Source organism: Lotus japonicus, chromosome 3 (genome assembly GCF_012489685.1).
Source record: "Lotus japonicus ecotype B-129 chromosome 3, LjGifu_v1.2".
In the NCBI taxonomy this organism is placed as follows: Eukaryota; Viridiplantae; Streptophyta; class Magnoliopsida; order Fabales; family Fabaceae; genus Lotus; species Lotus japonicus.
The window spans coordinates 71,967,987-72,038,319 of NC_080043.1; the positions used below are offsets into that span (position 1 = coordinate 71,967,987).

The window sequence follows — 70,333 nt, forward strand, 5'->3', positions numbered from 1 at the left end:
TCCCCGTAAATTTGAGAGTGTGCAACTCGCTATTGAGATGGCGTCGCCTAGCCCCTCGTCTCCTTCGAGTCCTTATTTCACCCGAGCAATGAAGGCTTGGTGTTTTGCTAAGTCCGTAGGCATGTCTTTTCTTGGTAGTGATGATGATGTCGTTCGAGGGTTGGCTGCAGTTATTAAAGAAATTTTTTCTTCTAGGTTCTAGGGAGGTCGCTCTTTTCTCTTTTGAGTGGTTGTATGGTTTTTCTTGGGTGGTTTAGTGTTTTTTTTTTGTTTTCCCCATCTTGTTGGGTTGTTTCCTTCTTTTTTATCATTGAATAAATTATCTTTGCTCTCAAAAAAAATTAATTTAATTATTTCCTTTAAATTTCCTAATACTATAATTAGATATTAATGTTTGGGCTGAAAGTTCAATTGGGCTAATTAAAGGAGTCCAAAGATGAAAAAACCGGTCAGGCCGGTAAAAAAAGCCCAAATGGCCACAAAATCGGCTCTAGCCGGTCAACCAGGGGCTTTAACGGCTGGACGACCTGCTCAGCAGGTCACCCTCTATAAAAGCCAACCCTCACCTCCTCTCCACTCAACCCTAGTTGTCATCTCCCTCCTTCTCTCTTTTTTTCTTCGTCTTCATCCTCTCTTCTTCTCTCTTCCTCTGAACCTCTCCCAATCGGCCACCACCGCCACCAAACAGCCACCACCACCACCGAACATACAATTCGCCCCCCAAAACCCTTGTTCGATCACCCACTCTTTCTCTCTTCCTCCTCTCTCGCTCACCCACTCACTGTCTCTTCCTCCTCTTCTCGCTCTCCCTCACATTATGTCCGACCAAAACCACAAATCGCCACCAACCCGCCACGCTTCGGGCCCAATGCCCCTAAACGGCCACGCTCCGGCCATGATCCAGCCCTCACCGCCCCTCTTTCATACGCTCAAGGCCTTAAATGTCGGAAAATAGCTTCCTTTTCACACATGCAAGCCAAAAGGAGCTTCATTTACTCTTCTATTGAATTTCTCTTCTATTAAATCCTGATTAGGATTATGTACTAAGGAATTAACTATCACTAATTAATTGGAATGGACATTTATGCAAGGAATTGATAAGTGAACATCTAGGCTTAGCACTTTGATAATAATTTGATTCATAATTGTAACTGTTTGGGGAGATACATAGGGGGAGGGTTAACGAAATCAGGATCCCTAGCGCGCTTTTAAATTGAATTCACTTCAACCGTGTTATTTGCTTACTTCAATTTCATTGCAGTTAATGGTCTCTGAAAAGGCGTGAAGTCAGTGTGCTTCAGACGTCGCAAGCACTCATTCTTAAGTGGCTGACACTTACCCTGATTTTTGACAAAGTGAATCATTTGTAAGGTCACATCAATGAGTTAAAGGCCAAGAGGGTGCAAGTCAGTAATGATTGACTAATATAATCTAATAGGCCACCACACTATTTCATATTTCATTGCATATAGATCAAATCCACTCTGTTATTATATAAAGTTGAGTCCTCAATCTGGAGAGTGAGATACTCAAATATCACACTCTCTCTCACATTTATCCACCTTAACATTTATCTCAATTACACACATTCTCTCTCTTCAAATTATCTATGCGTGTGTTTCACTCTCCAATCCGTGACTTGGTCTTTTATTTTCTTCACATTCCTCTCTCTTCTCTCTCCTGGTATTACGGTTTGTATTCTTTAAAACTGTTTTCTTCTCTCTCCTGCTATTACGGTTTGCATTCTTTAAAAGTTAAAACTGTTTTCAAATATAATGCATTCATTCTTTTTATTTTAATAAAAAAAATTTGTGAGTTATGGTGAGTATTTTTTGTTTGTAATATAATGCATTCATTCTTTAATAATTTTTTTTTAAGTTCTTCTATTTTTTGGGTGAGTATTTTTTGTTTGTTTTAATATATCATTAAATATTAAAATACGTAAAAAGATACTAAACTAAATATTAAACTTTTATCATTATTTTTAAATAGAAATCTCAATAAATATAATATCAAAAAATATTTTAGTTTTTCAAAAAAAAATATTTTAATTAATTAATTATTTTTAAACAAAAAGCCCGTGCAATGCGCGGGCCACTTTACTAGTATATATTATATTGGTAGAACGTGAACAAAGGAAGCAATCGTAGGAGGAGAAAGGACAACGTTAAAGCTGAAGAAGAATTTGGGCATTTATTCTTTAGGTTTTTCTTCTACTTTCTTGTGATTTTTATAATGATGTGTGGCTAAACATCTTAGTGTTAGGGTGATTGATCTAGTTTTCCTTTAAACTAAGTTTTGAACCAAGTTTCAGTTATGATTATGATTTCTATTTTAGTTCTTGAATTTCTCCTCTGGTTTAATTGAAACTTTCTATTGCCATAGTTTGTCTTACTATTTTCTATGCAATTGGGAAATTGGTAGAATTTAGGGATTTGGGGAGAACTTGAGCAAGGGTTTGTGCACCTTAAGAATAAGGGTAACAAATTGCTTGTGTTTTCCTGAATTAAATTGAACTTCATCTCTAATTGATTAGGATTATGTACTAAGGAATTAACTATCACTAATTAATTGGAAGGGACATTTATGCAAGGAATTGATAAGTGAACATCTAGGCTTAGCACTTTGATAATAATTTGATTCATAATTGTAACTGTTTGGGGAGATACATAGGGGGAGGGTTAACGAAATCAGGATCCCTAGCGCGCTTTTAAATTGAATTCACTTCAACCGTGTTATTTGCTTACTTTAATTTCATTGCAGTTAATGGTCTCTGAAAAGGCGTGAAGTCAGTGTGCTTCAGACGTCGCAAGCACTCATTATTAAGTGGCTGACACTTACCCTGATTTTTGACAAAGTGAAACATTTGTAAGGTCACATCAATGAGTTAAAGGCCAAGATGGTGCAAGTCAGTAGTGATTGACTAATATAATCTAATAGGCCACCACACCATTTCATATTTCATTGCATATAGATCAAACTGCCGGATCGTAAAAATTGGGTGCTATCATATAGCTTTGGATCGACTAAGTTCACGAGTTGGAGATAAGCGGACTCGAACCGCTAACATCCGTCATAGGCTAAACCACCGCCTCTCAGGCCCCAACTGGTTCTACCATAGAGGCCAACGATAGACAATAACCCCTCGAACACAACTTACACATATGATTGCCCAATTAGCTAATTAATTATAAAGTTAGTTAATTAAACATTTCTATCTCATCTTGATTAATTAATAGTCTTACCAACAATTTTTTTTTCTTTCAACTTCATATAATTTCTATTCTTTTTCACAAAGTAATACAATAAATTAATAATAATATTATTAATATGTATATTAAAAGAAAAGAAAAAAACACAAACCTAAATGCTAAATGAAGTTTGTTTGTAGTGTCGGAGAGAGCCGCATAAGAAATAAGAAAGAAGAATCGCTGCACAACTGGGTGGCTGAAATCGTGATGTAGATCGAGGAAGGAGGAGTGGTCTGTGGTGGCTCTTGGGTGTTCCTTCGACATAGCAGCGTCGGTTGAGGGTGGAATCCGATGGAGGAGTGAGGCCGCATTAATTTTATTGACAAGAGCTCCGGACTCGCATTACGGTGACGGCGGCGAGAAGCCTGTCCATTCTGTCCTCGGCGGTGGAAAGCATATGAAATCTCTCTCTATTTCTCGTAAATCTGTGATCGCTAAAAAGTAGATTTTGAATCCTACATTTTGTTAAATTCCAATTTGAATGCATTGTACTTGTAAATGGTAATATCAGTTAAGATCTTTTCTTAATATTTTCTTATGGTATACTTTTCCAATAGAACTCATCGTTTTATTCAAGATTTCTTAACTTGAATCTTACTGCTAAAACATTGTTAACTTAAATCTTACTTTACTAGTTTATGATTCACAAATTGAGAAACAAAGTTTCAATTTTTTTTAATTTCTTGTAACTGCAGCTGCTGATGTTCTCTTGTGGAAGAACAAGAAGGTATTTGCTGGTGCACTTGGAAGAGCCACTGCCACTGCTGTTTGGCTCTTTTTTGAGTTTCTTGAATACCACCTTCTTACTCCAGTCTGTCACATTTTGATTCTTTCGATCACGCTTTTATTTTTGTGGTCTAATGCTCATACCTTACTTCACAAGTGAGACTCTGTAACTTTTTAATCTATTGTAGTCGTTTGTGCACTTTATGTTCTTATCTAACCATTTGCTTTTAATTTATTTTGCTAGCAGAGGTTGTCAAATTTTTGCATTCATGATGATTTTGATTGCAATCTCTACTGAGAAGTTGCGACAGCATGTGTTCATGCCAAAGATTTTGGTATGCATATTCTATTTGTGCCTCCCCTGCTTCGTCTCTTATATTCCATGTTATTTCACTTGTGAAATTTAAAGATATGGAATATTAAAGTTATTGAATGCAGGAAAGAAGGCTTTGTGGAAGCATAATGTCTATGGACTTACCCAAGGGTTGCATCTTCTCACCATTTCCCGGTATGTCAAGATGCTTAAGTTTTAATTTCTTTGATTTTGTCTCCTATTTTCAATTGGTAAGTTACTGACAATTAACTGTAGATGCATGCTAAGAACCACAATGATACTAAACTATACTAAGAAATGGTATATTATCCTTTATTGTTTTAGATGCTAACTCATGTATTCTCTTTAGACTAGTTATTGAGTGCTACTCGCAGGTAAATTTCTTATGGCATTAATTGGACTAGCATGTTAAATTAAATATACTTTTATTCACTAGACATGAAAACTAGTAACCATATTGGAGAAGTTTCGTACCAGCTAATTTGTCTCTATTGCTCTTCTTTATTTGCGTACTGTTTACAAGCAAGTGACTATTTTCTTTAAGTGTCTTTGGTCCTTGTACATTTAGAATTAATATGTTTCTAAAGACTAATATTAAATTTCTGTTTTCTGAAAATTTCTAGCCTGATACATTTTGGTTAAATCCTCCCCTTTCATTATTGTCTATAAAGTGAATATTTTGTGCTTCTCTTCTGTGTAGCAAGCATCATGTATAAGTTGTTACACGGATATGTTAATAAAGCTCACAAAACTATTGTTGCAGCTTGGGAAGGAACTCAGATGATGACAAAGGGCAGGTAGAGGGAAGGACTTTGAAGGAAGTATTGAAACCAGCATGCTTAGTATATGTGGCTTGAAAAGAGGGTTGAGGAGGATTCTTAAATTGAGAAGCTCCGCAGTTTTGAATCCGGACATGCTGGAATTGAAGCAATTCAAAAGATAGAAGAGGATGGTAGAAAGAGCTTTGAAGGTGTATGGAACCAGCATGCTTAGTATATGTGGCTTGAAAAGAAGTAACTTTTTACAGATTTTGGTATTTTTTGTATAGGTGCGATCTTTATGAATTACATGAAGCTTGTTATTAATTGAAATTCATTTATCTCTGATCAATGAAGAGTTGATTCTTGATTAATGTTATTTTCATATTTTGTTAGTTATTATTGCAGATTAATTTGAGATTTCTTAATAATTTAATTAAAATCAAAATGTGAAGAAAATAAAAAATGCTAAACATTTGTGGTGTGTTCAGTCCCAATCTGTTTATCCAAATCTTCAACTCAGTGACAGAAATTTTTTGTCACAAAATTTGGGACAGACTATGTTCCGTCATTTTAAAATTGTTATTTTCGTCACTAATTCCGTCTCAACCTTACGACGGAATAATTACATTTCGTCGCCCTTATGAAAAAATAAATTATTACATTTTGTCCCTACCTTACGACGGAATAATATCATCCGTCACAAAGAATTTTATTCAAACCGTCGCTAATTTTGAAAAATAAAATGCATAATATTCCGTCCCAAATGACATCCCAAACAATTGCGACGGAAAAATTTATTTTGTCACAAAAATAATTATTCATTTCGTCGCAAATACCGTCACAATATTTCATTATAGTCTGTCGCTACATTCGTCGCCCATGCGCGACGGAACATTAGATTTCGTCCCAAATTTTTTGCGACGAGCAATATTGCGACGCAATTTTTCGCGTCACAATTCCGTCCCAAAATATTTTAGGGACGGAATTTTTAACTATTGTGCGACGGATTTATCCATCCCAAATTAGTGTTTTTGTAGTAGTGTTTGTCCAAAATAATACTAATTGTTGTTGAACGTACTCTCTCAAGGAATTAAACCAAGCAATCTACATCAGTTAAAAGCATGAATTAACAATGACAAAAAATGCAGTACAATCTGCTTGAACAACAACAAACAACAATGAAGAAACATCATCAGCCTCTTGTATCGACCAAAAATCAACAGCTTGACAACATCCCCAACAGCCCCACTACTTGAAATCAGCAAAGCACAACAGTTCAAAGATCTCATGATAAAAAATAAACAACAACAGCCAAATAAAAGGAACCCATGCACTCTTTTCCTATTTGAATGACCAAATAGCTCACACATAAGTAGCCCACTCTTCTTTAATTTCATTTAGTTGATCCTTATCGTAGAAGTCGAATTGAAAATCAGAGAAGTACTACAAAATGATGGTAAAAATAACAAAATTTAGAGTCACACTTAAAAATAGGAAAAGTTAGTCAAAGTTCCATACCCATACTTTAATGCTCTGTTTGGATACACAAGTGAAAATGAGTGGAAAGAATATAAATGGAAAATGAGATGGTTTTTAAGTTATCTGTATAAAAGTAAAAAGAGTGGAGAAAGAAAGGAAAAGTATAAGTAATGTTATACAATTACTATTTAGTTTTACCCTTTTATATTATACAACATTGTGCTTCGTATCTCTCTCATGCAAAAAGTGTAAAAATTATTTGCAAAGACGTATGACAATGTTGAATGGATATTCTTACTTAAAATGCCAGAGGAGATGGGCTTTAGTAGTAAATGGATTTCTTGGATTCAATACTGCATGTCTACAACAACCTTAACAATACTAGTTAATGGTTCCCCCACAGAGTTTTTCAAAATAGAGAAAGGATTGAGACATGGTGCTCAAGGAGGATACATATATGGCGCGTTCTTTTAGAGACAATTTCATATGTCATATTGCCTCGTCCAACGAGTACGCTTCTAGCTAGACCCATGGTTGGTTGCTTCATCTACCCATGAGCCCAACCCGTGTATCTTTGTGTTGGTCGTTAATCGATTGGAGAGACAGATGTGAGAGTGTTCGTCGGTGGCAGGTGGTCCTAGAAGCTTTCATTCATACATACGCCAATTTTTTGATTGGGAGGTTATGATTCAACGGGCTTTCATTGAGAGAATTAATTATGTTATTATGGGTGTAGGTGAGGGCAGCTTGTTGTCGTTGTGCGATAGAAGTGGCGAGTTCTTTGTTAAATTGTTGTGTGCTCAAGTTGGACTACTGATCTTTGACTCTCTAGCTTGGACCATTCTACATTAAATCTGAAAGCTTGTTCCACCCAAAGTAGTGCTTTTGTTTGCAGGTTTCTAAATCCGCATTGTTGTAATGGCCGGATAACTTGAGGGGTCGAGGAATTAAGGTGGAAGATGTAGCCTTGTGTTGTTTTTGTGGGGAAGGAGTTGCTTGGTGTGCTCCTCAAAGCGTGTGCAGGCTGTTTGATGGAATAGGATATGTTGCACATCAAAACACACTTGGTGCTTTGGTCTTTGATTTCAAATGCGTTGTGGTGGTCGCTATGGATGGCGACGAACAATGTTACTTTCCAAATTCAGTTTGGTCCTTCGATGGAGTGTGAGATTTGCATTTAGATATTTTAGTGGGTTCAAGCTAAGTGGAAGCTGTGTTTGTACTCGACTTATGACTTTTCTTAAAATTTTGAACATGTCTAGGTGCAAAATTTGGTGGTGAAAAAGAGGGAAAACTTGTGGTGTCCCTCTCCATTGGGTATGCTTAAATTCAATGTGGATGAGTCTTCTAGAAATATGTCAGGGCCTAGTGGTATAAGGGAAGTGGTGCGTAATAGCAATGTCGAGATTTGTGGGTTCTTTTCCAAAGTGATGAGGGAGTTATAGGCTTATGAAGAAGAGGTAAAGACAATATTTAATGCTTTATTGTTTTGTAAGAAGTTGTATTTGCAGCAAATCCTGATTGAAAGTGATTTTGCTTGGATGGGTTACTTATAAGTCACAAACCTTAGAAGTTGTTGAATGATTTAAATATGATTGATGTCATTATGCGAGAGGTGGAGTGCTTAGATGTTATGCATTTTTATAGAAGATCTAATGATGTTGCTGATATGTTAGCTAAAATAGGTTGTGATAGATAAATTCGTCTTTTGAAGTTTTTATCTTAGTATGTTTGGTTTGGAATAAGTTTCTCACTTGAGAGAGTTGTTCTCAAGAGCATGTTATATATATATAAATGAAACTTTGTTCTAAAAAAATTGGAAGTTTTAAAAGAAATAGTAATATAGAAATAAAAAATTAATAATTTATTTCGCTCTGTCGATTACCTAAATAATGAAGTGGTAAATTTGTTTCGCTCCATCATAAAATATTCAAACAATGGAAAAATATTTTTATTCATTTCCGTGTCATTCCATTATATTCAATTATATTTCATTTTGTTTTGTTTCTTTACATTCCATCAATCCAAACATAACCTTAGCTAAAAATCATGGGACTAGGCAAACTGATTCCAAGGAAGTGATTAATGAAGTTTATGATGAACAAGAGAAAAATGATGGTCCTAAAGGACAACCCCAATATGTATTAAAAAAAACCTCAATAATATCAGCATCATGTCTACCTCAAGAATGGTGAATGGCCCAACTTATAGCTTCACATTTATATGACATTTTCAATTGATTTAAAACTACCAGTTAGAAGATTTCGGAAAAGTTATATGATAAGTGCCAAAAACTATTATGATGTTAAAATCAATTTCAAGTTAACTAAGAAATAATTATTTTAAAAACTTACAAATATTAATACCTTATTATAAATTATGAGTACTTTGTTTTTAAATATATTCGCAATTCTTTCAAAAACCAAAACAAAGGCTAACAACTGGATTTTTAATCAAATCATAACTCTTTTAAAATGATTTTAGGTGTTTTATTCTCAAGACCTACAATTTTGTTTTTTGAATTATAACACTCGAACTCTACTTTAGGCAAAAGGAAACTAAATTCCATTAACTTCTACAAATGGATAGCATGCAAGTTCGATAAGAATTACACTCATTTTAAAGAAAAAATGCAATTTCAAATATATCACTAACACATTAAAGACTTTAATTATAAAACCTTAACATATGCTTCAAAAAAGAAGAAGTTCTAGTAGCAAGTATGTTTTCCATAGTACCTCGAAGAAATAAATGTCAAGATAATGAAAAAACAAAATTTGTCTAGAGCAAACAATATAGTTGAAATAAAAAGTTGAAAGTAGTCAACTCTCAATGCAAAGTTCTTAAGCTCCTTAATCCTTATAGATAGTAGATCTCAGCCTTCAATCCGGTTGGAACCTTTCAATTTGTCATTTGATGGTATCTACAAGCAACCAATTAAATATTTAAGAGATATGCCCAAATAAAATAAGACTCCACATAAAATTTTACAAATAATTTCTCAAATAAATAAAAATTGTTATCTATTATATTGAGCAAGTTGTTCCCTCATGAAGGTATAACCACATTAGAAGACAATGTGCAAGCGTCAAATTAAATCTTTATGAAAAAGAAAATAATATGCACCTTGAATTGAAGACTTGCTATTGTATTTCTCAATACAGTATCTCCAACTATCAACCTCAACTCTTTCACGAAATCATGACGGGAAATCTGCCTTACCTAAACTAGAACGGCATGATATATTAAAGACATTTAAAGTGAAGATAAACAAGAGAAATTTGGAGCTATTGTACATACCTTGTAAAGTTCATAATGTGATTTGATAAAACTCATATCACTGGCAGGAACCTTATCGTTGATAGCAACAATAAGCATAGGAAAAGGAAGCCAAGGAGATATTGGAATTTTTGGGGTGCTTGCAACCCCATTATCAGCTATCCCCTAAGGTGACCAACAGTAAAAAAAATTCATATAGGCATTAAAAATAAACATTATAGGATTTAAAAATAGAAGACAAATAAAAAGTACAAAGTTCGTTCAAGTTGTACATGAACACGAGAATATGTTTATCAAACAACCAACCTCCAGCATAAACACATTAGAGGAAGCTAAATAAGTTACCAAAACAATGATACTTAATGAGATACATTCCTTAAGGGTGAGAAGAACTAGATGTACTTAGTAAAAAAATGCTTACATGATCATATCCCTTAAAATTAGCATAATATTTGTTCGTCAAACCTAAAAAATCTTCTACAAAATAAAGGCATATAAAACTAACCACTTTTTCTTTTTTTTTAGAATAAAACAACCATGTCATATTTATTTCCAAGAGAAGTTAAAACTAAAAATATTTATTTAAAATACAAGGAGAAAAGATGAAAGCATTCTTAGATGAAAAAACTAGTTAAAAAGTTGGTATTAGAATTCCCTTTTACATAGAAACAAATAAAACTTGGAAAACATAAAAGTTGAAAAACAATATCAAGTTACATACATTATCCTGTGAAGAGGCTGACCGTAACATGTCTCCAGAAACATGACTAGCTGAAATAGACCAAAATGAATTAGCACTTGAATCATTATTCTCTCTCACAGTTCCACAAAAATGTTCTGTAGCAAAACATCACATATTAATGATTGAGAAGAAACATTTTTCTCAAAAGGAATAGCACTAACTATATAACTTTAGGTTGGTTGTTTTATTGAACTATAAAGTTAAGTCAACAATCTGTCAAATGTAAGAGAACCAAATAACAAGGAGAAAAAAAATCTATGGATGAAACCTTATTAACTAATACCAAAATGAATTGGAAATTATTCATCCAAATGGAAACAATAAATCATAGATATCAAGTATTTTGCCTTTGATCAGCCCTTTGAGTACTGATTATATAAAACCAAAATGTACAACTTATTTCTACTTGGAAAACATATGTGAATAACATATGCCAATAGAAAACACAAAATAAACTTATGGAACAATGCATATTACCTTCAGACTCCTCATTGACCTTGAAACTAACAACAAATTCTGGATATATGTGACTGTTTATATTCATATTCCATACTAAATAGTATCTTGGACATTGAATGTCATCCACCCTATTATCATATTCAAAGTTTCTGGGTTGAAATTGACTAGAGGCGATGTCAATGCTAGGATGAAGAACTTCCATGTTCCCCATTATTACACGACAAAGGACCAAGTGTCGAACACCATTTTCGTCAATATGACAATAACGAGCACTGTAAATATGAAAAAAAAATCTTATTATTAGTATACAAAATGCTATTTTCAAAGTTGATCATATGAAAAATAACCTGGCATAAGGGCAGGAAACGGCTGAAAGATGAACACCAACTCCGTATATGGATTTGTTTGTAGATAGTACACAATGCCCAAGTCCATGATCGATCATCGTAGATAGTTCTTCTTTAGAAAAATGAAGCCAAGCATATCTAACATTAGCATCCCCATGGATTATTTTTGTAATTTTAGCTTGTGCCCGGAATAGCTCTAAGCGTGCTTGCATTGATGCACCTGAGCAGTGGTATGTCTCCACTATCTCAAAATTAGTATTTCCAAAACTATTCATCCCATTAAGGAACATTTCTTGTACAGAGTCCAATACCAATTTTCCTTGTACAAATTTATTGTATGGAACTAAACCTACATGATTCTGCAGAATGGATTCACCACCACTGGACTCTCTACTACACTGTCTCAACTTGGATTCATCAACCTCATTCGCTTTGGTTTCAATACTTAATTCCATAAACTCAGGTTCCCATAAGTTATAAGATTCTTCATTAGAAGCAACATGGACTTCAGGGAAAAAGCAACTCCCTGCCTCATCAATCCATGCTATGGGTTGTTTTAAACTAGTGCTCAAGTCCACTTGACACATGTGTAAAAAATCTAACATAAGATCATGCCCATTTAACCTTATTTCCAAAGCTTCCTTTTTTATTTTAAAAGCATTCTTAACCAAGTCAACAACATCTCTAGGATAGTCTAACCAATCTTCATTGTTGTAGAGCATCACTCTTTCAGGTCTTTCAATCTTCTTATATTTCAAATAGTACCTAAGAAAGGATTGTCCACTATGAGAACCAATTGTTATCATTTTTCTTTCATAATCACTCGATTTCATTGTTTGACAACTCTACTTGTGGGTGATGCAAGTAATTAGTGTTGATATATTGTTGGTTACGAAACTCGCTTTAGACGTGCAATACAACAAGTAGCCTTCGTTTGCTTCAATTTAATTCCAGATTCCACTTCTGTATATATATATAAACACACCAAAATGTAAAAGATCAGATGCAATAGTCAAGGAAAACCAACATAGAGCTGCAACTGGTTTAAGGACATTATGGCAGTAAAAATGAAGACAATGACATCAGGAATATTTAATACTAATTCCTTAGATGTTTGAAACTCTTGACAACATTGAACTAGGATCATGTATAAAGTTGGCACAATAGATAATGAAGAGTTAATTTATAAAATCACTTTTGTTATGACAAAGAAAGTAATATGAAGCACTTGCACATATGAAAGATTGCAACAGTACCATCTCATAAATTTTGAAAAAACATAATGTCTAACTTATAAGATTCAAAAAAGAGTACTCAATAGCATCCAAGTCATGTGTTAAATTTTGAAAGCCTTGAACATGAACCATTTTAATGAACAAGATAGTTTCATTTCATTCCAAGAAAAAATTATTCAATTCTACATCAAGCTTATGAGGCCAAAGACAACAAAATCCAAGAAAAGACAAGTTTGAAGGGTATACAAAATTGCTAACACTGAAAAAAAAAAGATTATATATTGCTTAACAAATTGTTTCTTTTAGTATAAAAAAATAGGAAAAAACACAAATAAACTAAAAAACTGTACTCTATTTAGTCGCAAGTTAACAAAATGCTCAAGAGTAAACCACACTTGCTTGTTGCATGCAGTAACAAATAAGAATACAAAATTAAGGTATAAAGTAAACTAACTAAATTCGGAAATCATATTTGTCCAAAAAATCTAAAAAACATTGTATAATGATGAATTGTAAATAGATAAGGAAATGAATTAAAAAAAAACAGTGTACTTAATTCCAAGAGGAAACTGAGTTTATCATTTTATATCGCCTCCATGAAATTTCATATAAAATCATAAAGTAGATATCGAAGTGCCTTACAAGGCACCAACTTCCAAACAAACCATTTATGTCTTCAAATCTTTTTATGCCCTAAAAAATCCTATATATGAGAAAAACATCTAATGACTGAGTTGTCTTTCTTAAAATGACTATTGGAAGTTAGCTCATTTATTTTGTTGTCATAAAAAAAGTTGTAAAGGACACACAAGTTTCAACCTTGCCATGATATGGTATGTATAACCTAAAAACATTTGAGGAAAACTAGTCTCCACTCTTGACACATCATCGAAATCTTTGCCATCATCCATGAAATGAATAAATTTTTAGTGCTTTTCTAGCACTCGATATATCATATACACAAATTTGCACTTTTTTCATTTTTATATTCAAAAAGAGGCAATTTGCTTTTTGTGCCGTTATTTAAAGTAAAGGAACATACACTTTAGGAGGACTGAAAAATTTTCCCATGAAAGGGTAACACATAAGATAATAACATAATAGTACAAACGAGGCTTAAATGTAAATAATGAACCACACAAATAAAAATTAAAGCATAAGGAAAAAATCATATAAACTTGAGAAATGCCAAAAAATTGACAAAAGGCACATGAATAATTGGCTACATACGAGCACTGCAGTTAACATTTAAATTGCACATGCACGTCATAAAAGCAGGTTAGCCTTTGATAACAGAATTTAATCTAAAAATTATTTTTTAAAGAGAGAACTTTGTATTTGTATATTAAAAAGTAAAAACTAACTTGAGCTAAATACATAAATCAAAACAAATCCCCCCAAAACTTCTCACGCTCCACGTCAATATGATAACATAGCTTTCAAATGACTTTTATTTGTTGAAATCAAGCCACATATTGAAAAAATGAAACATATATGAAAATTTTGCAACAGACCAGAATCCACTCAAAATCTGAATGGAGAAAAGCATGGAGTGGAAAAACTAAGAGAATTCAGAAATATACCTGAGCCTTGAACTACATAAAACAACACATGAAAAAACCTCAACGAATCTTTCACCACTGGTTTTCTCTCTTTTATTGATTCTTTTAAAGTTGCAAGTCAAATCAGAGGAGCAAAAGGTCCTATTTATACAAAAAAAGGAAAAACCTTAAGGGTGGATGTTGATGAATAATCAACAGGATATGGAAGCAACTAGGATGAAAAGGAAGACTGTTCATGGGGTGCTTTATCCGTCCAAATCTTATAATTCTGAAAGGCATGTTCATTACATAGGTTCCTTTTTTTACCCTTTAGTTCTTTTCCATATCTTCTCCTACTTAACATTTATCCGTTTCACCAAATATAATTTTTAAGTGTTTTTAAAGTAAATAATTTGTGTATAGAATGTATGTATTGCTATTTAAATAAATTTCATAATTCAATATTTCAAGTAAACAAACAATCATTTTATAATAGTTACGAATAAAAACAAGCTCGATCGGTTGTGTAAGTTTGAGCACTCTTGTAATACTAGTTGTAATGTTATTTTTAGAAGTAATTATTAAAACAGAAGTGAATTGATTCGAATTAACTTAGAAAATTAATTTCTATATATTTTTAAAATTAATTTTATTTTATTTTATTTATAATTATAAAATTTAATATATTTATTTCATATTAAAAAAACACACATACACATATGAAAGAGATATAATATTATTGACTTATATGAATAGTAATAATGGAAAATTACTCATTTAGCTCATGCCAACTTCAATTTTTTCTAAAGTTTATTTTGTTATTTTAGTAAAAGATATGTTTTCATATTGGGAAATATTATTTCATCATTTTTTCAAAACCACTATTTATTTTTTCTTTGTCAAATATAAAAAACAAATTACTTAAATATTTTTATACATTTTCCTTTTCACTTTTAATTTTTTTTAATTTAATATAGGAAACATATAAATTTCATAAATTTATTTTTATGCTTGAAGAAGAAAATAATAGTATATTGAATATATTTTAGTAATTACTAAAAATGTAAAATTTAAAAAAACTTCTAGTTTTTTATTTTCTATACGTATGACATGATTGCCATAAGTATTTTGCAACAATTTTTGTTTTTATTTATTTAAATTTACAAAAGTATTTAATTATATATTAATTAATAAGAAATATTGACTAATTCTCTATCCATAATTCCATAATAATTTTCTCCTCAACTTCTTTCGCTCTTTACTTTCTTGGTTTGGGTAACCTTTTTGTAGGATAAGTTGACTGAACCAATTAAGATGATGGTTATATATTCAATATGATTATAAATAATCTCCAAGCATGGATTATATAATAAGTAAAAAAAATAGTTATCCTCGTCTTCTTTCTCTCTTTATACTTTTTCAGGGCATGTGACTTTTTATAGAACAAAATGAGCTTTATATTAAAAGAAGAAACTAAGGTGTATATTTTATATTCATGGATAGTGAAATAAATAACATATTAATTGATTTATTTGCATTGAAAATATAAAAATTAGAATTTAATTAGGAACAAAATTAAAAACTTTTATATATTTTTATTTTTACATAGTTTATGACATAGAAAAAAAAATTATTTTGATTATAGAATCCAAACTAATAAAGAACATATTTTAAGACAGAGAGATTTTTTTCAGTATATGTTACTCATTTAAATGTAAATAAAAATATTTATAAACAATAAATAATCCAAAAATGAAAAATGAGTATTCTTGTATATTTATTAATTACGAATTGGTAAATTAAGAAAATATATAAAAGGTAAAAAATTTAAAATTCGTAATTAAGTTATTTAATTATATATATTTATTCATTTAAATTTATAATTAAGTTTTTTTTGAAATTTAAATTTATAATTAATTTATTTTAGTAAGATTCTCTTTTTTTTTTATAGAAGGGAAGGGAAAAGCCCAAAGTAAGTATTTCCTTATTCATATAAGCAAAGGATATATTTATTTTACAATGTACCCAAAAAACTAAAGAATTTATTTTATATCATTTTTTTGAAAAATTACGATTTATTTTGTATATCAAAAAGGTAAACTATCGTCCTCTAGGGTTGTTCCCTAGACTGCCCCCTCCCCAACCCTTATATCCACCAACTCTTCTTCTTCTTTTTTCTTTATCAAATATTAATAATTATTATTATTTGATTTAAATATTTTTCCAAATTTTCCTTTGACTTTTAAAAATATTAAACTTAATCTAGTATTATACAAATTTGATTATTGAATAATAACATTATACGTTTTCATACATTAATGTCAATAATTTCTGAAAACGTACAACATTGATATTTTTTTATGTTCTAGAAATGATTAGCATTTCAGTTGTCCAAGAACGTTCAATTTTACATTTCTGGTTATCAAAAAAATTTACACTTCTAAGAGTTTTATTTGCTTACAGTTACAAAAAAATTAAAAATATATTGACATATTCTCTTTCCATAATTTCATATTAACTTTGCCCTTGACATCAAAAATTTCATCTCTGTTGTTTTTCAGGTTAGGTTATTTTTAATTTCTAGAACAAAATGAGCTTTCTGATAATTGAACCAACTTAATTTTAATGTCGATATAAATTTTTTATTATCTTCACTGTGAAATATAGTATGAACATATAATTGATTTTAAATATTACATTAAATTTGTTCGTTGTTCATATAATTTTACTATAAGAATTCTATATCAAGGTAAAACAGAAAATATTTATTAAAACTAATAAATATTTAATTTATTTAATAATTAAATTTTGAAATTAAATAAAAAATTCTTTAGACATTATTGTTAATCACTAAACCAACCTGACCCTTTCTTGCAAATCAATTTATTTTCCTATCAAATGGATACCAATGTACTATTTTAGCACGTTCAATGCACAGTAAAACATTTAGAAAAATTAATAATAAAATACTCTTATTAAATATAATTTGGTTCATAAATTAAAATAACCAAGTAATTTTATATATAAATATAAAAGTATATTTATTTTGTATAATGATGACCCGGGTTTATATGATGTTTTTAGGGTTTTTCCTTGTAGGTTTTGAGTCTTTTTCTTGTGTCTCATGTAGTGTTTCATGCATTCTCATGCATTTTTACTTTTATTTGTGCATTTGCATTAGTTTAGTAATTTTGTAGTTTTATGAGGGCTTTAGTTGCATTTTATTAGAGTTTACGAGTCTTAGGCAATTTCCACTTCTTTTGGAGCTTTTGTGCAAAACTGACCTTTAAGTTTCAAGATATTTTCCAAGCTTGTTCATCAAGGTTTCAGGTTGAATCAGCTGAAGAGGGAAGGTCTAGAGGCTTGGAGAATTGAATGGAGGCTTAAAGAGGAGTAAAGAGGAGTTAAAATGAAGATAAAAAAGCTTTCCAGCGAGTTAAGAGCGCCTAGGCGTGCTCCATTGGCGCCTAGGCGCCAATTGCTCTGTTCCAGTTTCTGGAATTGCACTTTTTCAGCATGGAATTGGCGCCTGAGCGCCCGGAACAGCCCAGACTCGTGATTTTTCCTATAAATAGGATTCTAGTCATTTTCTTTTGTAATTTTGGATATCTTTTCATACTTTGTAACATTCAGAGGTAGAGGATCATCTAGAAGAGTGAGAGAAGGCTTCCAAGCTTGTAATTCAGGTTCTTAGCCAGCCATGCTTGGCTAATCTCTCTTCTATTGCTTTGGTTTTCTTTGTAAGACTTTTCATATTTGAGTTATAATCTTAAGTTCTTTCCCACATGTTCTTCTTCTTTTCTTGAATCTCATATTCTGAATTTCAATCTAAGCTAGTATGCATGCTTGCTTTATGCTTTTCTATAATCAGAACGGAAGTTTGTTATAGATTAGGGAACCGATTTGGGATTACCCTTTCTATGCTTGCTACTAGGAATAGAGGAAGGGTTGGGGTTTGTTGGCCTGAAATTGCATGATATAAAACCTCATATAAATGACTAAGTACACAAGGAATTGGGCTTAGCTTTTAGTATGGGAGAATTGCTTATGTGAGGAATCAATAAGTGAGTAATTAGGCTATAGAATCAAGGAGAGATCCCTGAGAACATGTGCTTAGAATGATGTGCTTGAATTGACTAGTTGAGCAAGAACCCAAAGCATGTTCTTTTCTGAGTTTTTGTTTATTTTATTCTTTGCTTCTTCGACATATCTTTGATTCAATAAAACAAACCTTCAAACTCAAGGCTTAAGCTTATTTTAGTCACTCACAATCCCTGTGGTTCAATAATTAAAACCGGGTGGATTTGTACACTTGCGGATTTACCAACATATAATCATTAAACCAATGGGTCCTCTGTTTTAAGTCACTTTATTTGCATATCATATGGATATAGGTCTAAAATACTAATATTTTAGCACGTGCAGTGCATAGTAAAATATTTTTAAATCTAGGGGTATATGTAACCACTTTTTACTATTGTGATCGGCACCCTTTTCTTGATAAAAGCAACCAAAAAGAAAAAAAGATGAAAGCTTACTACTCCCTAACAAACAAGGTGCCACTCTTATTGTTGGGGTTGATTGTCAAGTCCCACATTGCCCAAGTTTCTAAAATAAAGAAGGAGGTTAAAAATTAGCTATTGGAGAAGTCCCACATCGCTTAGTGTGGTGAAACAAGGGGGAGACCAAGGCTATATATTGGACCTAGGTTCTTTGTTTTTAGATGCACCAGTCAGTAGCACTTTAAGCTTATATCTGACTTAGTTTAATATTTGCTTTGTGAGAGTGTGGTTGTACTGGGGCATTGGGGTGAGAGTGAGAGAAGTCTATGTGTTGTAACAATTTTCACATAGTGATATTTCTCTGGTTGTCGGTTTAGACAACAGTCGTGGTTTTTTCTCCGGTTTAGGAGTTTCCACGTAATTTTCTTGTGTTGTGATTGTGTTTTATTTTTTCTTCAGCTCTGTTGTTTCCCAACACTTATCCGCGAGAAGAAGCAGTGAAAGCCTCGAAGGAGGATCCACCATCACATTCAACGCTTGCCCCTGCACAACTCCAGCCTTGGCCAGGAAATCCACGCAGGCATTTCCTTCCCTGAGCGTATTTTTTTTAGTAAGCCAAAGTATTGTATTAAAAGGGAGTACAAGGGATACTCTAACCCTTAATACAAGAAGAAAAACAAAGGAAACAAAGGAAAAAAAACGAAAAAGAAGCAAAGAAAATTAGACAAAAATATCTCTATGCAGAAGCCAGATAAATAAATACATAGGAGCCTCCTTAAAAGACCTTCCAAAGAGCCAACTCCATGCTAAAAGCCAACGAGAATCAAGGGGGCAGCAGCAGCAAAAATTTGGCAGTAAAGAGAAGATCACACTAGACCCACAGTAAACTGTCAAGTAGGAAAACAGCAGCACAACACAAAAAGTTACAGAGTCCATGTGAAGAAACACAGGCAGCCAAACATTCAAAATTAAAACAGGACCACTACACGTTTCTGGCCAAGGGGAGCAAGCTAAAGAGTACTCAGGCACCAAATGGGATTTACTGACCTGAGCGTATGCTCCAATCGAACCTCCCACTGCCGCCGGAGAAGATCACTGATGCTGGCTATAAGCATAGCACATTCATGAAACCTGGAAGGAGGCTCCTGGATCAAAGACACCGCGAGCAGCGAGTCTGAAAGAAAAAGAACCGCCGGAAGCCCTCCGCCCACGCCAACCGCAAACCATGGTAAATGGCCTGAAGCTCCATTGACAAAACGGAGGCGCTGCCATAATAACCAGAGAAGCCCCAAATCCAATCTCCACAATTGTTACGAAGGCACCCACCAAACCCACTACTATGCGGTGTGTTCCCCTTGTTGTCATCACAATTCACTGCAATTTCACCCTTCCTTGGAGCCCTCCAAACCACCATTCGCTCCGGCTGCTGACTTGCACCCATAGGCCAGTCTCAACTAAACTCCTCCTGAAGCCCATCGATCCAACGCTGGAGCACATCAAAAGGAAGGATCTGCCCCTCAAAAACTGCATTGTTTCTAGAGGCCCAGATAACCCAAATCGCAGCCAAGGCTAAGCTTCCCTGAGCTTCCACCAGGTGACGAACCCACAAGCCAGGACTCTCCATGTCAGCATCGTGACCGTGCACATGAATACCCAAATGAGCCCAAAACCTTCTGGCGAAATAGCAGTCCTGTAAGCAGTGGAACACCGTTTCCGGGTAAAGTCTGCAACGACTGCAAGACGGAGACTCAGCCATTCTACGACGGAAACGAAGGTAGTTCGTTGGCAGCTCATCCCGGGCTATCAGCCACACCAAAAAACACACCTTGAATGGGGCATGGAGCCTCCAAATCCAACCCCAACAGTTGACCTTCGCATTACGAGCGCTCTACAATCCAACGTCAGACTCATCATTCCTGGAAATCAACTACTGGTAACCTGACCCAACTGAGTAAGCACCAGACATACCCCTTGTCCACACATGGCAATCCGGAACTCCCTCATTAATCCACGCTGAAATCTTGTGGATAACATCCTGCACCTCCTCCGGAATCAGTGTGTATAAATTCTCCAATCTCCAAAGGCCATTCTCCCCCATAACGTCCTTCACCCTGGTTTCAATGTCATGAATGTCCACCGATGCAACCTTGTCACAAAGTTTATATCCCCCAAGCCATTCGTCATATTAGAAGGATGACTCACTGTTCCCAAGCTTGAAGGCAAACCCATCCTTTAGGAATTCCAAAGCTCTACCAATAGACCTCCACGCTATCGGCCATCTACCCAACTTGGAAGGGAGGAGACCCCCACAGACCTTATACTTTCCCGACAGCAACACTGCCCAAGGTTTATGGTTACCCGATAGTAACTGCCAAACGTTCTTCCTTAACAGCGCCAGGTTGTGGTCCCTCGCCTTTCTAAAGCCTAGACCTCCTCATCTCCTAGGTTGGGCAGTGATATCCCAATTAACAAGGTGGATGACAAGCTCACCCGAGCCCTTCTAAACAAAATGCTGAATACTCGAGTCAATTTTGTCACATATGGCTTGTGAGATCCAAAGGTGTTGCATGCAGTATGTAGGCATGGAGGAGAGCACTGACTGAGCTCGTGTCAATCTGCCAGCGCGGTCCAGTAAGCGATGCTTCCAAGAAGCCACCCGACCCTTCACCCTATCGACCATAAACTGGAAGTCACGGCAAGTCGCTCTCCTGTTAAAAATGGGGAAGCCTAAGTATTTTCCAATATCAACAACAAAATCTACCCCAGTAGTCTCCACTAATTTCTCCATGAAATGGTTCCCAAGGCCTCAGTGACCCATAGCCCTAGGTTTTTCCCGATTCACCCGCAAGCCTGACGTATTGCAAAACCTAGCCAACACCCCTTTCATTATCCGCACCTTCTCCTCATCAGCCTTGGTGAAACAGATGAATCGACGAACCTAGCACCGTGACCGGGGCCCAAGTCTTGGCATCCACCGCCTCCATAATAAGAGAACTAAGTCGCTCCATGCATAACACAAACAGGTCGGGGGATCGGATCCCCCGCAAGCCCATCTTCGGTTGAAAGTGATGAAGCTTATCCCCATTCCACAGGATCGAGAGACGCACCGAGGACACACAAAACATGATGAGATGGATGCATCTCTCTGGGAACCCAAACATCTGAAGAGTATCCTCTAGGATTCTCCAATCCAATCTATCATATGTTTTTTCCAAGTCAAGCTTGAAAGTCAAGTCACCAACCCTCTCTTAGTTTTTGAAATTGAGTGAACTACCCCCTGGAGGATGATAGCATTGTCCGTAGCAGTGTTATTAAACTCGGCCCGATGATCAACTCGGTCAGGGCACTGGATCAATGGGTCACTGGTTGAACCGTTTGACTCGGAATATATTAATATTTAAAAAAAAATCATAATACAATTTATTCTAATCTAATAATTTCAAATCATAAATTTAAAACTAATAATAACTTTCTAACAAACTAATTTTAGTATTAAATTTCTTATAAAGTTATAATTACAATTCTGTTTTCACATAAAAATATTATTAATTCATCATAATTTTAACTAATTTCTTTTTATCCAACTCAACTTTGTTTATTTTTTGTAACATACTACATTTTTTCAGTTTTTGGTCATAACCTTATCACATGGGCTTGCACAACTATTTAATGCACAAACAAACCTGTTGGGCCAAATAAAAAAAGATCAAAATTTCATTAAAAGGGCATAAAACATTAAGAAACCCTAGCAAATATCAACCTAACAGTCGCAGCACTAGTTCACAAAAGAACAGCCGCACAACCATATGAGCAACTGGGATTTCGTTTTCGTTTTCCTTGAATCTCTCGTCTCATGTCTTGCAACTCTGTTTTGTTACTGCATCTGTTTCTTTTCATTCTCAATGCAGCACTAGTTCACAAAAGAAATCTACATGGGGGTGAGAGAAGGTAAAAAACACAAGAGACTCTAATTTCTATCTCTATGTTGCACACTTGCAGTCTCTTTGTGCCATCTTTTTCCCCCTCCCTCTCCCTCACACACACACAAGAGACTCCAATTTTCAACCAACGCTTCATGAAATTTTGAATCTTCCTTCTTTCTCTGTGACTAAGGTGGCTTCGCTTTTGACTTTTTTAAGAAGAAATTTATTTTCGGTCCATCCGAATTAGATCCAAGTCACCGGTTTTTTGACGGAACCGACCGAGTCTTACCAGTTCATATCGGGCTAGTTGCATGTCCGATTGGTTGTTCGGCTTGAACCAATTAGGTGTCTGGTTTGCGGTCTGACCGGTCAAACTGGCTGGTTCGAGCCGAGTTTAATAACACTCGTCTGTAGTCCCTCTCCCAAGAATAAAGCTACTCTGAAACGGGCTAATCAGGTTGTTCATGATGGGTCGAATTCTATTCACCAGAATCTTGTTAATCAATTTATGAATCACGTTACATAAACTGATCGGTCGAAGCTCTTTAAAAGAGCGCGGATTGTCTACCTTTGGAATGAGACCTATCAGGGATCAAACTGCCCTACCTCAAAGGCATCACAAACCAACTGAAACACAGAATCTCCCACTACATCTCAATACCTCTTGTAGAAGCAAGCATGAAAATCATATCGACCGGGTCCCTTTAAAGAGCCCATCTAAAAAATAGATGTGGTCACCTCCTCCTTAGATATCAGGGCCATTAAACTAGAGGCAGCATCCTCTGGGATCATAGCATGCTCCAAAACCTGGGCCCCCTCAAGATCGACATCATCTCGCGAGGCTAAAAGATCACTATAGAAAGCCTGAGCTACAACTTTTAATTGTTCCCCATTTGTATGTCGTGTGCCATCTGAGAGCTCCATCCTCTGAATATGGCTCCATCTCCTTCGAACAATTGTTTGAGCATGAAAAAACTATATATTTCTTTCACCTTGCTTGACCCATTTTTCTCAGGACTTTTGATACCAAAGCAATTCCTCCTAGGTTAAAATCTCCTTATATTCCCTGTAAAGATCCTTAAGTCTGCAAGTAAGGACAGCGAAATCCACCTGCTCCAAGCGGTTCTGAACGTAACAGATTTGGTCAGCCACTCTCTTTTTCCTATGGAAAATATTGCCAAACACCTCCTTATTGAACCTGAAAGAATCTTCCCTAACATGATTCAACAATGAAGTGAAAAATGGTACCCCTTGAAGGTATGAAAAACACTAGAAGGGGGGGTTTGAATAGGGTTTTATGCTTAAAAAATTTCCCTCTAAGATTTCAAAAAATCTTCTCGGTTTCAAGAACACAAAGTGTAAAAGATAAGGAGATGAGAAAAACACACAGGTGTTTTATCCTGGTTCACTTGATAAATCCCTCAAGCTAATCCAGTCCACCTGTTAAGGTCATTTCTTCCTTCGTAGAATGAAGGTAATCCACTATTCAAAGATTGTTACAACTGCACTAGCACACCTTGCTCAGTGACTAACAAATCTGAGAACTAGCAACACTAAGACACACAAGTCTTAGTCTTCTCAAGAAATCTGACCTCACTGGTCTCTAAAGGAACTACAAACAGATTGTAGAAGGTTTGGGTTTACAAAGAGTTACTTCTAAACAAGCAGGAGTAAACACAATAAGAGCAATGGAGAAATATTGCTAAGGTATTTTGCTTGAAGGTTTTCACTTGTATTGCTCAATAGTTTCTTAGCCAATTTCTACGCTCTTCAGCCTTTTTATACTCCAAGATAAGGTGATGTATTCGTTGAAAGAATCTATCCGTTGGAGAGCAATTCTGCAAATTCCAGAACCTGTTGTGGCTGAACTTCGTAAGTAAGGCGGTCAGAATAATACAGTGCTTTTGTACTATTGACGATGACATTGCCTTAGCCTAGTTGACTTCTAATCTTGGCGACGCTTCATGTTGGACTTGTGAAGCAATTGATCAGAGTCAGAAGGAAGCTTGGATCCTCTAACCTTTTTAACTTCTGCTTCTGGACCGTTCACTCAGAACCTCTGGTCTTCAAAATCAGAGTCACTCTGGTCTTGAGAGCCAGCTTACACTTGGACTTCAGAATCTTCAAGTCTTCATCTTCTGGACTGTTCGCTCAGAACTCCTGGTCTTCAGAACTTCAGCACTTGAATCTTCAGAGCCCACATTAGAGCTTTAATCTTCATAACATCTGAAGCATTTACTACCGTTCATAATAAAGTAGTGATTGCAGAAGCGAAACATTGGTTACTCTTGGGTCTGAAACTTATGATGGATATGACTTTAAATCAGAAATAGAACCTGTTTGTCAAGCACTTAAAAGACAAACGTTAGAGTACCCTAATTGTTCATACACAAATAAAAACTTGTTATCATCAAAACATAGAGTTGTACCACCTGACCAAATCTTGGTCTTACACCCATTTTTTTCCAAGCATCATAAACCACTTGGGCAAATTGTGGATGCTGCATCCACGCTGCCTCGAACCGGAAGGGTTTATTACTGATACGAGTAGCACTTGGACAGCAACGAAGTAAGATTGGGCTATGGTCTAAGTGCCTCTTGGCTAGCACCTCGATAGGGCCATCTAGAAAACCCAACCTCCACTCCATATTCACCAAACCTATGTCTAATCTTCGTGACGATACTAAGTGTAAGCCATACCAAAAGACCCCACATCGAACAATCTACACTCTTCATAATTCTCCACAAACCTGCGAGCCCTAGCAGCTGAGAAACCACCCCCGCGCTACTCATTCTCTGCTGCAATATCATTAAAACTCCCTACCACTGCCCAGGGACCATTGATGTCCTCTGCAACTTGGTGAAGATGACTCCACATGATATGTCGAGCCATAGGCACTGGGGATGCATACACTCCGGTGCAAACCCTGCTAGCGAAGGGAGAGCTGAAGCGAAGGGACACCGCCTGAGGGTGTGAGTCCACCACCTCTACTGCCAACGGAAGAAAAATTAGGCCCATCGCCCAAATACCACTTGAGTGGCCCTGCGCTTCCTCCACTATCAGAACTCTGTACCCTAACTAAGCCCAAAACGTCATGAGTCTACTAGATTGGACATGCGTTTCAAAGAGAAAACAAATGTCAGGCCGATACTGCCTCACTACGTCCTTGAGATTATGTTTACAAGATGCTAGCCACACACCGAACATTCCAAGCTAGAATACTAATATTGGTTGTATTCATCATAAAAACCAACTAATAAATATTCCAGAGCATGGTTCTCACTACATATCATGAGGTTTTGCATGGAACATTCCCTCATCCTTCTGGAGATCATCCTGAAATCTGCTATGAATTTCCATAAACTGTGCCGAGCCAATAGCATTGACAACTGCTTTCAGGAACGGAGTTTCAAGCACACGCCCTAGGCTTTTCCCCGTCGCTGCAACGGATTGGGCCTGTTTTTTGTTTAGGTTTCTAATTGGTTCCCCCTAGAGGCCCACTTCATCTTTTTTGGTAATTACCTTTCCACCTTCCTTCGCGGGCCCCCTTTGCTTTTAAGAGCTTCATCAATTTTCCTTTTCTTTTATCCCAGGTCAGCCTTTTCACTTAGGCCCACCCCAGCACTAAATTCCCCAAAATTTTAGGAATTGAACGCCACGTGCGCCGCTGCTTTCCCCGGATGATTGGTACGCTGATTACTAGCCACTAGAGATATTCTTCCCATGATTAGTTCTAGATCCCGAGCCTGCAGCCGGTCCCCCATTTTTCTTCTTTTTATTTGTTTGACTACCATCCAATCATCTGCTACCTCCAGGTCAACCGGGTCCACCCCATTAACCCCACCTTTATGAGATTCCTGGGAATCCTCAATAACAACAATGGATGGATCTATTCCCGTCAGTTTCTTTGGGGTTTCCGTTGCAGCTTCCTACTGCTGAGATGGTACTAGGGTTTCGTTGGGGGATGGAGACAGTGTTACTATCTGTGTCGGCGCCGACACTAGCTCTGGCTCTTGCGACGGCTCCGATGTAACTAGAGCTACTGTACACTCCCTCCCCCTATGGTCGTAGCAACTACATTTAGGGCAGATGATCTGTAACCCTTTATATTCCACTTTATACCAATATCCTTCAAACCATAACTTTCCCACCACCGGTTGAGTCAAGTAAATTTCCACACAGACCCGAGAAAACTTGCCTCGTTCAACATTGAGGGTGTTTCGATCCACCTTAGTGGGCTTTCCTATCAGCTTGGCCAGAGATAGGAGGAAGCTCTCATTATAGAGGGTAACATTCAAACCAGGGATGCGAATCCAAGCTAACGTGGAGGTAACCTTCACCGCAGAACATATAAATTCCCCGCTCCACATAGCAACCGCCAAGTAGTGGTCGAAAATCATCCACGACCCACCGTCCATGACCTTTTTCTTGTCTTCTTCAAGGCCAAACTTGACCAGAAAAAACCCATTATCCACATCCAAGAGGTCAAAGTCCCCCTTTAACTTCCACATAGTGCTAAGTTTGAGATTCATGGTGCGAAAACCAAGTTTCTTCCCCAACAAACATACCACCAGTGCCTCCTTCCAAGGGGAGCACATGCCCTCGATCACTGACTTCTCTACAAAGACTTGTTCACTAGAAGATAAATTACTGACAACTTATTACCCTTTCAACAAATGCGCGAATTAGACAATAGCTTGCCCGAGCAAAAAAGGACAATTTGTGGGTTGTTTTTCATACGATGTCAGAAGGCAGACGATGTTGTGCCCAATGTCTTATGCTGCTTTATCCACCTAGTGGAAGAGAAGACCCATGCATTGAATACACAAGGATATGCATTATATACTTCTCTTTAACGTAAACTTATTGAGAGATACTTGAATCTCTCTAGGTATTTGAGAAGAATTCAGATAAAAGAGCACAATAATTTTTTCATTTTATTTATTGTACATTTTGTATAGAATTTAAACTCTCAAACAACATTCTTTCATTCTTTACAAATTATTCATAAGCATTCATGTCCAATCATTTGTTAGGAACCTTTGTAAAACTACACAAGGCTAAGCTTTAATACACATTCTCATTCATTGAGGTGCAAAGGTTGGTTTATTTAGAACTCGTAGAAACCTGTATCTACACCCAATTTGTTGGTTTAGAGATGGCTTGGAGAGCATATTAAAAGCGCAACCCTATCAGCTTGAAGAGGCGAGATCAATACTTGTAATTTTCCAATGCTCAACTTATAAGGTTGCCCTCTTGTGCTGAATCTTGTTAGTACATGTTAATCTTCATAATTTTCCTCCAACATATTCTTATCACCAATATCTACACTAAAAGAAAAACACTAATTACCAACGGCTTTGACAACTAATATTTGTTAGTAATGTTAATTTACTGACGACAAAAGGCTAGTTTTGGTCTCGTTGATTAGTATTGGTCTCGTCGATAAATAGTAGTACTAATGGTTCTAAAAAAGTCATCGATAAAGTAGTGACGTACAAGACAATTGGTAAATTGAGTTGCATTGGCTTGCATTTTGCTAAATTTTGAAGTGATTCAATATTTTAATTCACCTGATAATATATTTTTCATTCAGAGTTTTTATTTTTAATTTAATTTTATAATAAATCCCACACAATTTAATTTTAAATAAGTTTTTTAAATAATATATATCATATGAAGTCAAAAAATGAAACAAATAAGCGTAGGTGGCTCTTCTAGGGTTTCCCTAACCCAAGCAATCTCTATGGCGGCTGATGGAGGATTGGTGGCGACTGGAGGCGGATCTGCGGAGGAGGACGACGAGGTGGATGGAGCTGAGTTAGAGGAGGCATGGGGCAGTCTGATTTAGGCATTGGATCAATGGGTCACTGGGTTCGTGGGAGGCGGCGCTATTCAGAGTTCCAGAGGTCGTGGGAGGCGGCACGATTCAGAGTTCCAGAGGTCCACAGAGCAATGATGTTACCCTCTTCGTTGACGACATCGAAGAGGCAATAGGCTACCACCATATTCGAGGCCTCTTCTCTCTATTTGGATGCATTTCAAGGGTGTTTGTGCAACAGAATCGCAAATATGGACGACGATTCTATTTCAGCTTCGTCCATTTTCTCTCTCGAAAACAAGCTTCTTTTGCAATCGATGCACTTGATGGCCTTATGGTGGGAGGAGCAGCCCTATCACTGGAACCAGCAAGGTTCCCGAGAACAGAGCTTCAATCCCTTATTCTTCATGTTTCTCGCACTTCACCTATGATGAGTTCTCGCACTTCACCTATGATGAGTTCTCGCACTTCACCTTTGATGGGTCCTGGTTCGCTCAAAGTTAGAGGGGTGGTCTTTGAAGAAATAGAGATCGATTCATGGCTCCTTAGGGGTTGTTGTGCAGGGGAAAGAATCCCTTTTGAGTTCCTTTTCCCTGAAATCTCTCAGCGGTTTTTAGGTGTTGTTGCAAGTAAGGATATCGAGACAGGGAGCGATAGCTTGGAGGGTGCGATGTGGCCGAAGTAGGCGTGGCGATGGAGAATGGCGGTGTCGCTGGACCTGGTTCTCCTTGCAGCGAGGGACTTGAGTCGAGGCTTTCTCTACCTACCCCTTGTTGTCAACCTTCTCCACCCATAGAGCTTGTGAAAATCCCAAGACCACGAGGCAGACCTAAGAAGACTAGGGTTGAGGGATGCAAGAAGGAGGGCCAACCATCGTCTTGCCTTGGTTCTGCGGTGTCATTGGACAGCGATGAGGTCGAGGCTACGGGCAAAGAGCTGATGGTCCTTTCGGAGGAGCTGTCAAACCCTTTTGGCGTTATGACTCGTGCGAGAAGTGCCATCTTGTTGGGAAAGCGCCTTGGCTTGACGTACGATTGTCCATATACCATTGCCCATGGCAAGATCGCGGCTCAAATATGGGCTAGAAGTGTTTCTTAGCTTTTGCGAAAGGAGGGTATAGTCTGTTTTTGTTTGGTTCCTTTCTGTTGTTTTGGAGTTGCTGGGTGGCTCTTGTAGGCTTGATCGGGCTTCGCTAGGCTTTGTTGACCGCTTATCTTTTGGTGGTTTTTTTTTTGTTTTATTTCTTTGTGCTTGGCTCTCAGGGTTTTTTTTTCTAAGGGCCTTTCTGGGCGGTTTCTTCGTGTCCTGGCTGTGGTTTTTTTGTGGGTTCTTAGGTGTTTCGTTGTTTTTTGATCCCCTTTGAGTATGATGTATATCATGTTCACCTCCTCTCATTTATATCAATACAATTTGTGTTTTCGAAAAGAAAAAAAATAATTATATAAAATAGTGATAAAATGCCCCAACTTACATTTTACCTTCCAATTTATCATCCCTTCAAAGGAGGAGTGAGATAGAAGTCGTGGTAGTGGAGTTTAGGACTTTGGTAGATTGGTAAATTGGGGTCGAGGCTTAGGGTTTCATCAGTACGAAACCAAGGGAAGGAGTGTGACTGTGTGAGTGACACAGAGAGATTGAATTCATCCATGGCTGGCAACGGCATCCACCCATACCACCAACAGTGGCCTCCCGCAGCGGCCGTTCCTCCTCCAACCCCACCGCCTGCCGCTCCTCCCACCCTCTCTCCCGACGAGGCACTTTTCTCTCCTTCCATTTTCTTTCTCTTCATAATCAATCATGAATTCTGATTCTGAATTCTATGTTCATTCTTCGTTGTCCAGGTTCGAACGATATTCATCACTGGCCTCCCCGACGACGTGAAAGAGAGAGAGCTACAGAACCTGCTTCGATGGTTGCCTGGCTTCGAAGCTTCTCAGCTCAATTTCAAAGCCGATAAACCCATGGGTTTTGCTCTCTTCTCCAGTCCTCACCAAGCAATCGCCGCCAAAGATATTCTTCAGGACATGCTCTTCGATCCTGAAGCCAAGTCCGTCCTCCACACTGAAATGGCCAAGAAAAATCTCTTCATCAAAAGAGGTCACCTTCTTTCACCTGTTTATCATAGTGGGTTATTGTTCAATTGTAGATAGATGTAGAACTTATCTTGATTTTTTTTGTGTGGTAGGAATAGGGGCTGATGCAGCTGCTTTTGATCAGAGTAAACGGTTAAGGACTGCTGGGGATTATACACACACTGGTTATGTAACCCCATCTCCTTATCATCCTCCCCCGCCTCCCGTTTGGGGACCACATGGGTAAGAAATCCACCTTTATCTTCGAAATTACGAAAACTATGGCTGCAATGTAAGGTTTTGAGTCTTAGCAATCACATCGTGACCTTAATTGTGGCCAATTTATTTGCAGTTTTCTACAATTTCAAGGGTTTCAGTGAAAACCTTGATCACAACATAAGAATATCCTTTTGCGTGCCCCTCCGTATATTTTAATAAGTTCAGTAAATTTGGTTTTTGTTTGTGAAAGTTTATTTGCTTTCGTGGTCCAGATACATGGCTCCACCACCACCTCCGTATGATCCGTATGCAGGCTATCCTGTTGCACCTGTACCGATGCCTGCTCCTGCTCCCATAGCGGCGCCTAGCAGCTATGTTCCAGTTCAGGTGAGATTGGCTTAACAGAATAGATTAGACAGTGCTTCTATTTCAGTTGATTTCCCTTTCTATGATTATGTTATCACTACTTGTCTTGTAGTATTCAGCTCATATTAGTAAAATTTGGATAGGAACAAATTTAAGTATTCTTCTTTCTAAGCTCTATAGTGCTTGCTTATTTAACTTATCTTTTGGTTAGAGAGAGCCTGATCTCTGCTCTTATTTGTATATTGTTATAATTATGACTTAGTTTTTTAAATTGATGATGTTACTTATCTGAGACTATTACTGTGCCCATGACATGTCCTTTGGCTTTCACGGACATGAAAGATTTCTAAGATTGTATTTTAAAGGGAATATTAGAGGAGACATATTTGCCTTTGATTTTGATGGATGTGTTGTTGACTTAATTGTTATATTCTGCTTATGTTCTGAATTATATTTAGAGATTACTATCACTATTTCTATATGAATGTTAAATGCATTTTTTTATTTGCATTCTATTGGTAAATATACAAAATGAGGGTAAATACTTTGTAGATAAAAGTATTATTAGGTCCCAGCTTTTTATTCCTTAAAGTGATATTGTGTGTTTTTGGCTTTTGCTAGACATGATTGCTGATATCAAAACTGTATTCTTTTCCTCCATAAAAAGCTTGCTCATAGATTACCCATGTTAGCCTAAGAGAAGGAACCTTAGGGAACCTCTAAATCTAATCTAGAATTGATAGCCAACCTGTGAAACAAGATGAAGAAGGACTGTATTATTGAAAAATTGAACATGAAGATAGAGAACGAATTCTCTTTTCACCATAAAATTATCAAAAGTACAATGACCTCCCTAATCTGATTTCCCCTTATTTGTCTAACCAAAACCATCTAATTAACTCTTCCCTTCTGTTAGAAATAATAATATAAAACCGTTCATGTGGCCCTTACCCGACAACTTAAGCTTCTGGGACATTTGGTTATTTGATATGGTATCAGAGCCTCTATGACTAAGCGGTTCAAAGTTCGATCCTTTCCGCCTCAAGTTCTTCTAATAAAAAGTTGAATATCAGCACATGGTAGATGAGCATGTGCATTGTCCATGCTTCAAGCCCAAACGAGCTCTTGCGTGAGGGAACGTGTTAGAAATAATATTATAAATCCATTCATGTGGCTTTTGGGATAATTGGTTATTTGATGCCTTCGATCAAACACCCTACGTAACTAATCGGCTAGCTATTAACAACATAAGACATGTCCTTATGTTGTCGTATTGATACATCTTAACAATACCTTTCTCCTCAAAATCCACCTTACCCTTGAGGTGGGGATTCTTGTTTAAAAGTTATGCGCCATGCCTTTATGGCTTCTTGACCATACCCTTTTGCACACCCAAACCCTCCTGGCTGCGCGCCCTTCGCTAGGATTGTCACCTTCAATATTTTCTGGACATCGATGAGCTAATGCATAGACCAAGCCACAATGAGAACATCCCTCTTCCCTACATGTCATAAATTCTTGGTAAGGCAATTGCTGCACACTCCCGTTCTGAAATCGAACTGATGCATTGGCCCTAATTGAGTTTGAGCCTACTGGTTGAGACTAGTGATTTTTGTGTTCGTTCACGTGTTATCTCGCTCTGCAACAGAAAATGACTTGCTACCCTCGTCAGTCGTCACTGTGTTACCCCTAAGATCGATGTGATGCATTGGACCCTGAGACTTTGGTACATCCTTGTGGCTCTTAATTTTTCCTCTACGTCTCGGGCCAACTACATTGCTTTGTTAATATCTCTTGGGTTGTGGGTTTGAACCTGATACCTCACTACCTGTTTATCCTGCCTAATAAGAAACCAATAACTGCTTGTTCGATGCCTACATGCCTCCAGTATTTGTGCAAGTGTGCCAACAAGCCTTCATACGCTCTCAAATATCATTCCACCAAGCTTCATTGACACATGGTGATGATGGTCAATCTTTTGTATACATTTCCCTGACTTTCTTCTCCAAAATGCTGTAACAAAGCTAGGAAGAAAGAATTCCATGACAAACTCGGGCTTCTCTTGTGCTAGAAACAGAACCAAAGCACCACCACTCCTCCATGCTAATGAAGGTTAACCTCATTTTCTTATCCTCCTTGACACAATGTACCTAAAGAATTTCTCTGCTTGGACTATCCACCCCAAAGGGTCATTCCTATTGAAAATGGGTAGTTCGATCCGACCTTCATGGGATAATGGTTCTCTTTGTCACCCTTGTTCTCCATGCGTCTCTGTTTGCTGGCCTTAGTGGCTGTCCTATCACTTTTTTTCTGCATATTGCGTCACATGAGTCAAGGTTGCCTCAGAATAACCCATACCGCCTTTGGCCATATCTGCAGCTTCTCTCCCCATAGTTTTGTCAATACAAGAAACCGAGTCTTCCAATTGTTAATGCGCGTCTTCACCGATCTGGCAGGTTGGACCAATTGTTAGAAGCCCAAAGAAAGAAGATGAAGAGCGGCAATGTTTTATTGAAAAGTTGAACAAGAATATGGTCTCCCAAAGGGTTTCCCCTTCTCCAAGGATTTCCATTTCACTCAAACTGTTAAAAAAGTACAGAATGCCCTCCCTGTCTGACTTCCCCTTTATCTAGCAAAACCATCTAATTAACTCTCCAGTCTAACAAACTTCTAACCTAACTAATGGACTAGCATATTGACATAATAATACATGTCCTTATGTTGTCTTATTGATACATCCTAACAAGAATCATTATGTATGTCTTACATGATGAAAATAAGTCCCTATCTTGCTGCTATGTTTGTGTTGCCTATTTATCTGATGTTTTTGTATTTAATTTATCAATTCTGTTAGATTGATTTTACTTGTTTACTACAAACTTCCTATACATCCTTATAATTTGTTATAAATGACAAGTTATGTAGTTTGCTTATCTTCTATTATCATGCACAGAACACAAAAGACAACCCTCCCTGCAACACCTTGTTTATTGGAAACTTGGGAGAGAACATTAACGAGGAAGAAGTGAAGGGCCTTTTCAGTGTGTAAGTACATCTTATCCGTAGACCCTGGTTCTTATGTTCAGTTTATGTAGTATTTTCTTCGCAGTCTCAGGTATAGGAATAATATGTTAAACTTTGTGATGCAGACAACCTGGCTTTAAGCAAATGAAGATTTTAAGACAGGAGAGGCATACGGTTTGCTTCATTGAATTTGAAGTTAGTAACCTTTTATAATATATAAGGCTTTTATAGTCCAATAGATTTTTTTCTGATGTATTATGTTTTTGGTTAATACCTGTTTACATTGTTGTTAATATCACATAATTCATGCTTTTAATAGCAACGTTTGATGCGATCCTGCAAACTGGGGATTCTTATCATGCATGAATCACAAATGATTTGGAATCATTCAATATATTCTTTAATTAGTGTTGTCCATATCATCAATGTGAATCACACAATTAAACGATTTATTAATTTTTTTTTCTTGCCTTTTTTTTACCATTTCTGGTCAACGAAATTAAGAAGTTCAGTAAGCTTAAATTGTTAATGAAATGAAACTGATGGAGGCCATACTAAATGTACTCTATTTAATGGTTCCGTTCTGTTGTCAACTCTTCTGAAACATGGACATGACACTGTCATTTGCTCATTTTGGCCCTTCACTCTGTTACTTGCTCACTCTTTGCATACCTGATTTGGACCTATTTTTGTTGGCTTATGACATGGCATATCTTTATTCTTCGCAAGGCTTGTAGAGTTTTAGTCAAGTTGTTTTCTCTATTCCTGATTTGGAGTTTATATTAAGCACTATTACATTATTTATATGATATATTTTAAGCATTAATACCTCATTTATAGGATATATATTAAGCATTAATACCTCATTTATATGAAATATTTTAGGCCATTTTTCGCCATGCTTTACTATTTCCAAAATTAGTATTACAATTCATTGTTTGAGTTGGAAAATGACAATCTTCTCTTATGTTTTCCTGTAAAGTTTCCTCAGTCTGATATTTTAATAAACTATTGCAGGATGTGAATAGTGCTGCCAATGTGCACCATACTCTGCAGGGTGCCGTTATTCCAAGTTCTGGTTCAGTTGGCATGCGGATACAATATCCTTTTTTGTATTTTAAGAAACTGGATGTTACTTTCCTGATTTAACCCCCTTACATGCCCTCACTCTAAATTTGACTGAGCATTTGGTTGTAGCCTTGTAGGACTCTTCATGGGAATTTTTTGCTTTAAATTCTTTCTTTGGTGGCGAATTACCATGCATGTTTTCTTTTGCCTTCACTGTACTGTGCATCAATGATACTAGAACCTTGGGTTTCTTTGAATTTTTTTCAATGGGGTTTCCTGCCATTTTTAACTGTTTTTCACACATATCCAACTATGTAATCTGATATGTACAGAGCTGCTAAATGTGTTAGTACTTAGGTAAAAACTACTTTGTAAGTTCATGGCTCTTGCTTCATATTTCTGGACTTGGTTATTTATGCTACTCACTCGTCTGTCTGCGCATTCAAAAAGACACATACTAATTCAATTTGGCATAAAACTGCTAGTGATTTGTCCATTTTGTTATGTGCTTGGAATTTTGTGTGCTTTTCTTGACTTCTTAGTAGATATTCGAAAAACCCATTTGGAAAAAGGAAAGATGGCAACATCATGCTTGCTGTTCCAAATGCCAATGGAGCTCCACCAACAATGGCTTATCAGTAGCTTGAAGGGGATGTACTCTGTTCTTTATGCTCCGACAAGTATTACATGATAGGATGCATCTTGCAGCTGTTACATGCATCCATTGATTATGAAGTCATCGCCATAAGCATCCGCCATTAGCATCCCTGCTCATGTGAATGATTGCACTGTGGCATCATATATACATAATACATTTGGCAATGTTACACTAATTGGACATGCATTTCTTGGCAGCATATGTTGGTTCCTAGATTACTTCTGTAGTTGTTTAGATGATGTTATTACCTTGTAGAACTGATGCATGGGTCTAAATTTTGTTTGAATTGTGTGCTTAATGGTCATTAACTCATTATACTCTGTGTACATTGGCATTAGGAATGCTTATCCAAACAGGCATTATCTGTAGCCAATGCCCCAACTTTAGGCTCATTTATTGCTTACTTGACATGACATCTTATGGTGACGCTTGCTTTGATTTCATGGCACTAACTTGACTAGGATCTGGAGAAATAAGGATATCACACCAATGGTCATGCTGCCAGCCTTACCACTATCATTAACATTGTCATTACACCACATTTTTAGCTCCATCCCTCATTTGAGTACTTGGCTGCACTTTAGATGAAGTATGAAGTTATAATTGTTGATTAGAAAATTAATGGTTAAAATTATGTAACATAGATGCCGTGTATAACAAATTAAGAAGTTTTTACAATTCATTGTTATTTTCTAATCAAAGTTTATAACTCTATTTTTGTCTTCTAAAGTACACTCCCTTATTTTAGAGGCGGTCAAACTTTTAACAGACCCCTGCCATTCATGACTCCATTTGATCAGAGCATTGATGTTGATGCTTTGAAATTGAAGCTATTCAAAGATATTTAAAGGGATCTCGGGAGTTATATGTTGTCTGATTTATACAGGATTTCAATACGACAAAGCTTCTTTTCCTAATGGGAGGACCATTACTGCTGCTGCTATATTTTTGCAGGTAAGTTTGGTTGCTTGGGTAAACTACTATCAGATCGGGTTGGAAATATTGTTTATCAAGCAAAGCAACTTTGAATTATAGGCGCCCTATGAGTTTCTCAGTAAACCGCCGACTTTATGATTGACTTGTCAATTTTGTGCAAGAATCACAATTTACTATGAATGCAGAGGTTTTATTTATGTAGCAGATGTGACTGGTATAAGTCAAGAATAATCCAGATAATTTTAAGAGTGATGGTGGGATGAACGAGTTTCAATATTTGAACATTTCGCTGTTAATCTTTAGCTCATACTCATGTTAAGAATGAGTTTTTCGTGCCGAGTAAAACTTCATATCTAGATTCTGACACTTCAGGCATTAACTGTCTGGCTTGATTTGAGTAATAAATTCTGACATGTTATAGGCATAGCTGAGTGGATTGAATTCTTAGCTTTTTGCTCTACCTTTGAACTGTGTTTCCTGGTATAACTGATTATACCGAGATGCTATTAACATTCGTCCCCTGTATGGTTGTTGTTGTGGTAATCTAATTTCGTTATATGCCCTCGTTCAAATCTTATTAAAAGAAGTAAGTGTGCCTTGGGGCTTCATAAATTTTATTCAGGTCTTTTACATTAAGACTAATTATTGTAAAGTGTGTACTTGAAGTGCGAAGTTATAGGGATTTCAATGTGTTTATTTGGGTTGGCTTAAGCTTTTTTAATCAAAACTTCTAGCAAGAGCGTTGAAAAATTCAATTTTATGATAGTGTATTTATGTCTCTAAGTAGTGAGCTCTTCACTGAATAAATTTTTTTTGATAAGCCTCTTCACTGAATAATGATTTACGTTTCCTTGGTAATAACCTGTACAATTTTATGAAAATTTATTGGATATTTGAAAAGCATTGGGCTTTTTGTTTTAACATCTTTCCGCTGAAAAGTCTATGGAATTTTTTAGAAAACATACATGTCTGCCCTGAGTTTTCCTTTTCATTAGTCAATTACTTGCTCAGATTCCGTCATCCATCTCGTTACCTAGCAAGAAAAGGGCACATTAGAAATAGAACCTTGAAGAATGCTTCAAACAATAATATTTCGGTGTAACCAACCAAAGAATGAGGTTCATCTTATGTGAAAGAATGAGGTCCATCTTATGTGAATGATTGTACCATAACATTATTTATTTATTTGTTATTCTCTCCAAGGTAGTCAATCAAAATTGTGATCTCACTTGGTATTTACGATTCTTGACCCCTAAGGTTGTGTTCAAGTCCAAAGCTGAGCTCTCCTATGTGGAATCGGCTAGGATCATTGTGTGGGAGTGTAAAATCAGAGTGATTACACGAGCTTGGAGGAAAGGGTTGGAGCGCTTTTTGTTTGAACCCCCCATAGACTCATTTTTCAATCCCTTTCAGGGGTCGAAGCTCCTATGTTGCTTTGTATTGGCAGTGGTGAGCACAACCTTCTCCTCCCTTGCCCTACTACGCCATATGAGCCTCTTCCTTCCTTGTTCTTCTGGAATGCGTCATCATTTTCTCTTATGAGTTTTTCCTTAAGGCAGCGAGATATGGTGAACTAGGGTTTTTGCAATATATGTGAACCCATTCCAAATTAAGCCTGGTGTTTAAGGACAACTATGAAGAGATCATTTATGTTTTTAAGTCATTTTCGTCCCTGCAGGCTCCAAACCGATAGTTTTGGTAGAAAATGGGTTGAGCCCAGAAATAAAAAAACCTAATCCAAAGAAACATAAACCTAAAAGCGCAGACTAGGGTGCTTGATCAAATAAGTCATGTATATGTGCATAATAGTTTTTTCACCATTGATATAAAATATAGGATTACTGAGATTGAATGGGTGAAATGACTGGAACTTGCTTGCCCTTCAACCCAGACCAAGAGAACTTACTTGGAGGGGTTCTAGAAGAAGATAATGTAGTTGTTGAGGTTCTTGGCGAAGAGGCTGAAGCTGAAGAAGCACTTGTTTTTCTTAATTTTTTATTCCCTCTATCCATGAAAGCCAATGCAAAGTAGAAACTCCTCAACTACCCCCACCCCTAATTTGGTCCAATCACAAAGAGCGATCCAAAGTCCCTAAAGCAAATACTTTGTAATTGATCCACCCGGTCGGTGGACCAAATAAAATTCTCCGATGAGGCAAGATTAAGTGCACAATCCAACGAGCATGTAGTCTCTGCATCAGAACTCAGAAGAAGCGAAAATATGTCATATTTTTAGTAATGGATGATGGATCCATACATGATTTGGTATGGTGATGCACCCTAGCCATCATCCATAAGGAAATAACTTCGTTGCATACATATATGAGTTTCCATGCTATTTTATATGCATGTATATATGAATTTCTATGCATATATAAAATTTGTAGGATTGCAAGTAGTTTACAATATGTTTACAATCTTTGACTCCCCTTTCAATTTGTAGGATCTTGCAAGTAGTTTTACGATAAGTTTGCAATAATTCTCTCCACAAGATTTTTATTGAAGTAATATGAATCCTCTAGTGAGACAATCTTGTTTGAATCAGGTAAATCCGCTATGAGCGGTAAAATCCTACTCTACTAAATATTTAATACAACTGGCATTCATAGAGACTTAAGCATGAAATCTTTATTTAAAACTCTTCATTTCTAACATTTATACAACCTATGGAGCTTGCTGGACAACATAAACGTCTGCGAGTTGGGCTAAGAGCCATAGGAGAAATTAGCACTATCCTAGCAGATATCCTTAAAATAAAAAAGACTCTACCTTGGTGTAGTTTCACCTAATCAAATCACGAAGGAAATGGAGTCGCTCATGAGCTAGTGAAACTCCAATATCATCGCTCTCTCCCAGCAAACTGGTTCTCTAAACCCCCTGGAAATATAGTCCAAGCTATAGCAAGGGACTGTGTTCACCTCCCAGTTTCGATCCCAGCCTGCCTAGGTAACAACTACCACACAATCCCCCACCTAGTTGACGAGGAGCATGAACACATGAACCAAGACCGGTTTGAGCTTCCATCTCTATCATTGTTCCACTCAAAAAGCCCCATGTCACGAAGAACACGAAGAACTGAAACCCCAATATCACATGCAACGTTCAAAATCGCACGGGGAAGGTGTTGCCCTTTTTTAGCAAGATTGAGTTTAGATTCTAGAGTCTTCAAATAGATTGAGTTGTACTTGTGGTCTCACTATTACCACCTCTGTCTGTTTGACTCTTGGGCATAGACCCTATCTAGACCCAATGAACTCCTTACCCTGCCTTTCTAGGCCTTTAATGCCATGTTCTCCTGTCTGGACAAACAAAAACGTCTGCGAGCAGGGATTTGGCATTCATCTCATTACTGAGATTAACATCATGCAAGTCAAAGGAACATAAAAAGACATGAAGAATGGTTCAAAGAATAATATTTCAGAGTACAAACCAAATAAAAATCAACATTTACAACAGAAAGACCAAAGTGACAAGTAAAAATTATTGCCAAACTTAATCTACACAAATGCCGGGTACACCCATTAATTTGAGTGAAGAAAAGAAGGGGTCGGATGCTAATTGAAGGCAGGGGTAAACATCAGGGGCGATGAAGCGATAAATGTTAAAGAGTACAAAAATCTGTTGTGATTTCATGATAGCTTGAACTTTGTTCTAATTTACAGGGATGAAACTATGCCTTATGAACTGCTATGAGATCTGACTGATGAAATTGATTGTGCAGACACAGATGCAGTAGGGCTGTGAGGGTCCCTCTCTCCATTTATTTCCTTTGGTTTTCCACTGAGTCTTTCCATGGCATCTTGACATATTTCATTAAACCATTCATCTTCAGGCAGTTCTCTGGCAATGGCAACAAACATTAGCCTCTTAGAAAGAGCAAGTACATTCAATCTCCAAATGAAAATGTCAACACTTCTTTTTACACTCATCAGCACGGTGCGATTGGTTAATTTTTTAAAAGTCAAATACCCTTTAAAAATGTATTGAGCTTTAAAAAAATTGACCAATCATAAAACGAGTTAACAGTGTTAATAAGAGTGTTTCTCACTTGTGAATAGAAAACATTGAGAAAACATAATTTTTTTAATGATAAAGAGAGTGTTGATACTGACACGTGAATAAAACATATTTGGACTAGCCTACCTGTATGGATCCATCCCTGTTGCAGAAAATGCTGTCATTGCTTTTGTAATAATTTCATTGACAATTCGTTGCAAATTCCTTGACAAGTATCGACCATGGGAGGCAAAACATACAACAAACTTCATATCCAAATAGAACTGCACAATGTACAAAAGAAAATTATATGGCTGTTGTGAACTTTGCAGTTCAAAAGGTTCCGTCCTGTTAAGTTTGTACCTATTGATCTTCCATGCTAGCTAATCATTTTAGTGTAAAAGCATATGGTTTCAACATTTTTAAGTATAAAACATTCAGCAATCTCACAACATAATCATTTTACATAATATAACAAATATAGAGGCAAAAAGTTTTCCTTGAGGTGCTGGAAAACATCAACAGTCCAATACAAAAATAAATGTTATCACATCATGCAACCAGAATCTGAATGGTTAGCAAAGATTAACTTGAAAAAGAAATAGCTATGACACAGAAGTTGCATGGAATTAAAAAAGTAACTAGCACCTACCGTGTGTGAAATGTCAATTTTTTTTGTAGTGATTGTTTTAATTAATAGAAATTTGATTAAATTTTTTGAGAAGATACATAACCTCCTAAAAAGAAGGTGCATATCAAAGCTAATTCACCTTAAAAAATTAGGACTTATATAGGGGTAGATTAACAATTTCTCATGCTGTTGTAGCTTATTTCCATGCCTTTAAATTTAGTTTAGTTTGGATCATCTTTTAATTAATTATTTTAAGGTACAGCTCACTTAAATTAGAAAGTATTTATTAGTTAAACAAAAAATTCTGTTTAAAGTAGTTATTAGAACAGAAGGCCAATACTTTGATCTCTAAATGATACAAGACTTGCCTTAGAAAGATTTACCCTAAAATAAAATTCTCACATCCAGATTTGCTTATAAAGGCACCGATTCCTTTCTTATTTGGCATATGCGTTTTTGTCACTTATATAACCACAACTAAAAGAAAATTATATAAAATAGTAAAAAAATTCCAAAATCATACCTGTTGAAGACCAAGAGGACCTAAAGGCCTTGGTCCTTCCTCAATATCATCCCAAAAGCTCTGATCTTCAGAGAGCCACAAAATAACAGTCTCCGTGAGTCTCATCAAGAGCAACGTAGCAAATCTTTCCCTCCCTACAAACATATCCGATGCTATATTGGCCATTCTGTTCAGTTTAATGAAAAGCTCCTGGACAATAGCACAAACAGTTACATCAGATCTTGAATAATAATTGTAGCATATAAATCTGCTGCGAAGCAAGAAGATAATTTGTTCTGATTTTAGCAAAATACAAAGATAATTCATACTGCAAAAAAGAAAAAAATCAATTAAACAGTCCAACACTCGTCATACGAATTATAAAGAATAGTAGTTTTTCAATTCAATCCACTATCCAACGCAAGAACACCATGGTTAAAGATATTTAAAGGTGGAAATTAATATGAACTCTGTTTCAAAATCAATTTCAAATACCGGTTAGCATTGATGGCAATAAATGGGAAAGACAGATCAATCTGCACGAAGATAGAAAATAATTGTCTACTTAGGGAAATGGATGGAGCTTCATATGTTAAATGCTCCTGCAATTTAAATCATTAATTTTTAATAAATAATGAGAGCATGAAAAAAATAAATATCTAAACCAGGAGATATATAACTATGCAGCCAGTGTGTAAAATAGGACCACAATGCACACATAATATGAATTCTCTGATATTTAAAAAAGTTGATGAGTACATAGGCAACGAGACACAATTTATTAATTCCTTCTGTGGACCAAGGAACATTTAAACCCCAAGAGCATATAATACAAGACAAAAGAAAACTTAATGTAAGTGAAATAAAATCACTTTTGTACTCAGCCAGTCCATGCCAGTAGAAACTTTTCTTTTCTGTAAGTGAAATTTTAACAGGAACAGATTCTTCCAGAAAATAATTTTGTTCAGAACCATAAATAGCCATTTCAGAATACAAAAGTTGATTTTGAGTAAAATTAACCAACGCTGGAAATTAGTCTGGGTATTCTTGAATTATAAATATACAGACCATAAATTTAATTTAGTGATCCCGTAAAATATTTAAACCCTCAGCCATGGGATCACAGAATCAGAATCTGAGGCTTTCTCCTCCTAGCATACCAGAAGTGATAATGGTAAACCTACCCCCTCATGTTTCCCCCTAAGATGAAGAAAAGAGCTAGCAGAATGGAGAGAACCGAGAAGCCACATTACAAAAAGCAACTAAAAGAAGTAAATTCCAAATTAACTCTGAAGAATTAAAATTTGAAATCTTTAAAATACATTCACGAAACTAATAGCAACAAATTAAATAAATATCAGGTTTCTCAAAATACCTGAAAAATTAAAGATGGAAGCCAATCAATTTCCTCTGCATTTCCATCGACATTTATGTACATGTCAGCTGTAAGATGACTATCACCTTCCTCTGTAAAAATTAGGTCCAAGGCATGTTGTCGACAAAATGTATCTTTCAATCTGTCAACAGAACCCACAAGTCGTCTCCTCCATTCTCTTTGTTCAGGATGGCGATTTTGCCTTTCTGAGGTTTTTCTTCGATTGTCATCCTTGTATGGAGCCTGATTTAAGGGGGAGAGCTTCATGGCTGCTCGAGGAAGTAGTTCATCTGCTAGTAATGAGGCATTAGCAAGCAATGCAATCTGCTGGGTTTCAGTCTCAGCCATCCGTACAATTTTGTTTTCAGAATCTTCATAGTTTGCTTCTTCCTCCATTGATCCAGGTAATGCTTTTATGAGCATGTTCACATAAGAGTTAAATACTTGAAACAACCCTTCCAAAGCTTGCCCTCCCAACTGCATACTAAGCAGTGGTCCTACATCCTCAAAGAAGTCCTGTATAAGCATAAAGGACATTCAACATAAAGTGAATTGCAAATACAGAGCCAATAAAAGTGAACATGGGAAACAGAGATATAACTTGGTAATTGGTATAGCGTAAAATTGCAGGCTGGTATGTCTATTTCAGTAAGAAGGTTATTATCTATTCAATATCAGCAAGAAAAAAGTACCCCATGTGATTAGAAGACCAAATAAGAAAATTGAACGAACTAAGAAAAATCAAATACCAAAGGTGGATATTATTTAAAAAAGACCAGGAAATGATTTCAACGACCAAACCCACTCCAATATATAAACTTAAGACCTCATTCTCTCTTCTCGTTAAATCACATGTCTTTCTTATATTGTGGCATATGTCATAAGTTTCAATATTAAATAAAATCAAATCGATACTAATTTATTTCTTAGTTAATTATTTGAATAAAGGTTTTTACTTTCTTTAATTTCAATAATCCAAATCAAAATTAAATATAATAGGATACTTGTAAATCATTTTTTTGAGACTTTTCAATTAAAAGTTTTAAATATTTGTAGATTTTATTTACTTTTAGATATCAATGTAATTTTCATCAATTAAATAAATTTCATGAGATTTTTTAATTTAACTTTTATATAACTATACCCATGCATTGCACCGGATGAGAAAAGATTCAACTTGATAACAAAACTAACAAAATTTGTACACTGTCGCATTGAATGCTACATCTGTTTTCTGAAACCAAATATCATTCTATGTGACGAATCAGTATCAAGACAAAAAAAATCTCACCTGGACCATCAAATTGAAGCGATGGGCACTACTTGTAAGTTTATGTTGAAATGCTGGTGTACTACCAGTCTGACGATTAGCTGTAGGAGGGTATGTGAGTATCCAATCATCAGCTGCAGCCAAAGCAGCAGTACTCTCTTGAATTCGTTTCAAATTGGCATCTAATGCTTGTTCGACACTAGGCCTAAAAAGTTTCAATAGCACAGGACAAAGAGCCAGGCCACGAGCTTCCAACAATGAGCAATGACCCAATGCTATTTGAACACACTCTGCAGCAGCTCTTAAACCTCCGGCAGCAGCTGATGAAGCTAATGCATGCCTTTTCACCAGAAGAGCAAACGCTTCTGTTTGCTTAGTAGCCCACATCACAAGTTCAGAGGTATAAGCTGGCTCATCACCAAAAATAGCCAATGAATCACTTGCAGCTTGTGAAACTGCAGAAAATACCAGTTGTGCAAGAGCTGCAGTGTATGCTCCCCCATATGAGGTGCTTGATGGCCGAAGACTTTGCATATTGTACTGATATCGCTGCAGATGGGCATTAAGTAGCAAGCTGTGAGCATTTGGACCATCACCAAGTTTTTTAAGGGCCGAGATTGAGGCACGAAGTTCAGCACCACGGGTGGAAGGCTGACAAGCAGCTTCAGCAAGCTGATCAGCTAATCTTTGCCTACGTTCAGTAATGGAATTCTGTAGCGATAAAATTACAGATGGTTTGAGAGATTTCATATCTTTTGCCTCAGAAACCACACGTTCTCCTTCATCAAGAGCAGCCAAAGCTTCTTCCACTCGCCTTTCAGCCAAGAGAACATCCAAGAGATCAGGAAACTCAACTAACCATGTGTCAAGGTCAGATGTCTCCCTATCTTCAGAATCTGATGAGGCATGTGCAGAAAGTCCATCGGAATCGGAGATCGATAATGAATCGATGTTAACTCCTTCGGCCAAACCATGTATCAAGGTAGCTTGTGTAGATAGCAGGTTTCTAATAGATGACAGCTCACCTTCTAAATCTGATATCTCCTTAGATGTTCTGTAACATTTAAATATTACATAAATTTAAAACACGACCAATGATAAAACAGCTAAATAAAATTAAAATGGTTTTGCAGTAATAGACTACTATACAAAACAGAGATCAATATAACATCAGCTATAAACACATCAGTTGCCTTTTTTAAGGCCCAATTATAAAGTATAAAATACTCTCCTATATAAAATCACAATGAGAAGTGTCAGATGCTCAAATCATAGGTGATAAAAATTTTCTGATGATATATGAAGATGCAGCTAAAATATTAGGACTTTATAGGATTTTGGAGAATCACAAGATATACACACACATTAAACACAAACCAGTTTTTGAAAAACCAGACTAATTAAACTGGGAAGTTGTCTGGACAGGCCTCCAAATATGGAGAGTGAGAACTGGCCAAAAAAACTAAGGATACTCAAGCTAAGGGTGAATAAAACTCAGAACTGGCCTGTGTCAAGCACCACCTCCACTAGACCATTTGTGTTTATGGTTAAAAGGTTGAGTTCATATACTATCTTGGTTTCTCCACACGCTTTGAGAAAATCCAAGTCCATCAGAGGGGAATTTGAAATGTAGAAAAGCTTGAAGGGTTCCAGTGGGATTAGGGACAGAAGCCATGAGCTTCATGTGGAAACCAATCATTGATTGTGTGTTGTTGATTGTTATAAATATTATAAATCATATTTTAAGAAACAGTTCCATTCCTACACAGTACCTGAAAAACCTGCTGCAACTGTCTTACTCATTCCTACACAGTACAATGTTAATTTATCATGAACTACTTTGATTGAAGTAAGATATATTTCAATGAGTGTCTCTGTAAATATGTAGGTTATACTGTTTACTCATTTTCATCACACAATTTTCAGTTCAACTTCAAAACCTCGAATCTCTTCCTTGTCAAATTTAACAGCCAGCCTAAATTTCATACAATTGAGACAAACCAACAACAAGCAATCATATCAAAGATGCGTAAACCGACACACAACTAACCGGATGAAGGCTGGGTAGTTAGCATAGACACTTCGACGCATCTCTTCAGCAGAAGCTTTCTTCAGATCCACTAAATATGTGCATAATTGCTTAATGTCCTGAAAAACAAACCATTGTCAAAATCGGTTTTACAAATTTTACAACAGACAATATGAATAGCAAGAAAACTTGTTGCGGCGTGGCGTGAACAAAGCATATCCAATGTCACATTGTTAGATGATTATATGGAAGTAAATCTGTGACCAAGTGGTTACTGCCACGATTTCACAATTGCGGTCCGCAACCACAATTGCTCGCTCCACTCCATTAGGGTCCTCTGCCTGAGAAGGCACCGTATCACCTCCCATTTGTCCACAATTCCGCAACGCAGCTGCCACCGCGACCGCAATTTAAAACCCTAGTTGTCACTATTGGTATTGCTCGCGTTCCTTTTTATTATTTTCACATACTATGAGTCAACCAAAGTTCTTTGCAATCACATGAGTCCTAGATAGACACTGAATAACGAAGCCACGTGTCTAACAATATAGACCGTAATTAAGGCAGGAAAGAAACTTACAAGTATACCCTTTTTCTAGTCAGTAGAATGAGTCAATTATCAATAAGAATTGACCATATACTACAATTTAATGATTTATATGATTATCGAATAAAAGGATTGACAAATTATTTGCCAACGAGTGATACATCAAACTCCCATCCAAAGTAGAGCTACTCCTTTCTTTACTTCCTTCCTAGCTATGGTAGGATTTTGCACCCCTCTAGATTAACAATGCAATTAAACAACGAATGATCTCCGCTTCTATTACGACAGCTTCAACAAAAACTCATGCACAACAGCAAGCTAGTATATTATAGCATAAGAGTAGTAATTAGTAAAAGAAATACAAAATGCAAATCATTTGCCACATGTTTTAAAAAATTTCTTCAAAAGACATGATTGTTTATGCCATGTTACTCAAGAACTCGGTGATTGATCACTTGAGATCTCTATATCAAGCAATTAACATTTTCCTCTTCTTCTGCTCACAATTCAATTTTGAAACAAACACAATCATCATTCATCACAGAAGCAAGAGTGAATGGAAATGAAATAACGAAATCCAATGCAAGAGAAACAAAAATTGAAAATGAATCATCATTTGTTGGTTGGTTTAGCGTAAAAGAAGGGGAATGGAAGAAATGAACCTTGTCGTTGAGGGAGGAGTTGGACTGAACATACGACTCAGCGTCAAATCTCTCAGACTTGAATGGATTGAGACCTTCTTCAAGCTTCCCTCCGCCGCTCTCTTTCACCCTCGACCGTGATGAAGCCTTCGCCGTCGCCATATCCACAACCTCAGATCACCAACCACCACCACCTTTAGGGTTCAAGCGCCGGAATTCAGAAGGTAGATCCACGCACCACACTCTGAGAAAATGCAACGTTGAAGCTGAACTCACGTGAGCAGCACGCGCCGGGGATGAGAGGAAGGGAGAAGAGGAAACCGGTGCGGTGTTTCTGATCGTTGAGGACGCGGTGGGTGACACAGACAACTGTTTCTTTTCTTCTTCAAGTCTTTTTCTTCCTTCTTTCTTTCATTTTATATTTTTGTAATAATAAAATGATTTTTCGCTTACTTCTTCAACAAATTAACTTGCTTGTGACAACAATTTGCTGACACCTATATCCTCTGCACCAGAAGTGGGTGCTCAAAATTTTAAATTAACATGAAAAAAATGGTAAAATTATATGAATTTTTAATCAGAATTTTTTTTTCACGATAGTATTCCCAAAAACGACAATCATGAGTAATCTCATTAGTCTCAACAAATCTTTCTCCGCATATATTGTTAAGGGATCGAACCAAACCTTCAACTAAATGTTTAAGGAGTCTAGCTATCTACCAATTATGCCGAGAGTTATTGGTAAGATGTTGATAATTTTACATCTATTTTTAATCATATATTTTCATTTGAATTTTTTTTTTTTTATTTAAATTAAATTTTGATATAGTAAGATAATTTAATATAATTTTATGTGAGATTGTGTTATGAGAACCGTAACGGACTTTTGAGAGAAGCATAAGGACAAAGCAACGATGGGAATGTCTTGAGGAAGGTTAAGCCAGATTTAAAGTTGATGGTTCGTTATAAGCAAGTTTGGCTGCGAGTTGCGGGGGAGCCTTGCGTAACAGTGCTGGTCAGTGGATGTCATAATTATGTAGGAATTTAGGTTTCTTTGGCTTCTACGAATGCGCTCCTCTTTGAGTTATGAGTCGCGTTTACGAGAGGGAAATAATTCTCAGTTGAATATCCCTCATGTTATAGCTGTGAGTGATTCGTTTGAGGTTATCCAAGCGACCTTGTCTACCACATGCGAGTAATGCATGTACTATGAATTGCGACTTCCTATTCTTTAGGTGAGTGAGGATCATGGGCTCATTAGGTTCCAACATGCCCTTAGGGGGGCGAATGCTCTTCGAAATTATATAACGTACAGGCGCTAGGAAAGCGAATGCTCTTGGCACAATTTCCCCTCGACACCCTCTGTAAGAGATTTGTTTTAAACTGATAATTCGAAAGTTGCATCATCTTCAATTTGTGCGTTTTGTTTAACTATATGTTTTTTCGGTGCTTAACCCTTCTTTCATTTTTTATTTTATTTTATGTAAAACTTAATTATAGTGAAAGTGTATAGGCATTAAATACAAGGGATATTTGATAAGGATGTGATCTTTGTTAATTTATACTCAGTAATTGCAAAATTGTTGGGTAGGACACTTTCTTCAGTTTTTAGTTTTTACATATTATTAGGAATAAAATTGTCCATCTAGAAATAGAAGGCTTGGTCCATAAATGGAAGATTTTTGAGGTAAGATTTGCAACTTTCACACGTGAGATATTTACAGTCAAACAGATCTAGCGAAATTTCGTACCGTTGAACCATGATTTTTTCTTTCCAATGTTTTACAAAATCTTTTTTTAAGGTAATATTTTGTAGAATTCAATCATATGCTTTGATACTTTTTAGTTTTTAGTTTACCCCTTCAGGCTTAAAGAAAAAAATGGAATTCTTATGCAAATTTGTTTTATCGTATATGCATCTTATTTATTAATTGACTATCCAAATAAGTGTCGGATTGTTTAAGATTTTCCTGTGGACGAAAACACACGTTTACCAAAGGAAGAAAAAGGTTTTATTTTCCTATTAGTATGCATTGAGATAACAAATTCACATCTATAATTCTTTTACTCCATTTTTATTGTTTTTTTACCTAATAAAATGTTTAAATTGACTTCTATTTTCTTCACCTTTTTCTTAAAATCAATTCACAAACATAGAAATTACTTATAATTGTTTGAAATAGTGCTTTGAAATAGAAGTTACACACAATTAATTCTCAGAGGCTACTCATAAGACTATAACACTGCAATGAAATTTCATTTCTCCTAATCTTATGAGCAGATTAGATCGAAGATGATGTAACTTTAGTCTATGTTTAAATTTTCGTTGAATTTAAAATCAATTCACATTTGAGTCGATCTAGCCAAGTTTTGTATTATTATTAATGCGTTGAGTTGTGTATTTTCTTGTTTAAATTGATGTAAACAGAAAACTAAAGAGGTACTTTTCAATGCAAACGAAAAAATAATTACGGAGATAGAATGTCAATACATTAGAAGAAAATGATAAGAAAAATCCATCAATCATTTATACACCCTCCGGTTACTATTATAAGCAAAAGTTAGTACTTTAAATTCATTCAATAAATGATGTATGTGATCATTAAAATGGTCACACACATCATTTATTGAATGAACATATAAAGTTAACTTTTGCTTATAATAGTGACCGGAGGGTGTAATTTGTACGAGGCAGGGAATGGAATAGTGACATTAATTGTGGTTAAATTATCAGTTGACAACAACAGCAAGGTTAATAAAAAGAATTCGAGGAAAGAGCACACGCATAAGAATACATATTAGCCATTTCATCATCCATAAAACCTAGCTGGCTCTTCCACCAACTCTTGTATTTTATACAATATTTCCTTACCTTCTACCCGTCACGCTGATTATGAACCGTATGATTCTATTATTCATTCAATTTAAAGGAAAATTATTATTTTTTGTTGAAAAAATCATAACGATGATGACCTGTCTTACATTATTTTGTTATGTTATTGCCAACACCTAATCTTTGAATTAAGTGAAGGGGTAATATTTGGGATGGAAAAAAGGATTTTCTTTCATGAAAAATTTATTTGGTGATTTTTTTATAAATAAAGTATTTAAAATAATTAAATAAAAACTATATCGATTCTTAAGTTTTCATAAATTAACATTTAATATATTTTAAATCGGTATTGTTTGATTAACATTAACATTAACATTGTAAATCCGTCATTAAAATGTATATCAACGCTTCAATAGTATTTCTTTGAAATTTTTTACATTGTAAATAAACTAAAATTATAATATATATTTTTAATTAACATTAACATTGTAAATCCGCCATGATAGTGGAATGAAATATCAAATATCTAACTGGTGTTCATCTTGGCCTGTACAAGTTTTTTTTTTGGTCAATATGAACATTGGGTTGGATTTATTTTGGAGTCTTGGTAAGACTGCCTAGCATTTTTTATTCAATTGAAACAGAAACGGAGACATAGAAATCGTTTGACAAAAAAAGAAATCCAGGCCCAAAGAGCAATCCTGTAATCAAACTTTATTGGAGGATTGCTCCTCTAATCAAATTTTATTGGAAATTTTGACCAAAAAAAAGCTTTATTGAAAATATTTAAAGCTAATTTGACACAAAATCTTGAGTTAGTCCTCCTCCTAACGTGAACAAAATGACAAGACCTGCAAATCAGAATTGGATATGGTAACGTGAATTTAAGTTGCGTGATTTACGTTTAAATACATTTACCTCTAATTGATTTTTGTAACTAACTTATAGTACATATACACAAAATTGGATCGGTCAGATAAAGAAGCTACCCAATGTCAATTATGTCAAATCCGGATCAAATTTGTAGAATCAATTCTCAAAATCGGTTTTCAAACATCTTCAAAACGATGAAAATCCACGTTTGAGGCTTTGATTCACATTTGAAGCTCTGATCTACGTTTGAGAATTGCAACACAACACATTATATTGTATAATCGGTTATAGGGAAGAGCTGGATGCATTTGTTGAATTATAGGGGCAGGAAAGTAAAGATCTATCACTTTCAAATACAAAGTTTTAACAAAAAAAACCCAACTCCGTACATAAGTTTAAAGTCCATCTAAAGCATACAGCCTCTGCAATAGTAAGACTGCCTAGTTCACGTCTTTTGAAACATCCTTTTCCAAAACTGGGACTGCTTTTAATATTTTGGTTCAGCTATACTAAGTGGTTAGTGCTAAAACACACAAAGTGATGATTTAATACTCGCTAGTACATTGCAAGCATCACTATTTGTCTGCAGGAATTTCAAAATTAAGGACTTTCCAATCCTATTAGCCCTATCTACCGTAAATTATTAGTGTTGTGTAGTTCTGGTTAGATCTGGAAATTCATTGATATGGTTGCCACCTTATTATGGTATCAAAACTATTCAGTTCAAATAAGATTGGAAGTATGGATCTGCCTTGCTTGTTTATGTTTTCATCTGAATGTCATGCAAATTGCATGCTCTCTACATCACAGATACTTGAATTTTAGTTGCAAGGCATGCCTTGATTGCCATTTTTATTGTTTCGGTTGTGCAAGTAATGATATATTGAGGCTGATCACCTTAACATCGTGGTCTGTGATTTACAGGAAACAATGGATCCTTCTAAGCGAGCAAACTCAGTTGGGCAAAGGCTTTTTGGCTCGCTAGGGACATGGCTACTGCCACCACTCGAGCCCTTGAGAAAGGGCAGATTGCACCGTCTGCTAAAGGAGGTATTGTTCCAAAATTCCAAGGGTTATAAGAATGCAGGGATCTAATCGTCTAAAGTTTCATGACTTGTGATCCTAAAGCAACAGAATTGTGGTTAGCGGAGATTGAGAAAATATCTAAAACCATGGGATAGACAAAAAAAAAATCTAAAGTTAACATGTACTTGCAAGAAAGTAGAGGCTAGTAGCAATCAGGTAACTAGAGAAGTGCTTATAACACAATCTTTGGGCAAATACTTCCCAGAGTACTATAATACGCATAAGTTGGGTTTTCTTATTACAATAGGGAAATATGTCAGTTGGACAATACATTGCTAAATTGAGGAGCTTTCCAAATTCTCAATGTACTATCAACAGTTGGAATGTAGGAGCTTGAGTCTAGATTAAAGCCAAATTAAGGGGTAGTGAGACTTATAGAAACTTGATATATCGCATGCATTGTGAATAAGTGTAGGACTAGGATTGTTGAGGAGCAAGAAATTTCAGATTATATCAAACCTTGGACTAAATTTTTAGACCTCTATGTTACAGTCATCGAGAGGTAGCTTAAGGAAAAAAAGCCTTTATAACAAACATAAATTGCAACCAGCACATAGTATGCAAAATCAAGCTCCTCCTCTTCATTACCTTGGTGGTAAACAGTGGCACTTTCCAAAGCAATGCCCCAAACAAAAGTTTCAAGAGACAAATGCCGAGCTAAATACTTATATCAGTTGCAATACTACCAGATGTTAAAGCTAATCCAAACTTTTATAACCATATGACCCAACTTATCCTAGTTGGGCAGCTCTCTCACTCTCACTTTCACTCCGAGGCCTCAAAGCAGAAGAAAGTCACAGCCACTTATAATGAAGTTTAAAATCATGTTGAAACTTTAATTATTACATGATAAACCATGCAAATCCATAATCAAGTTACTGTGCCATGTCATGGACAGAAAAAACAATGGAAAACAAAAAAACCAGAGGTTCAAAATGACAATTGACCTTCAGACCTTATGCATGCATAGCTTGCTGCTATTCCGAATCAATGGTCGTCTGAACGGACAGCTGATAAAAAGAATTGAAGAATTTGATCAGAATACAGCAAATACAAAACTGAACAAACATGATGTTGTGAATGAATGGCTGATAAAAAGAAGACAATTTAACACTTTGATAAGAATACAGCAAATACAAAATAAAATAAACTTGACGCCAACTGCAAATAGGAAAAGACTAACACAAACAAGGCCATTTACTCATTACAAATATTGTGAAGTATTCAGCATCCATACTCTCCTCAGAACAAGAAAGAGAACCCTTCCGTAAGCACATTCTCATCTAATCCTTATCAAATGCAACATTTATGGGCATTAAATTTGTTCTACAAACATAGGAAACATGCGGAATATTTTTTACATCAAAGTAGAACGTATCAATTATCTAGTGAAAAAATTCAGTGGTGACAGAAATTTGAGAATCATATCAAGATTTATTCTTCTTATCAATTAAAAAAGAGTATAGAAATACAAGACAATGTAACACTTTCATAAGAGCACAGTAAGTACAAAACAAAATAGGAAACGCAAACAGTGTGAACACAACAATGTATTTTACTTCAGCATACAAACCCTCCTAAGAACAATAAAGATGACCCTTTGGTAAGCACATTCTCATCAAACCCTATCAAATGCAACGTTTATGGGCATTAAACATGTTCAGCAAACATGAAGGAGAAAATGTCACAATGTTACAGCAAAGTAGACTGTAGCAACAATTTAATGAAAAAATCCAGAATAACACAAAAGCAGAGATTGAGAACCATATCAAGATTTCTCCTATTTAACAAGTAAATAAAATATAGAAACACAAGAAGCGTAACTAAATTTCAAAGTTCAACCAGTGAGGCATAACATCAAACACTTGATACGCAATGCTCTAAATTAGGGTTCAGAACCGATCCAATTTTGAAATTGATGGTGGAAACCTAAGATTGATTGAAACAACAAGGGGAATAGATTGGATTGAAACGTACTGGGTTTTTCAGGCTTGCCGTCGGTCCATTTGGAGAGAGAGAAATGGACCTTCTCGCGAGAGAGGGCTTCGGTCTTGTAGGGTTCCTTGAGGCAGTTTCTGACGAGACTGGCGCAGATGTTGGAGTAGGTGATGTAGGTCATCCCCGCCGCCCTCCAGAACGGTACCGCTCCGACTGCAGACGACATCTTCTTCTTCTCTTCTCACTTTTCGCGACGCTTTTTGTTTCTCTGAAACCCTCGTAGACACTGTACCGATCTATTCTAATTTTTATTGACCATCAACCACCGTCTCTAAAATGGTGTATGGGCTCATCTTTTGGGCTGGCCTCAAAACCCAAGTTTTGAATGTATGTGGATAGTTTATTTATGGATTTAAATATATTTTTAGCCCCTATAGAATTGACACTTTTTTATTTTAGCTTTTTTTTAATTGTCTAAAAATGTAATTTTAGCTCCTTTTGTAGGGGAAAGAAACGAATATTTTTTTTAAATGACTAAAACTAATAATAACATATCTTATAGAGACGATTTTTTTCTCTAATTATATTATATAGTAATTATATATTAAGATTAAGATTGTGATTTGATCCTCCAAGCATTTTATTCAAGCTCTTCCACTTGTCCTATCATTACAAAAATTACAAAGTAGGTGTTGAAGAATTTAATTATTTAGGTGATGTATCCATATTCATAGAAATATAAAAAAATGTTTCCTTAAATTCATGAGCATAGATTATAGAATTTGTTTGATCTCATCTGACCCATGGTAGCGGTGGAGCGTTAAAATAAGTTTCTAGTTTTTTGGGTTAATTTATAGTTGCATTATACATATCAATAACTTGTTCACTAATCACAGCCGCATGGATTACGTCTTGAACATATGATGACTAGACTAATAATATGTTTGGATCATCTTATGATTCTGACAATTTTTTGTTGAAGTAAATTCTAATATTTAAAGTAATTACATAACTAAACATTATATTAGTAGTCCCCGTATGATAGCTCAAAGGGTAGGAGTTAGAGGATATATGAGTTGGATTCGGGGAGGTCTTAGGCTCGATTTCTGGCGGGTGCAATTTATCTTTCCGATGTATCAAAAAATAACCATATTAGTAATTTCAAACAATATTAAGTCTAATCCGATTTTCCAAGATATTCCTGCAGCGACATTTATCAGATTAATCTCAAGATTCTAAAATCATATTAGATGCTGAAGAAGCCTAACTATCTAACAGTTGTGCTAGACTTTGTTGGTAAACAATGTAAACATGCAATCTTCTAATTTGGAGTCGGTCAGGCTAGCAATGTGTCGCGAATCCGATAGAAGGAGGAGGAGGACTTTTACCAACAGAAATTTGAACGTTTAGTTATTGGGAGATGAAAGTTAAACTCGTAAATATGTACCATATTCCCTACCAATTGTCCCAACTCCCAAGTTGGCTCAAAAAAACCCCCACACTCACATCTCCTCTACTCAAATATAGAAAAGCTAGACAAAGAGAAGAACCCCACACTCTGATACACTTGTTCTCCTCCCTCTCTCTCTCTCTACCTTTATGCCTAGCTTTGCTACATTCAGAGCAAAAATGGCTTGTACTACTTCTCACACTATTCCAAACTGTTAGATCCGACAAAACAAAGCTTGTATGTTTTTGTCAATCTTTCCTTCTTGCTCTCTCAAACTTGGAACCCCAAAAATGATGTTTTTTTTTTCCAACTTCCTCAGTAATGGCCATGGCTTCAGCTAACTAACACTTGTTCTTGTCATTGTCTCTGTAAACTAACCTCTTGCTATTTCTACCACACCAGTGTCAATGGCTCCAAGTTTTGATTTCTCAAGGTGGTGGTCCAAGGACAGTTCAAGAAAAGGAAACCCAGTTGTGGTAACCATGGAGAATCCCAACTACTCAGTGGTGGAAATAGATGGTCCAGACTCTGCATTTCAGCCAGTTGAAAAGGGAAGAGGTAGAAATGCCAAGCAATTCACATGGGTTTTGCTTCTGAAAGCGCATAGAGCTGTCGGTTGTGTTGCTTGGCTTGGAAACTCTCTGTACTCATTGCTTGGCACTGTTAAGAAGAGGTTGATTCTAGGCCATGGAGTTTCTGCAGAGAGTGATAAATCCGGAAAGACAAGGTTTCTGCTTGGAGTGATTGTTACATTCTTGGTCATGGCTTTGGCATTTCTGACATTTGAACTTGTTGCTCACTTCAATGGCTGGCACTACTTTCAACAACACAACAGTTTGCACATTCCACAAACTTTGGAGATCAAAGGGTGGTTCCACACGGTTTATGTTGGGTGGTTGGAGTTCAGGGCAGATTATATTGCACCCATAATTCAATCTCTCTCAGCTTTCTGCATAATTCTTTTCTTAATTCAGTCAGTGGATCGAATGATTCTGTCTCTTGGTTGCTTCTGGATCAAATACAAGAAGATTAAGCCCTTGATTGGTGAGGATTTGGAAGGGTCTAAGGATGGATACCCTATGGTGCTTGTTCAAATTCCTATGTGTAATGAGAAAGAGGTGACTGTCTTGTCTTATTCCTGTGTTCTTATTACTTTACTTTTTTGATGTAAAAAATTTGTCGGTGCTCTTAATTCACTACAATTCAATTATTAAATAGTTCCTTTGAACATATCATGATGATAATTAGCCACTTCCCTCTTGGTTTCATCACAAAAGATCCTATGTTGAATTATTATGTCCTAATTTCATTACCTGTGTCAAAGAAAGTGAAGTAACTGGAGGTAGTAGTTGATTACATGATGCCATAGGGATTTACAACATTTACTCTTTCCCGTTTATGATCATGAATACTTTGGCATTAACTGCAGGTATATGAACAATCTATTTCTGCAGTCTGCCAACTTGATTGGCCAAAAGATCGTTTGCTTATTCAAGTTTTGGATGACTCTGATGATGAAGGCATACAATGGTTAATCAAGGGAGAGGTCTCAAAGTGGAGTCAGAGAGGTTCCAATATCATCTACCGTCATAGGCTGTTAAGAACTGGTTACAAAGCAGGAAATCTCAAGTCTGCAATGAGCTGCGATTACGTGAAGGATTACGAGTTTGTTGCGATTTTCGATGCTGATTTCCAACCGAATCCAGATTTCCTCAAGCAAACGGTCCCACATTTTAAGGTGGCTAATTTACATGTTTCTTCCTTGTTATTTCATAATCTCGTTTCGCATTCTCATTCTTAAGTTTGTTTTGCAGGGCGATCCTGAGCTGGCGTTGGTTCAGGCTAGGTGGGCTTTTGTAAACAAGGAGGAGAACTTGCTAACACGTCTCCAGAATATTAATTTGTGCTTCCACTTTGAGGTTGAGCAGCAGGTTAATGGGGTTTTCCTGAACTTCTTTGGTTTTAATGGAACTGCTGGTGTTTGGAGAATAAAAGCACTGGAAGAATCTGGTGGATGGCTTGAAAGAACTACAGTAGAAGACATGGATATAGCAGTCCGGGCCCATCTCAATGGTTGGAAATTTATCTATCTCAACGATGTAAAGGTAACCCCTTTTTTTATATATCGCAGTCCAAGCTTATCTTAGAGTATCTACAGCCTACAATGGCAGTTCTAGTATGCATTAATTTTGAAGATTAGGATGAACTTGATTTGGGTGAAGTAATTATCTGCAGACTTCAGTTATTAAGAGACACTTTTCACTAAATTTTTGGGTTGAAGTAATTATCTGCAGACTTCAGTTATTGAGAGACATTTTTCACTAATTTTTTGGGTTGATGTACTAGTGACATTTTTCACTATGTTAAATATAAGTGGCAATTAGGTTGATGTACTAGTGACACTTCTTTCAGGTGCTTTGTGAGCTTCCTGAATCATATGAAGCTTATAGGAAACAACAACATCGATGGCATTCTGGTCCTATGCAACTCTTTCGTTTGTGCCTTCCAGCCATCTTAACTTCTAAGGTTAAGTATTTTCCTTTATCAAGTGTTGCACTATTTTGGAGGAAAACACAATCTAAACATGTTGTGGTGCCATGATGTTGCAGATTGGATTCTGGAAGAAAACAAACCTTATATTTCTATTCTTTCTGCTTAGAAAGCTAATCCTCCCATTCTATTCTTTCACATTATTCTGCATCATTCTTCCTTTGACGATGTTCGTCCCAGAAGCTGAGCTTCCCATCTGGGTTATTTGTTACATTCCTGTATTCATGTCATTCTTGAACATTCTTCCTGCCCCAAAATCCTTCCCCTTCATTGTTCCTTACCTCCTGTTTGAGAACACCATGTCGGTAACCAAATTCAATGCCATGGTATCCGGTCTGTTCCAGCTGGGAAGCTCATACGAATGGATCGTTACCAAAAAATCCGGTCGCTCGTCAGAGCCTGACCTATTGGCTGCTGAAGAACGCGATTCGAAGGCCATGAGTCTCCAACTTCACAGAGGAAGTTCTGATAGTGGACTTTCTGAGCTTAACAAAATAAAGGAATGCCAAGTAACTGTTCCTAGACCTACGGCAAAGAAAACGAACAAGATATACAAGAAAGAGCTTGCACTTGCATTCTTACTGCTAACTGCTGCAGTTAGGAGCCTATTATCAGCACAGGGGATGCACTTCTACTACTTGTTATTTCAAGGTGTGTCATTCCTCCTTGTAGGTCTGGATTTAATTGGTGAACAGATGAGCTAGAAGATCAGAAAAGGATGTGTAAAAATAGAAAATTGATTGTTATAAAGTTCAATAATTGAAGAAGCCAACAAATTTGAATGCTGCAAGATTGTTGGTTTTGGAAGTTACATTCAAGGTTCGTGAATATGGCTCAGGTAAAGTACTGAAAGCTACACTGGGTCAAATCATAAATAAGTTTATTATTCTTGAAGTGTCACTATAGAAATTTTTCTGGTTTCTTGTCCTTTGATTGTTGCAGTACAAATGTTTTTCTTTTCCTTTTCAATTTTCTGTAAGATAACCCCATTCATTTTATCTCAATATCACACCCTGTTACTCACACCACATATGGTTCATATGTACCTGTTGAATGACATTGATGTATTACTACTTCCAGCAAAAAGCTGTTCACTTCACATGTGAAGAATCTGAAAGGTTGTTGAGCCAAATTTCACATACATGCCACAGTGCTATTACTCTATGTTCTGGTAAAAACCGTAAAATGCTATCTAAATCTTGTTTATTTTTAAAAAGAAAATAGTGTCGGCAGGAGAAAGTTGCATTGGAAGGTGAGGACATAAAATTGGTTTATTAATGTGGAATTTGGGCCTTGGTTTTGCAAGAGGACGAGTGTCTTATTGGACCCATTTATTTTAATGGTAGCTTTAAGCATAACCAATGATATTCTAAGGTATATGGTATCCATGCCAATCACTGTTTCAATAATGTGAGAGCACATCAATGAACACATACATCTAAAGCAAGGGTCGGGGACCCTGGTGCCTCAACAAAGTGTTTCTTTTCTGCTTTTGAAATGCTTGAGTCCAAACTCCATCATTGAAAAAAATTTAGAGATTATGTCCAAAATTTCACATGAATATAAAGGAGACAATCTTTCCTCTCAATAAAATTTTTAATTGTTCAATGGGCTAACATGATCCTCCCACTTTACCAACCAATACTTTTGCTTTTGAGGAGACATTAAAAGTACATTTCTAAGTTCTTTTTTGTTTTGCTCTTAAACACTAGTTTGTGGTCATTAAATTTAAGTTTTTGAGAGTTGTGTTGCTCATAACGTAAATACGAGTGTTATTGACACACTCTTTAAAACATATTCTTTAAAACATATTCTCTAACACTCTTCATGTGATTGATTTATTTTTAAAAGGTTGACGCATTGATCTCACTTATTAAAAGTGTGTTGGAAAGTGTCCAAAAAAGTGTGTTAGAGCATCTCCAATGCAAGGTTCTTAGTTCTTATTTTTGAGTTAAGAACTAAGAACTGAGTTCTTAACCATTGGAGGAGATGACGTGGAGTTCTTAGTTCTTAAAAATAAGAACTAGGTTCTTATATAAGATGTTTTACTTTTTGAGTTCTTAGCATGAAAAGTTAATTTTTTCTCTTTCATTCATCAATTGATTTAATTTAGGTATTGAATTAGCATTTAAATTTAAATCAAAATTATATGAAAGTAAAAAATATTACTACTATAATGATATTGTAGGACCAAATGAATAGTGCTAAGAACTAAGAACTAAGAACTAAGAACTCATGGGTGGAGTAAAATTTGTATAGAGTTGCTTAAGCACATGTGGCAGTACGGGCCCACATAAATAGTGCTAAGAACTAAGAAATAAGAACTAGCATTGGAGATGCTCTTACTAAACATTTCTCTATTGGGGATGATCTCAAATTAATTTTTCACCATTCAAAGACAAGAATTAATTGTGTTTTATCTTTTGCGGATTGTTTTACCTACTTTCATTTTTCAAGGGCTAATTTGACCGTCCCATGTCTTTTAAGGGTCAAAATGAATATTTAACTATTCAAAAATCAATTCTTTCCTCCCTCTTGTTTTTAATTGCAAGGTTAAAGAAGAAAAAAACAAGTAAAAAGTTGTAACTACTCCCATTTTTCTTTAAAATTAAGAATCCTTGGTCCCAATTCATTGCCGTGTAAGATTTGCAAAATTTGAAGTTTGTCTCTATCTCCAGCATTTAAGATTACATTTTTCAATGTGGAAATGTAAGTATGACTCTCAGTTGAAGATGCATGTTATCCGATAAGAGCATCTCCAATGCATAGTTGCTAGTTGGGTTGCTTAAAAACTATTTCGGTGGGTCCAGACTGACACATAGGATTTAAGCAACCTAAGCAAAATTCGCTCCAACCACGGTTGCTTAGTTTACTTTTAGTTGGGTCCCATTATACCTTTTATATTTATATTATTTCAAGGTAATGACACTGTACAAGTACACGAATGAAAGAAAAAATATGATTTTTTAGTAAAAAAGTAAGGAGAGAGAAAATAAGCAACCGTTGCTTAAATTTAAGCAACTCAACTGCCACGTTATGTTGCTCTAGTGATGCTTCAAAATAAGGAACGTTGCTTAAATTGCCAACTGGATTTAAACAACTCCATTGGAGATGCTAAGGGCTAAGTGAGAGTATCCAGTTGTCAGATAAACCTTTCTAAATCCCTCTCTGGTTAATCTGATCAATGTATGTAAATGTACTTTGTCTTTGGCGTTACTTAATAAGCATTTCTTTTGTACCATGTCATATGAAACCAGCGTAAAATGAATCTTGACAGGACCTTCAACCACAAGTTAATTACTCATTGTATCTTTCTGTTCTGTGCTGTTGACTTTGTTCACCTTTCTCACGTGAATTATAGTTATAACTCAAAACATGCCGCCATTAAGAGAGAGACCAGGTGCTGTGTTTTTATTCGGTACAATATGTTGCAAAGTGCCAACCTCAACCTTGAAATTCAGAGGATAAGGGAATATCATAAAAACTTGGTTGGAGTTTGTGGATGTTCAGAAACTCGGTAGGTTTCACCGACGAGAAACAAAAAGACTCAGGTTTTGACACTTGTGTATGAGAAAATAAAAACTCACTTGATTTTGAATTTGGATTTAATCTAATTCTACTTCAAAAGCTAAGTTAGAAGTGAGGGTTGCTCTATCCGTTATAATGAATATTTATTCATATCTCTAGTTAATTAGTGTGATTTCTCAACGCTCTACGCTTGACCCATAAACGATAGACTCTGATACCATCTTAGATTTCATATTAGGCCTAACTCTACCCAAAAAAAACTAGCTTTCGGGTGATAGTTCTTCTTTCATATAAAAACACTTACTTTGCCATATCAATCTCTAGTCAATGTTAGGTTTCTCAGCATACCCTCTGGTGCCTAAGGCTGAACATTTGGAGTATGAAATTTGCAGAACTGAACAATTGTGTGTGGCCCATACATGAGTGATTGATCTTCTATAAGCGGATTTATGATAAACTCTTACACCATCTTAAAATTTGGGTTAGGCTAACTCTACCATGAAAAATAACCTAAAAGTGTGAAACTTCAAGACAACTCGCAGCACAATGTGAATGTTCATAACTGGCACAGTTGGTCAAAAGTGAAAGCATTCCTTAAAAAGTTACAAGCTTTTTCTTACAAGCAGTGCTAAAATCTTGACCTGTAATACTTTGTTGGGATAAAATATTACCAAAGTAGAGTGCACTGAGAAATGATTAAAGAAGGTTTACATCTCGTAAGAATGTGTTTAAAGAAACTTGTCTTTTTTGTGATTAAGGATTCAGTAAAACAGTGAGACACAAGGAACTATCACTGGAAGTTACTGGCAGAATATGCCATCATAACCGTGCAATCCTTTGGACCCTTCTTTAAAGGTGATATAACCCCCCCATGACCCCTATTGGCCAAAAGCACTGTCCCTCTCCAAGTATCCCATTATGACAATGTAATGACTCTCCACCGACAAATCTCACCCAAACACCACGAAATAAAGACAACAAATCAGCAAGGAAAAAAGACATCTCACCATACACACTGCAAAAGTTTGTTACAAATCATGTGGATCACGTTTGACCCTCCAGGCCTTTTACCAAAATCTGTGAAAAAAAGACATAACTCATCTATCCGCTGAGATTATATTTCATATATTATAATTCAAAAGTGATAATAGTACAGTAGACAGTTACTGTTGAAGAAAGGGAAATGCAAATTGCTCCTATCCGACATCACATGTGAGGTTGAACTATACATGGATTTTACAGAAACAAAACAGTACTTCAGTATGTTCAACATTTCAGAATTCAAACCAGATATTTTATGGCTAAAAGTTACAAACCAGATATTACACATTGCTATGCTCAGTAATGTAGCAGTCACTTCTCATTTTATAACACTATATCATTCAATGTGCTATTCTCTCTACTTGCTCTACAATGAGTTTGTCTGTACAGAAACAGCAAACATGGAGATGGGGTCATATTCCTCTCATATACGCCTCAGAAAATTACCTGTCTGCCAATCATCACTTAGGAGACACTGTGAATGTGCAAAGTGCTAACAAAAAAAGTCTCAACTTTATCTGTGGGAGGACTGGTAATTTTCTTCACTGGTCTTCTTGTTATGATGTGTAATCCTTCACCATTAAAATCTCGCTACATAGTTTTCGTGGTACTTGCTCTAAGTTATTTCCCTCTTGCCATGCTTGCGCTACCAAAACCCCTGGTCCTAGATAGCGAACATATATAACAATATGATCGTTGAAAGGATAAGGGTGTTTAACTGCAAAAACAAAAATAGTTAAATATTTAATAAAATTGGGGTATGACAGTTTTAAACAATGATTATGAAATGACCACCCAGCTTACTTTCTGGTGTATTATAGGATAAACCTATGAAGAGGTAGAATATAGCTAGAAGAGAGTAACTAAAAAAATAATGCCACAAGATACACTATGCAGACATCTACTGCAGAGAGGTTTTGGGGTTAAATCTTAACATCGAAATATCATTTTTTTTAGAAAACTGCATACACCATTGGCTTCAAAAACATGACGCAGACTTCATAACAAGGTGATTACACAATAATAAGCCTGTCCACATCTTTGATGAATTACCACTGAAAGATATAACTAGTTTCAAGTATAAATAATAAGATTAGCCCTGAGTGAAGGAAATAAAATAGCCCCAACCTGGTTTCGGAAAGCCTAGTGGGAGTTCTTTGATATCATATAGTCCATCCCCAAATTCATATGCTAAATCACAAGGCTGCTCAGTTGACATCACTTCCTTTAGTTGTGTCACCGTAAAATACAAAGGAGCAAAGGATTCAGCAAATGCAGTCAAAATTGATCCACCTGGGTGGTTTTGAAATTCATAAAATGTGTCATTAGTAAGGAAAATGAAACTGAAGCTTGAAATAATGAATTGCGAGGCAGCCACAGGAGAGAAAATACAAGTCAAGCAGCACAAATGATTCTTCAAAGATTCTTAAGTAAACAAGCATGGTTGTACGGCCTCTCTAATGTTCTTCTACTATCTACAGTTCTATATTGATTATTGAAGCATTAGGACGGAGAAACCATGATTTAAAGAATTACAAAGCAACCACAAAAAATGTGAAGCTAAAAATGACTAGACAATATTTGACTTATACTTTAGGACAACAAGGATAAAGATGTTGAAAAGAAACAGTGAGATAGATTTTGGGAGTGAAAGATTTCTGAATTTCATCACTACTGTGCTTCTGAGCACATGGTAATGTTTATACACAACAGTATACTGCATAGATGGCAGTTGCACTTGCACATTTGCAAGTCATCATATACTAAAGGACATAACTTACTGGTAGTTACTAACTAACTGAGCTGGCTAACCTAACTAAGGCTCTGTTACAGTGCAGCTTTTACACAATACTTCCTTAAACAGAGACAAACTTTGGTCCTAAGAACAAGCATGAACCAGAGGTGGACCTCGTATCATCAGGATCTGAGGCCCAGTCAACATCACAGTAACATAGAATGGAGAGAGGAGCATGAGTTGCTGCAACTCAGAGATGTAAACCATGGCTGATAGTCTGTTGAAGATAACTAAGAAATATTTCAAGCCTTCAAATGTGTTCTAATGTTTGAGACATGATTTGACAGACTTTATTTACCGAACAACTAAGTTCAGGCCTTGTGATTGTTGCATATTGTAGGCCCCACCAATTTACCTATCAATAGATGGGTCTGCACCATGGTCAGCACCCTGTTTGCTGAGTTTAGTGCCACCAACCATAGTTGTGGAGAGTTTAGTACCTGACATGCTTGCTCTGGCAAGTAAATTTCAAATATAACTTAAGCCTGATTGACCGGAAGTGAGCCAGGGAGAGTTTTGACCTCAATCCCTAGAAAGCAATCCAGATTCTCAAGTTTATTGAAAGCAAATTTATCATTTAATTCAGCAATCAGCTGCTGAATCAGAGAGGGGTTGCTGCCAGTCCCAATGATATGACAACACCGGATCGTAATAAAATAAAGAGTGAAGGGTCATAATTGCTGGCTGGAAATCGAAGCTTGATTGAAGTTTAAGCTAGCTGTTCAAACAGGCTGTACATGCCTGTTTGAGGCCATAAGAGCCTCCTGCAGCCTGCAGACAAGAATTTTATCATTGGCTTCAAACCTTGCATGTAGATTTCTTCCTCAAGAACTCCATTGAGGAAGGGATTGTTCAAATTCAGCAGTTGAATTGACCATCTATTTGGGAGGGCTAGAGTGAAAATTACCCTTATACTAATAGGCTTGATAACTGGAGAGAATGTCTTGATGTAGTCAAAACTCAAAATTGAGTTGTTGATAGAATAGAACCCTTTTGCAACAATCTAACCTTGTCTTTGTTCATGGAAATAATCAGGGTTTACATCCGATTTTGTCTCTGTCGGGAGGAAGGGGAACTAGTGTTCATGTTCTGTTTTTCATTAAGATCATATACAGCTTTCATGACATTAAACTATTCCGGGATTGCACGGGACTGTTTAACATTATTTTGTTCCACTTGAGAGTATAAAAGAGTGGGCTGTAGTCTAGGTTTGTACATACCAGATTTGGATCTGGTTTGCATGGGATGGATGTTAACTGGATGGCTGGAAGTTGAATTATGAGTGTCCGAAACAATGAAATTTGCAAGATTCGGTGTAGCATCACCTGAAATTTTCCATCATGATACTGATGAAGTATGGCTTTGCTAGCAAGAAGAAGAGATTTAATTTTATTAATAGTAAGGGTTTCAAACTTGAGGCTGCTGATGGTAATCAGGTCTTCATATTCATAAGGATGACCATGGAGGATCACATCAAACTAAGTTCAGGCCTTGTGATTGTTGCATATTGTAGGCCCCACCAATTTACCTATCAATAGATGGGTCTGCACCATGGTCAGCACCCTGTTTGCTGAGTTTAGTGCCACCAACCATAGTTGTGGAGAGTTTAGTACCTGACATGCTTGCTCTGTTTAGTGCCACCAACCATAGTTGTGGAGAGTTTAGTACCTGACATGCTTGCTCTGGCAAGTAAATTTCAAATATAACTTAAGCCTGATTGACCGGAAGTGAGCCAGGGAGAGTTTTGACCTCAATCCCTAGAAAGCAATCCAGATTCTCAAGTTTATTGAAAGCAAATTTATCATTTAATTCAGCAATCAGCTGCTGAATCAGAGAGGGGTTGCTGCCAGTCCCAATGATATGACAACACCGGATCGTAATAAAATAAAGAGTGAAGGGTCATAATTGCTGGCTGGAAATCGAAGCTTGATTGAAGTTTAAGCTAGCTGTTCAAACAGGCTGTACATGCCTGTTTGAGGCCATAAGAGCCTCCTGCAGCCTGCAGACAAGAATTTTATCATTGGCTTCAAACCTTGCATGTAGATTTCTTCCTCAAGAACTCCATTGAGGAAGGGATTGTTCAAATTCAGCAGTTGAATTGACCATCTATTTGGGAGGGCTAGAGTGAAAATTACCCTTATACTAATAGGCTTGATAACTGGAGAGAATGTCTTGATGTAGTCAAAACTCAAAATTGAGTTGTTGATAGAATAGAACCCTTTTGCAACAATCTAACCTTGTCTTTGTTCATGGAAATAATCAGGGTTTACATCCGATTTTGTCTCTGTCGGGAGGAAGGGGAACTAGTGTTCATGTTCTGTTTTTCATTAAGATCATATACAGCTTTCATGACATTAAACTATTCCGGGATTGCACGGGACTGTTTAACATTATTTTGTTCCACTTGAGAGTATAAAAGAGTGGGCTGTAGTCTAGGTTTGTACATACCAGATTTGGATCTGGTTTGCATGGGATGGATGTTAACTGGATGGCTGGAAGTTGAATTATGAGTGTCCGAAACAATGAAATTTGCAAGATTCGGTGTAGCATCACCTGAAATTTTCCATCATGATACTGATGAAGTATGGCTTTGCTAGCAAGAAGAAGAGATTTAATTTTATTAATAGTAAGGGTTTCAAACTTGAGGCTGCTGATGGTAATCAGGTCTTCATATTCATAAGGATGACCATGGAGGATCACATCAAGATGCTCCCTTAAAGTAACTGGGTCAGCAATAGAAAACAAAGAATCAACTATGGCCTTGATTCTTAAAAGGAATTCAGCGATGGGGCAATTTTAGAGCTTGGTCTAGCAGTGCTCAATGTGAAGTTGTATAGCTTTTGCTTGGGTTTGGTTTTGTAAGAAAGAAAGAAACTTCTCTCAAAGCTCATACAAGAATTAGACTGAACAAGTAAGATTGCAGCCAAGAAACTAGAAATTGGTCCTGGGTCTCCAAAATTGAGTAGGCGCTGTTGGCTTTTCCTGCAGTTTGGTCCTCTTCCGAAAAAAATCTGGGTGGTTTTGTGGGAAAAACAAAATAAAGATGAAGCTATTGCGGACTTTGATTTTTTTATTTCAAGTTCTATCTGCTGTTTTCATAGGAAAAAAGTCTTTATCCCTGAGTTTCTCTGGTATAGTATGAGAACAGGAAAATAGAGAAGGAATAGAGGGTGCTTGGCAAAAGCTAAGAGGGTTGGGGTTCGCCGAGAGTTTTCCTGCTGGCAAAAGGGTGGGTAGGTCTCAAAATCCATGCCCAAGATTCAGGAAGCTCTTCATACCATGAAAAGAAATTAAAGAGATTTCGAGAGTGAAAGATTTCTGAATTTCATTACTACTGTACTTCTGAGTAAATGGTATGTTTATATACAACAGTAAATTGTATGCATAGCAGTTGTACATTTGGAACTGCCATTATCATATAAATAACAAACAACTAACAGGTAGTTATTAACTAAGTTAGCTGGCTAAACTAACTAAGGCTCTATTACAGTACAGCAATACTTACAAGTTACAATACAATATCACAGATGTAGCTATAGACATATAAAATATTTTTCATCCGATGATACGAAGAAAAATATCTTTTGAGAAGTTTTGCATAAGAGAAAATGAGAAGTTTCTCTCTCTCTCTGTGTGTGTGTGTGTGTGTGTGTGTGTCTTGTGTATAATAACCATTTTTTCAACATTTTGAATCAATATGAACAATTGAGGCACCATATAAATATAGGCTTAATTGCAGTTTTGCTCCCTTAACTTTCACCTATGGGTGATTTTGCTCCCTCATGTTTAAAATGAGCGATTTTGGTCCCTAAAATTCTAATTTGTGAAAATTGGCTCCCTTTGTCAATTTGCCGTCTAATTTCAGGCAGAATTTGCTTGTTCCACGACCAAGGATGGCGTAACTTACCTCCCAGAGTGACACATAAGTAGATAAACAAAATAAAAATGACACAAATAAATTAAAAAAACTAAATTAACTCATATTTAATTAGGGATTAATATTTCAGTTTTATTTATTTAGTGAAATGACATCCAAGTGCTCAATTTTGACAGAATCATGTCCTTTAATGAACATCACGTCAGCCAATTCCGTCAATTTTTATTTTTTTAAAAACTCACTAATGGAAGGAGTTAATTTTCACAAATTGAAAGATGAGGGAGTAAATGTGCTCATTTTAAACATGAAGGAGTCAAATCACACATAGGTGAAAGATAAAGGAGCAAAACTGCAATTAAGCCATAAATATAATAGCCTCTCAAAAGCACGGGCTGGCAAGTGATAATAGAGACTTTAAGTTGGGAGCTACCCCAACTTTTTCTTTAGTGATTGTAGTTCTTATCCTATCATGTCTTATGTAACTACTTGTCCATCTTAATATTCTCATCTCTACTGCACTAAATTTGCTTTCTTGTTGGATTTTAACAACCTAACATTTAGTCCCATTATGTCCATTATGTAGTATGTACCCATTATAACAATGCTGTTTAAGATTGATGAGAATACATTCTTCACAAAAAAGTAGTAATTGTGTGAAGGAATCCATGCATTTCTCTACATAAAATTAAGAAACTCACCGATGAGTCGTCCATAGGTCTTCCCATCCTTGCCTGAAAATATAGCCTTAAAAGGTAGCAAAACAGTCAACCAAAGTCTTCAATATATTGCATAAGAGCAAAAAGCAAGAAGGAAATGGCAAGTTTACCTTTCTGAAGGAATTTATCCAGGAAATTGGCATCTGTCCTATTTAGCAAAGTCCAGTATTCATAACATCAGTTTTTAAAGCTCAAGACATGAGGAAAAAAGACGCACACAAACAATGAAAAATATTTTTAAGATTAAAGACACATGTGGTACAGCACCAGCACAGAAGCACTAGTGTTGGAAGAGAAAGTTATCAAAGAAGGCAGGTAAAAGTTGCTAGGAAAGAAACATTTACTAACTTCATAGTCCTCTTTGGTTTCAGAAAATGTTTTATGTTTTCATTTCCCGATTTTTATTTTTAGGTGCAAAAATGTCACCTTGTTTTCATTTTGATTTTTGTTTCAAAGTTTTGTAAAGGAAACATTGAAAATAACTTTTCTTGTTTTCGTCGTTTCCGGTACAAATCTTTGAAAACATGAAACAATATTAAAACATTGTAGAAATTGTAATTAAAAGTGAAAACAGGAAATGAAAACAAAATCCAAACCGACCCCAATATATAGAATTTATGATTCCAGTGAAGTCAAACAGGAAAGATCTTAGGTATAATGGCTCATAGTAAGGAGAGGGGGAATGTATTCATCCAATATGCTCCCTGACATTAGAACAGAGTAGCAGAAAACAGAACACATTCTTTGTATTTGAATTAAATATGACAACAATAATGAATCACTTCATTTACCTCCACTTGTTCGGCAGTTGTAATATTCAAGACCTTTCTTGGAGTTGGACAACGATGCAGATGCAATCTTCTTTACTAACTTGGAATCCTCATATCTTGTACCAGCTACCTGCCAAGCCCT

General features: G+C 36.1%; 8 protein-coding genes across 11 annotated transcripts in view; 3 read left to right on the forward strand and 5 right to left on the reverse strand.

Moving 5' to 3' along the window:
• Positions 1-3,381: 3,381 nt before the first annotated feature.
• LOC130742508 (reticulon-like protein B12) lies at positions 3,382-5,443 on the forward strand. Of its 3 annotated transcripts, none has more exons than XR_009021173.1 (5): positions 3,382-3,752; positions 3,947-4,133; positions 4,225-4,312; positions 4,416-4,485; positions 5,075-5,443. XR_009021173.1 is itself a non-coding variant. In XM_057594605.1 (5 exons), the coding sequence occupies exons 1-5, from the start codon at positions 3,649-3,651 to the stop codon at positions 5,110-5,112; spliced, it is 405 nt and encodes a 134-aa protein (XP_057450588.1). In that variant the 5' UTR covers positions 3,382-3,648; the 3' UTR covers positions 5,113-5,443. The 3 variants fall into 3 exon arrangements, 1 of the variants encoding a protein (XP_057450588.1); XR_009021172.1 differs by having other exon boundaries at positions 3,382-3,692; XM_057594605.1 differs by having other exon boundaries at positions 3,382-3,670.
• Positions 5,444-9,426: 3,983 nt separating this feature from the next.
• LOC130744658 (inactive poly [ADP-ribose] polymerase RCD1-like) lies at positions 9,427-12,211 on the reverse strand. Its single transcript, XM_057596823.1, has 5 exons — positions 11,379-12,211; positions 11,050-11,303; positions 10,552-10,667; positions 9,852-9,995; positions 9,427-9,474 (listed from the first exon to the last, which is right to left on the reverse strand). The coding sequence occupies exons 1-5, from the start codon at positions 12,209-12,211 to the stop codon at positions 9,427-9,429; spliced, it is 1,395 nt and encodes a 464-aa protein (XP_057452806.1).
• A 14,298-nt stretch (positions 12,212-26,509) lies between these two features.
• Positions 26,510-27,112, reverse strand: LOC130744659 (uncharacterized). The gene has a single exon (XM_057596824.1). The coding sequence runs from the start codon at positions 27,110-27,112 to the stop codon at positions 26,510-26,512; it is 603 nt and encodes a 200-aa protein (XP_057452807.1).
• Positions 27,113-29,895: 2,783 nt separating this feature from the next.
• LOC130745671 (uncharacterized) lies at positions 29,896-36,216 on the forward strand. 2 transcript variants are annotated; one of them, XM_057598033.1, is made up of 8 exons: positions 29,896-30,155; positions 30,243-30,498; positions 30,593-30,716; positions 30,965-31,079; positions 34,012-34,103; positions 34,208-34,277; positions 35,100-35,182; positions 35,696-36,216. In XM_057598033.1, exons 1-8 carry the CDS (start codon positions 30,048-30,050, stop codon positions 35,790-35,792), a joined length of 945 nt encoding a protein of 314 aa, XP_057454016.1. In that variant the 5' UTR covers positions 29,896-30,047; the 3' UTR covers positions 35,793-36,216. The 2 variants fall into 2 exon arrangements, with proteins under 2 accessions (XP_057454016.1, XP_057454015.1); XM_057598032.1 differs by having other exon boundaries at positions 29,897-30,155; positions 30,587-30,716.
• Positions 36,217-40,141: 3,925 nt separating this feature from the next.
• On the reverse strand, positions 40,142-48,156 carry LOC130745672 (exocyst complex component EXO84B). The gene is made up of 7 exons (XM_057598034.1): positions 47,756-48,156; positions 46,568-46,665; positions 44,539-45,571; positions 43,248-43,763; positions 41,894-42,082; positions 40,887-41,023; positions 40,142-40,583 (listed from the first exon to the last, which is right to left on the reverse strand). The coding sequence occupies exons 1-7, from the start codon at positions 47,894-47,896 to the stop codon at positions 40,421-40,423; spliced, it is 2,277 nt and encodes a 758-aa protein (XP_057454017.1). The 5' UTR covers positions 47,897-48,156; the 3' UTR covers positions 40,142-40,420.
• Positions 48,157-53,336: 5,180 nt separating this feature from the next.
• On the reverse strand, positions 53,337-54,762 carry LOC130745673 (ATP synthase subunit epsilon, mitochondrial). Its single transcript, XM_057598035.1, has 2 exons — positions 54,504-54,762; positions 53,337-53,536 (listed from the first exon to the last, which is right to left on the reverse strand). Exons 1-2 carry the CDS (start codon positions 54,688-54,690, stop codon positions 53,514-53,516), a joined length of 210 nt encoding a protein of 69 aa, XP_057454018.1. The 5' UTR covers positions 54,691-54,762; the 3' UTR covers positions 53,337-53,513.
• A 1,195-nt stretch (positions 54,763-55,957) lies between these two features.
• LOC130745674 (probable xyloglucan glycosyltransferase 5) lies at positions 55,958-59,605 on the forward strand. The gene is made up of 5 exons (XM_057598036.1): positions 55,958-57,032; positions 57,344-57,652; positions 57,729-58,019; positions 58,327-58,440; positions 58,524-59,605. Exons 1-5 carry the CDS (start codon positions 56,322-56,324, stop codon positions 59,166-59,168), a joined length of 2,070 nt encoding a protein of 689 aa, XP_057454019.1. The 5' UTR covers positions 55,958-56,321; the 3' UTR covers positions 59,169-59,605.
• Positions 59,606-63,161: 3,556 nt separating this feature from the next.
• Positions 63,162-70,333, reverse strand: part of LOC130745675 (uncharacterized) — an 8,486-nt gene continuing 1,314 nt past the window's right edge. Inside the window, exons 4-8 of the mRNA XM_057598037.1 lie at positions 70,213-70,333; positions 69,532-69,569; positions 69,404-69,449; positions 64,162-64,326; positions 63,162-63,751 (exon numbers count right to left, since the gene is read on the reverse strand). The exon at positions 70,213-70,333 is cut by the window's right edge and continues 10 nt beyond it. Coding sequence (XP_057454020.1) covers positions 63,591-63,751; positions 64,162-64,326; positions 69,404-69,449; positions 69,532-69,569; positions 70,213-70,333 — 531 coding nt within the window. The 3' untranslated portion in view covers positions 63,162-63,590. The remainder of the gene's footprint in view (positions 63,752-64,161; positions 64,327-69,403; positions 69,450-69,531; positions 69,570-70,212) is intronic.

Bases quoted from the DNA above. Each gene is read 5' to 3' on its own strand.
- LOC130745672 (XM_057598034.1), bottom strand. From the start codon at position 47,896: ATGGCGACGGCGAAGGCTTCATCACGGTCGAGGGTGAAAGAGAGCGGC. The intron at 46,666-47,755 runs GTTCATTTCTTC...TTTGTTTTTCAG, and splicing joins ACTCCTCCCTCAACGACAAG to GACATTAAGCAATTATGCAC. The intron at 45,572-46,567 runs GTTAGTTGTGTG...TAAATGTTACAG, and splicing joins AACTACCCAGCCTTCATCCG to AACATCTAAGGAGATATCAG.
- LOC130745673 (XM_057598035.1), bottom strand. From the start codon at position 54,690: ATGTCGTCTGCAGTCGGAGCGGTACCGTTCTGGAGGGCGGCGGGGATG. The intron at 53,537-54,503 runs GTACGTTTCAAT...TCTTTTTATCAG, and splicing joins CGGCAAGCCTGAAAAACCCA to CTGTCCGTTCAGACGACCAT.
- LOC130745671 (XM_057598032.1), top strand. From the start codon at position 30,048: ATGGCTGGCAACGGCATCCACCCATACCACCAACAGTGGCCTCCCGCA. The intron at 34,104-34,207 runs GTAAGTACATCT...TTTGTGATGCAG, and splicing joins GTGAAGGGCCTTTTCAGTGT to ACAACCTGGCTTTAAGCAAA. The intron at 34,278-35,099 runs GTTAGTAACCTT...AAACTATTGCAG, and splicing joins TTTGCTTCATTGAATTTGAA to GATGTGAATAGTGCTGCCAA.
- LOC130742508 (XM_057594605.1), top strand. From the start codon at position 3,649: ATGAAATCTCTCTCTATTTCTC. The intron at 3,671-3,946 runs GTAAATCTGTGA...TTGTAACTGCAG, and splicing joins GAAATCTCTCTCTATTTCTC to CTGCTGATGTTCTCTTGTGG. The intron at 4,486-5,074 runs GTATGTCAAGAT...CTATTGTTGCAG, and splicing joins CATCTTCTCACCATTTCCCG to CTTGGGAAGGAACTCAGATG.
- LOC130744658 (XM_057596823.1), bottom strand. From the start codon at position 12,211: ATGAAATCGAGTGATTATGAAAGAAAAATGATAACAATTGGTTCTCAT. The intron at 11,304-11,378 runs GTTATTTTTCAT...TCATATTTACAG, and splicing joins GTTTCCTGCCCTTATGCCAG to TGCTCGTTATTGTCATATTG. The intron at 10,668-11,049 runs GTAATATGCATT...GTTTTGCTACAG, and splicing joins GGTCAATGAGGAGTCTGAAG to AACATTTTTGTGGAACTGTG.
- LOC130745674 (XM_057598036.1), top strand. From the start codon at position 56,322: ATGGCTCCAAGTTTTGATTTCTCAAGGTGGTGGTCCAAGGACAGTTCA. The intron at 58,020-58,326 runs GTAACCCCTTTT...CACTTCTTTCAG, and splicing joins TCTATCTCAACGATGTAAAG to GTGCTTTGTGAGCTTCCTGA. The intron at 58,441-58,523 runs GTTAAGTATTTT...ATGATGTTGCAG, and splicing joins CAGCCATCTTAACTTCTAAG to ATTGGATTCTGGAAGAAAAC.
- LOC130744659 (XM_057596824.1), bottom strand. From the start codon at position 27,112: ATGAATCTCAAACTTAGCACTATGTGGAAGTTAAAGGGGGACTTTGAC.